General features: G+C 53.0%; 4 protein-coding genes, 1 long non-coding RNA gene and 1 pseudogene across 7 annotated transcripts in view; 3 read left to right on the plus strand and 3 right to left on the minus strand.

Moving 5' to 3' along the window:
• Nucleotides 1-2119: 2119 nt before the first annotated feature.
• Nucleotides 2120-14121, minus strand: GET3 (guided entry of tail-anchored proteins factor 3, ATPase). The gene is made up of 7 exons (XM_086871391.1): nt 13927-14121; nt 12800-12947; nt 11077-11225; nt 8299-8449; nt 7576-7683; nt 4528-4725; nt 2120-2527 (listed from the first exon to the last, which is right to left on the minus strand). Exons 1-7 carry the CDS (start codon nt 14091-14093, stop codon nt 2396-2398), a joined length of 1053 nt encoding a protein of 350 aa, XP_086727517.1. The 5' UTR covers nt 14094-14121; the 3' UTR covers nt 2120-2395.
• Nucleotides 14122-14318: 197 nt separating this feature from the next.
• On the plus strand, nt 14319-19304 carry TRIR (telomerase RNA component interacting RNase). The gene is made up of 3 exons (XM_086871400.1): nt 14319-14629; nt 14952-15029; nt 18050-19304. The coding sequence occupies exons 1-3, from the start codon at nt 14360-14362 to the stop codon at nt 18155-18157; spliced, it is 456 nt and encodes a 151-aa protein (XP_086727526.1). The 5' UTR covers nt 14319-14359; the 3' UTR covers nt 18158-19304.
• A 14637-nt stretch (nt 19305-33941) lies between these two features.
• Nucleotides 33942-36613, plus strand: LOC147647643 (uncharacterized). Its single transcript, XR_015281460.1, has 2 exons — nt 33942-34040; nt 34811-36613. It is a non-coding gene; the product is annotated as an uncharacterized LOC147647643 (long non-coding RNA).
• An 8947-nt stretch (nt 36614-45560) lies between these two features.
• On the minus strand, nt 45561-49113 carry LOC111944219 (uncharacterized; annotated as a pseudogene).
• Nucleotides 49114-55116: 6003 nt separating this feature from the next.
• On the plus strand, nt 55117-58972 carry LOC111924832 (uncharacterized). Its single transcript, XM_086871390.1, has 3 exons — nt 55117-55142; nt 56791-56853; nt 57026-58972. The coding sequence occupies exons 2-3, from the start codon at nt 56802-56804 to the stop codon at nt 58114-58116; spliced, it is 1143 nt and encodes a 380-aa protein (XP_086727516.1). The 5' UTR covers nt 55117-55142; nt 56791-56801; the 3' UTR covers nt 58117-58972.
• A 2708-nt stretch (nt 58973-61680) lies between these two features.
• LOC111924831 (uncharacterized) overlaps nt 61681-68560 on the minus strand; it is a 9294-nt gene continuing 2414 nt past the window's right edge. For 2 of the 3 annotated variants that reach the window (XR_015281444.1, XR_015281443.1), the window contains exons 3-4: nt 66763-68560; nt 61681-65907 (exon numbers count right to left, since the gene is read on the minus strand). The exon at nt 66763-68560 is cut by the window's right edge and continues 192 nt beyond it. Coding sequence is in view for 1 of the 3 variants with exons in the window: in XM_086871383.1 (XP_086727509.1) it covers nt 67578-68560 (983 nt within the window). In the remaining 2 variants the exon portion in view is untranslated. Of the gene's footprint in view, nt 65908-66720 lie in introns of those variants that run through there. The other variant, XM_086871383.1, reaches the window with a different exon arrangement.

Consider the following 68560-nt stretch of genomic DNA (forward strand, 5'->3'; position numbering starts at 1 on the left):
TCCCGGTCCGGGCTGTGCGGTCACTCCCGGTCCGGGATCTGCGGTCACTCCCGGTCCGGGATCTGCGGTCACTCCCGGTCCGGGCTCTGCGGTCACTCCCGGTCCGGGATCTGCGGTCACTCCCGGTCCGGCCCTTAAATCGCTGCGGGGGGACACGGGGGGAGGGGGACACGGGGGGAGGGGCCGGGGGGGGCACGGGGGGAGGGGGCACGGGGGGAGAGGCCGGGGTGACACGGGGGGAGGGGGACACGGGGGGAGGGGGACACGGGGGGAGGGGCCGGGGGGGGCACGGGGGGAGGGGCCGGGGGGTCCCGCCGCAGCTCCCGGGAGCGGCTCCGCCGGTCCGGCCGGTCCGAGCCCCCCCCGGGGCACCGGGGGCTGGGGCCGGGGGGTTTTGGGGTTGGGGGTTTTGGGGTTGGGGGTTTTGGGTCTGGGGGTTTTGGGGCTGGGGGTTTTGGGTCTGGGGGTTTTGGGGTTGGGGGTTTTGGGGCCGGGGGGTTTTGGGGCTGGGGGGGTTTTGGGTCTGGGGGTTTTGGGGTTGGGGGGGTTTTGGGGTTGGGGGGGTTTTGGGTCTGGGGGTTTTGGGCCCGGGGAGGTTTTGGAGTCGGGGTTGTTTTGGGGTCGGGGGGGTATTTTGGGGTCGGGGGGGCTGTTTTGGGGTCGGGGGGTTGTTTTGGGGTCGGGGGGGGGTTGTTTTGGGGTCGGGGGGGTTGTTTTGGGGTCGGGGGGGCTGTTTTGGGGTCGGGGGGTTGTTTTGGGGTCCAGGGGGGTATTTTGGGGTCGGGGGGACTGTTTTGGGGTCGGGGGGTTATTTTGGGGTCGGGGGGGTTGTTTTGGGGTCCAGGGGGCTGTTTTGGGGTCGGGGGGGCTGTTTTGGGGTCGGGGGGTTGTTTTGGGGTCGGGGGGGCTGTTTTGGGGTCGGAGGGGTTGTTTTGGGGTCGGGGGGTTGTTTTGGGGTCGGGGGGGCTGTTTTGGGGTCGGGGGGGCTGTTTTGGGGTCGGGGACCCCTCCCGCGCCCCCCCCGGTGGCCTCGGGCCAGCTCCGGGTGACGGGGACAGATCCCAGCGGGACGCGGGGACACGGGGGGGGACAGGGGGACACGGGGGGGGTGAGGGCCACGGGGACCCCCCCAAAAAGCCGCCGCACCCCCTCTGCCCCTCCCGAGACCCCCAAATCCCCCCCCAGGACCCCCCCCGCGCGCCCCCCACCCTTAATCCGCTGCTAATGAGGGTTCCGGGCTCGGGGCCAGCGGTGCTGACGTCACCGCCCCAAAATCCATCCGGACCCCCCCAAAATCCATCCGGACCCCCCCAAAATCCATCCCCACCCCCCAAATCCATCCGGACCCCCCCAAATCCATCCGGACCCCCCCAAAATCCATCCCCACCCCCCAAAATCCATCCGGACCCCCCCAAAATCCATCCGGACCCCCCCAAAATCCATCCGGACCCCCCCAAAATCCACCTGGACCCCCCCAAAATCCATCCGGACCCCCCCAAAATCCATCCCCACCCCCCAAAATCCATCCGGACCCCCCCAAAATCCATCCCCACCCCCCAAAATCCTCCCGGACCCCCCCAAAATCCACCCGGACCCCCCCGAATCCATCCGGACCCCCCCAAAATCCATCCCCACACCCCAAAATCCACCCGGACCCCCCCAAAATCCTCCCGGACCCCCCCAAAATCCACCCGGAACCCCCCCCAAATCCACCCGGACCCCCCCCAAAATCCACCCGGACCCCCCCAAAATCCATCCCCACCCCCCAAAATCCACCCGGACCCCCCCAAAATCCATGCCCAGCCCCCAAAATCCTTCCTGACCCCCCCAAAATCCATCCGGACCCCCCCAAAATCCATCCGGACCCCCCCAAAATCCATCCCCACCCCCAAAATCCATCGGGACCCCCCTCAAAATCATCCGGTCCCCCCCAAAATTAAACCGGACCCCCCCCAAAATCCATCCCCCACCCTAAAATCCTTCCAGACCCCCCCCAAATCCATCTGGACCCCCCCCAAAATCCATCCGGACCCCCCCAAAATCCATCCCCACACCCCAAAATCCACCCGGACTCCCCCAAAATCCATCGGGACCCCCCCAAAACACCCCCAAAATCCTCTTTGCTTCTCAAATTTATTATTTACACTTCCCCCCCCCCCCAAGCGGGGAGGGGGGGGGGGTTCCCACCTCCCCCTCCCCAAAATTGGGGTGACCCGGGGGGGGGAGGGGGGGGTCGCGTTTTTTTGGGGGGAGGCAGAACCGCCCCCCCCCCCCCTCGCTCCTTGTTGGGGTGGGGGGGGATAAATAAAGGTTGAGCCCCCCCCTCCCCCAACCCCTCCTGGGGGAATGAGGGGGTGGGGGAGGGTGGGGCGGGGGGCGGGGGGGGTCGGGGGGGTTATTTGGGGCTGGGGGGTTGGTAGGGGTCCAGCAGGAGGGAGCTGAAGGTGTTGACTTTGTCCCCCCCCCGCACCTCGTGGGGCAGCAGCGGGAGCTTCACGATGTGGAAATCCTCGTAGAGATCTTCCATCTGTGGGGAGGGGGCGTCAGAGGACCCCCCCCCGGGACCCCCTCAGGGCATCCCCAAGAGCTCCAAAATCAGCCCCCAGACCCAAATCCCGGCTCCTCTCCTGCAGTTTGGGTGGGGTCAAAGGCTGGAGCCCCCCCGGGTTCTCCCCGAATTGCGGCGGGAGGAGCTGCGGGGCCGCACTTCAGCCCTGGAGGGCTCCGGGACCCCCCAAAATCCCCCCAAGGCCGAGCTTCTGAGGGGGGTCCCAGACACAAACTACAGCCCCTGGAAACTGAAACCCCCCAAATCCCACCCCAAATCCCACCCCAAACCCCAGGTGAGCCCCCAAATCCCACCCCAAACCCCAACTGAGCCTTACCTGGGCACCCAAACCCCTCCTGAGCCCCCCAAATCCCACCCCAAACCCCAACTGAGCCCCCAAATCCCAACTGAGCCCCCCAAATCCCAACTGAGCCCCCAAATCCCAACTGAGGCCCCAAACCCCACCCCAAACCCCAACTGAGCCTAAACTGGGGACCCAAACCCCCCAAATCCCACCCCAAACCCCAACTGAGCCTTACCTGGGCACCCAAACCCCTCCTGAGCCCCCCAAATCCCACCCCAAACCTCAACTGAGCCCCCAAACCCCACCCCAAACCCCAACTGAGCCCCCCAAATCCCACCCCAAACCCCTCCCGAGCCCCCCAAATCCCATCCAGTGCCCCTCCCGAGCCCCCCAGGCCCCCTCCCCAGGGCTCAGGGGGTCTCACCTGGTCCAGGTACTTGGCCTGGATCTTGTGGCGAGCCTCGCACATGCGGCAGGGCCGCAGCGGGTCGGGCCCCCCAAATCCCACCCCAAACCCCAACTGAGCCCCCAAATCCCACCCCAAACCCCAACTGAGCCTAAACTGGGGACCCAAACCCCCCAAATCCCACCCCACAACCCAGCTGAGCCCCCAAATCCCATCCCAAACCTCAACTGAGCCTAAACTGGGGACCCACACCCCCCAAATCCCACCCCAAACCCCTCCTGAGCCTTACCTGGCGGCCCAAACCCTCCCAATCCCACCCCAAACCCCAGGTGAGCCTTACCTGGGCACCCAAACCCCTCCTGAGCCCCCCAAATCCCACTCCAAACCCCTCCCGAGCCCCCCAAATCCCACTCCAAACCCCTCCCGAGCCCCCCAAATCCCACCCCAAACCCCAACTGAGCCCCCCAAATCCCACCCCAAACCTCAACTGAGCCCCCAAATCCCACCCCAAACCTCAACTGAGCCCCCAAATCCCACTCCAAACCCCAACTGAGCCTTACCTGGCGACCCAAACCCTCCCAATCCCACCCCAAACCCCAACTGAGCCCCCCAAATCCCACCCCAAACCCCAACTGAGCCTAAACTGGGGACCCAAACCCCTACTGACCCCCCAAATCCCACCCCAAACCCCAACTGAGCCTTACCTGGGCACCCAAACCCCTCCTGAGCCCCCCAAATCCCACCCCAAACCCCAACTGAGCCTTTCCTGGGCACTCAAACCCCTCCCGAGCCCCCCAAATCCCATCCAGTGCCCCTCCCGAGCCCCCCAGGCCCCCTCCCCAGGGCTCAGGGGGTCTCACCTGGTCCAGGTACTTGGCCTGGATCTTGTGGCGAGCCTCGCACATGCGGCAGGGCCGCAGCGGGTCGGGCCCCCCAAATCCCACCCCAAACCCCAACTGAGCCCCCAAACCCCACCCCAAACCCCAACTGAGCCCCCAAACCCCACCCCAAACCCCAACTGAGCCCCCAAACCCCACCCCAAACCCCAACTGAGCCCCCAAATCCCACTCCAAACCCCAACTGAGCCCCCCAAATCCCACTCCAAACCCCAACTGAGCCCCCCAAATCCCACTCCAAACCCCAACTGAGCCTTACCTGGCGACCCAAACCCTCCCAATCCCACCCCAAACCCCAACTGAGCCCCCAAATCCCATCCAGTGCCCCTCCCGAGCCCCCCAGGCCCCCTCCCCAGGGCTCAGGGGGTCTCACCTGGTCCAGGTACTTGGCCTGGATCTTGTGGCGAGCCTCGCACATGCGGCAGGGCCGCAGCGGGTCGGGGAACACCAGCTGGTTCACCACGATGTTGTGGGTGTCGATGCGGCACTTGGCCAGCTCCTGGATCAGCCGCTCCGTCTCGTACAGCGACAGGAACTCGGCGATGCACACGCAGATAAAGGTGGTCTGCTCCTGGGGGGGCACAGGGGACACTGGGGACACTGGGGGGATTGGGGACATTGGGGACATTGGGGACATTGGGGACACTGGGGACATTGAGGACATTGGGGACTTTGGGGACCTTGGGGACACAGGGACAGGAACTCGGCGATGCACACGCAGATAAAGGTGGTCTGCTCCTGGGGGGGCACAGGGGACATTGGGGACACTGGGGACACTGGGGACATTGGGGACATTGGGGACACTGGGGACACAGGGGACACAGGGGACATTGGGGACATTGGGGACATTGGGGACACTGGGGACACTGGGGACACTGGGGACATTGGGGACACAGGGACAGGAACTCGGCGATGCACACGCAGATAAAGGTGGTCTGCTCCTGGGGGGACGCAGGGGACATTGGGGACATCAGGGGGGATTGGGGACATTGGGGACACTGGGGGGATTGGGGACATTGGGGACAGTGGGGACACAGGGACAGGAACTCGGCGATGCACACGCAGATAAAGGTGGTCTGCTCCTGGGGGGACATTGGGGACATCAGGGGACATCAGGGACATTGGGGACATTGGGGATACTGGGGACATTGGGGACATTGGGGACACTGGGGATACAGGGGACATTGGGGACACTGGGGACACTGGGGGGACTGGGGACATTGGGGACACAGGGACAGGAACTCGGCAATGCACACACAGATGAAGGTGGTCTGCTCCTGGGGGGACATTGGGGACATTGGGGACACTGGGGACACTGGGGGCATTGGGGACATTGGGGGGCTTTGGGACATTGGGGACATTGGGGACACAGGGACAGGAACTCGGCGATGCACACACAGATAAAGGTGGTCTGCTCCTGGGGGGGCACAGGAGACATTGGGGACACAGGGGACAGTGGGGACACAGGGGACATTGGGGACACTGGGGATACAGGGGACATTGGGGACACTGGGGACACTGGGGACATTGGGGACATTGGGGACATTGGGGACACTGGGGATACAGGGGACATTGGGGACACTGGGGACACTGGGGATACAGGGGACATTGGGGACACTGGGGACACTGGGGACATTTGGGACATTGGGGACACTGGGGACATTGGGGACACAGGGGACATTGGGGACACAGGGACAGGAACTCGGCGATGCACACGCAGATAAAGGTGGTCTGCTCCTGGGGGGACATTGGGGACATCAGGGGACATTGGGGACATTGGGGACACTGGGGGGACTGGGGACATTGGGGACACAGGGGACATTGGGGACATTGGGGACACTGGGGACATTGGGGGGCTTTGGGACATTGGGGACATTGGGGACATCAGGGGACACTGGGGACATTGGGGACATTGGGGACATTGGGGACACAGGGGACATTGGGGACATTGGGGACATTGGGGACACAGGGGACATTGGGGACATTGGGGACACAGGGGACATTGGGGGGCTTTGGGACATTGGGGACATTGGGGACATCAGGGGACACTGGGGACATTGAGGACATTGGGGACACAGGGGACCATTGGGGACATTGGGGACACAGGGACAGGAACTCGGCGATGCACACGCAGATGAAGGTGGTCTGCTCCTGGGGGGGACATTGGGGACAGTGGGGACACTGGGGACATTGAGGACGTTGGGGGGATTGGGGACGTTGGGGACACAGGGACAGGAACTCGGCGATGCACACGCAGATAAAGGTGGTCTGCTCCTGGGGGGACATTGGGGACATCAGGGGACATTGGGGACCTTGGGGACACAGGGACAGGAATTCTGTGATGCACACACAGATAAAGGTGGTCTGCTCCTGGGGGGGCCATTGGGGACATTGAGGGGATTGCGGACAGTGGGGACACAGGGACACAGCTGCCATCCCCTAGGGCTCCCTGTCCCCTGTCCCCACTCCTCTGTCCCTGTCCCCTGTCCCTGTTCCCACTTCCCTGTCCCCAGCCCTGTCCCCTGTCCCTGTCCCCATCCCTGTCCCGGTCCCCAGCCCTGCCCCGAGGGCCCTGTCCCTGTCCCCATCCCTGTCCCCTGTCCCCATTCCTGTCCCTGTCCCTGTCCCTGTCCCCATCCCTGCCCCGAGGGCCCTGTCCCTGTCCCCTGTCCCTGTCCCCTGTCCCTGTCCCCATTCACGTCCCTGTCCCTGTCCCTGTCCCTGTCCCCAGCCCTGCCCCGAGGGCCCTGTCCCTGTCCCCATCCCTGTCCCCTGTCCCCTGTCCCCGTCCCTGTCCCCATCCCTGTCCCCTGTCCCTGTCCCTGTCCCCTGTCCCTGTCCCCATTCCTGTCCCTGTCCCTGTCCCTGTCCCTGTCCCTGTCCCTGTCCCTGTCCCTGTCCCCATCCCTGCCCCGAGGGCCCTGTCCCTGTCCCCAGCCCTGTCCCTGTCCCCAGCCCTGCCCCGAGGGCCCCGGCCCCATCCCCCGTGGGTTTCATTCCCCTCAGGAATGTGCACGGACTGGCTCAGCCCTGGCCCCATCCCAGTCCCTCCCAGTGCCCCCCAGCCCCATCCCAGTGCCCCCAGTGCCCCCCAGCCCCATCCCAGTCCCTCCCAGTGCCCCCCAGTCCCATCCCAGTCCCTCCCAGTGCCCCCCAGCCCCATCCCAGTGCCCCCAGTACCCCCCAGTCCCATCCCAGTGCCCCCCAGTGCCCCCCAGTCCATCCCAGTCCCTCCCATTCCTCCCACTTCCCCACGGTTCCCCCTGTTTCTCACGGGGTCCTTGAACTGCTCGCTGACAGAGCCCCCATTTCCCCCAGTGCCCCCCACTCCCCCCAGTGCCCCCCATTTCCCCCCAAGTGCCCCCAGTGCCCCCCACTCCCCCCATTCCCCCCACTCCCCCCCGTGCCCCCCGTTTCTCACGGGGTCCTTGAACTGCTCGCTGACGGATCGGATGACGGGCAGCGTCTCCTCCAGTTTGGATGCCAGCTGGTCAGCGTTCATATCCCCCAGCCCCAGCATGTTACACATCTGGGGGGGGTGGGCACGGCTGAGACCCCTCCCCAAACTCCCCACAGCCCCCAGAGCCCCCCAGAGCCCCCCAGAGCCCCCCCAGCATTCATATCCCCCAGCGTTCATATCCCCCAGCCCCAGCATGTTACACATCTGTGGGGGGTGGGCACGGCTGAGACCCCTCCCCAAACTCCCCAGAGCCTCCCCAGAGCCCCAAACCCCCCAGAGCCCCCCCACAGCCCCCCCAGAGCCCCCCAGAGCCCCTCCAGAGCCCCCCCAGAGTCCCCCACAGCCCCCCCAGAATCCCCCAGAGCCCCTCAGAGCCCCCCAGAGTCCCCCCCAGAATCCCCCAGAGCCCCCCCAGAGCCCCCCACAGCCCCCCAGAGTCCCTCACAACCCCCCCAGAGCCCCCCCAGAATCCCCCAGAGCCCCCCCAGAGCCCCCCACAGCCCCCCCAGAGTCCCCCCCAGAATCCCCCAGAGCCCCCCACAGCCCTCCACAGCCCCCCAGAGCCCCCACAGCCCCCCCAGAGTGCCCCCAGAATCCCCCAGAGCCCCCCCAGAGCCCCCCCCAGCCCTCCACAGCCCCCCAGAGCCCTCGCAGCCCCTCCACAGCCCCCCCGAGCCCCCCAACCTGCGAGATGAAGGGGCTGATCTGGTTCTTGATCTGCATCAGGCGGCCCAGCCCGCGCTCCACGATGGTGGGGAAGTTGAGGAGCCGCAGCGTGTGCCCGGTGGGCGCCGTGTCGAACACCACCACCGAGAAATTCATCCCCTTCACCAACCTGGGGTGAGAAATTCATCCCTTTCACCAGCCTGGGGTGAGAGGGGTGAGAAATTCATCCCCTTCACCAACCTGGGGTGAGAAATTCATCCCCTTCACCAGCCTGGGGTGAGAAATTCATCCCTTTCACCAGCCTGGGGTGAGAGGGGTGAGAAATTCATCCCCTTCACCAGCCTGGGGTGAGAAATTCATCCCTTTCACCAACCTGGGGTGAGAGGGGTGAGAAATTCATCCCCTTCACCAACCTGGGGTGAGAAATTCATCCCTTTCACCAGCCTGGGGTGAGAAATTCATCCCCTTCACCAGCCTGGGGTGAGAAATTCATCCCTTTCACCAGCCTGGGGTGAGAAGGGTGAGAAATTCATCCCCTTCCCCAGCCTGGGGTGAGAAATTCATCCCCTTCCCCAGCCTGGGGTGAGAAATTCATCCCCTTCACCAGCCTGGGGTGAGAAATTCATCCCCTTCACCAACCTGGGGTGGTGAGAGGTGAGAAATTCATCCCTTTCACCAGCCTGGGGTGAGAAATTCATCCCCTTCCCCAGCCTGGGGTGAGAAATTCATCCCCTTCACCAGCCTGGGGTGAGAAATTCATCCCCTTCCCCAGCCTGGGGTGAGAAATTCATCCCTTTCACCAGCCTGGGGTGAGAAATTCATCCCTTTCACCAACCTGGGGTGAGAGGGGTGAGAAATTCATCCCTTTCACCAGCCTGGGGTGAGAAATTCATCCCTTTCACCAACCTGGGGTGAGAGGGGTGAGAAATTCATCCCCTTCACCAGCCTGGGGTGAGAGGGGTTAAAAATACAGAGATTGCTGGCTTTTTGCAAATATTAAAATATATTGCATTGCATTATATTATATTATATTATATTATATTATATTATATTATATTATAGTATAGTATAGTATATTATAGTATATTATAGTATATTATATTATAGTATATTATATTATATTATATATTGTATTATACCATATTATATTATACTATATTAAATTATATTATCTTATATTATAATTATATTATACCATATTATGTATTATGTCATATTGTATTGTGTTATATTACATTACATTATCTTATAATTACATTATACTATGTCATATTATTTATTATATTATACAATACTATATTTTAAATATTATACTACACCATATTATATTATATTACACTATATTATGCTATATATATTATACTATATGTATTATACTATATTATGGTATAGTATGTTATATTATACTATAATAATATAACACTATAGTATGCAATACTATATTACATTATATTATATTAATTATATTACATTGCATTATATTATAATATAATGCATTACATAGCATTACATCACATTTAATATTATATTATATTATATAATATTATATTATATAATATTATATAATATAATATAATATAATATAATATTATATTATATTATATTATATTACATTGTATTATATTATATTATATTATATTATATTATATTATATTATGTTATATTATATTATTTTATATTATATTATATATTGTATTATACCATATTATATTATGTTATAATTATGTTATATCATATTATGTATTGTGTCATACTGTATTATATTACATTGTATTATATTATATTATAGTTATATTATATTACATTTTATTACATATTTTATTATATAGTACTATATTTTATACATTATATTACATCATATTATATTATGCTATATTATAATATATGTAGTATATATTACATATTATATAGTATATAATAAATTATATTATAGTATAGTGTATCACATAATACTATAAAAATATAGCATTATAGTACACAATACTATATCACATTATATTACATTATATTAATTATATTACATTGCATTACATTACATTATATTATATTATAATATATTGCATTACATCACATTATATTATATTATACTATATTATATTACATTACATTAACGTTTTATTATATTATGATATAATATATTTTATTTTAATATATTATATTATATTATATTATATTATATTATATTATATTATATTATATTATATTATATTATATTATATTATATTATATTATATTACATTATATACACCTGGCCCTTCCTGTAGACTTTATCTCCTAACTAAATATCTTTTAAAACTATTAAGAAATTTTAAATACCTTTCATCTATTAAAGTATCTCCTAATTAGACTTTCAAATTCTATAAATTAACTCTGAGATTCTATAAAAAACCTTTTAAATCCCATAAGTTAACTTTTAAAATTCTATAAAAAACCCTTTAAAATTCTATGAAAAAACCCTTTAAAATTCTATAAAAAAACCTTTAAAATTCTATTAAAAAACCCTTTAAAATTCTGTAAAAAAACCCTTTAAAATTCTATAAAAAAAACTTTAAAATTCTATAAAAAACACTCTAAAATCCTATAAAAAAACCTTTAAAATTCTATAAAAAAACTATAAAATTCTATAAAAAAACCCTTTAAAATTCTATAAAAAAACTTTAAAATTCTATAAAAAAAACCTTTAAAATTCTATAAAAATTCCGTGAACCTCCTTTTTCACTGGGGGACCCTCCAGGGGGTCACCAGAACCCCCTGGACCCCTCCCCAAAATCCCGGGACCCCCAAAAGCGCTCCCACCTCATGACCTCGGCGTAGCTCATGGCCTCGTCGATGCCGGGGAAGGCGCTCATGGCCTCCTGCATCATCTTCTTGCCCATGCTCAGCACGTTGTCCTCCTCGAAAAACTCATCGGGGAGCTCCGCCACGCCCAGGCTGGGGTCGATCTCCTGCGGGGAATGGTGGGGAGGGGGCTCAGCTCGGCCCTGGGACCCCCATTCCCTGCTGGGGAGGGGGCTCAGCTCGGCCCTGGCACCCCTGGGACCCCCATTCCCCGCTGGGGAGGGGGCTCAGCTCGGCCCTGGGAGCTCCCCGGAATCCCCGCTTTCCCGCTGGGGAGGGGGCTCAGCTCGGCCCTGGGACCCCCCTGGGACCCCCGTTCCCTGCTGGGGAGGGGGCTCAGCTCGGCCCTGGGATCCCCCGGGACCCCCGGGACCCCCATTCCCCGCTGGGGAGGGGGCTCAGCTCGGCCCTGGGACCCCTGGGACCCCCATTCCCTGCTGGGGAGGGGGCTCAGCTCGGCCCTGGGACCCCCGGGACCCCCGTTCCCCGCTGGGGAGGGGGCTCAGTGTGGCCCTGGGACGCCCCCGGGACCCCCGTTCCCCACTGGGGTCGATCTCCTGCTGGGAACGGTGGGGAGGGGGCTCAGTGTGGCCCTGGGACCCCCGGGACCTCCGCTTTCCCGTTGGGGAGGGGGCTCAGCTCGGCCCTGGGACCCCTGGGACCCCCGTTCCCCACTGGGGAGGGGGCTCAGCTTGGCCCTGGGACCCCCAGGACCCCCATTCCCTGCTGGGGAGGGGGCTCAGCTCGGCCCAGGGACCCCCCTGGGACCCCCGTTCCCCGCTGGGGAGGGGGCTCAGCTCGGCCCTGGGACCTCCAGGACCCCCGGGAGCCCTGTTCCCTGCTGGGGAGGGAGCTCAGCTCGGCCCTGGGACCCCCAGGAGCTCCCCGGCATCCCCGTTCCCCGCTGGGGAGGGGGCTCAGCTCGGCCCTGGGACCCCCGGGACCCACTGGGGAGGGGTCTCAGCTCAGTTCCCCGGGACCCCCCCGGGACCCCCGGGACCCACGTTCCCTGCTGGGGAGGGGGATCAGCTCGGCCTTGGGACCCCCAGGACCCCCGGGAGCCCCTCGGGACCCCTGTTCCCCACTGGGGAGGGGGCTCAGCTCGGCCCCCCGGGACCCCCATGACCCCCATTCCCCACTGGGGAGGGGGCTCAGCTCGGCCCCCCGGGACCCCTGTTCCCCACTGGGGAGGGGGCTCAGCTCGGCCCTGGGACCCCCCTGGGACCCCCGTTCCCTGCTGGGGAGGGGGCTCAGCTCGGCCCTGGGATCCCCCGGGACCCCCGGGACCCCCATTCCCCGCTGGGGAGGGGGCTCAGCTCGGCCCTGGGACCCCCCTGGGACCCCCGTTCCCTGCTGGGGAGGGGGCTCAGCTCGGCCCTGGGACCCCCCGGGACCCCCATTCCCCATTGGGGAGGGGGCTCAGCTCGGCCCTGGGACCCCCGGGACCCCCGCTTTCCCATTGGGGAGGGGGCTCAGCTCAGCCCAGGGACCCCCGGGACCCCCGTTCCCCGCTGGGGAGGGGGCTCAGTGTGGCCCTGCGACCCCCGGGACCCCCGTTCCCTGCTGGGGAGGGGGCTCAGCTCGGCCCTGGGACCCCCGGGACCCCCGTTCCCCGCTGGGGAGGGGGCTCAGTGTGGCCCTGGGACCCCCGGGACCCCCGGGACCCCCGTTCCGTACCCACCATGGCGAAGAGGTTCTCGTAGCCGGTGACCTTGGTGGGCACCTTGGAGAATTTCTGGTCGAAGGCGTCCGAGATGTTGTGAGCGGGGTCGGTGGAGATGATCAGGACGCTCTCACGGACCCGGGACAGCTGCACGGCCAGGCTGCAGCTGGGGGCGGCACCGGGGCTCAGCGGGGCCGCTACCGAGCACGGTGAGCTCCTCCCGGAGCCGGTGAGCCCCCCGGTGATCCCTTCCCGGAGCCGGTGATCCCCTCCCGGAGCCGGTGATCCCTTCCCGGGCACGGTGAGCCCCTCCCGGGCACGGTGAGCCCCTCCCGGAGCCGGTGATCCCCTCCCGGAGCCGGTGATCCCCCCGGTGATCCCTTCCCGGAGCCGGTGATCCCCTCCCGGGCACGGTGAGCCCCTCCCGGAGCCGGTGAGCCCCTTGGTGATCCCTTCCCAGAGCCGGTGATCCCCCCGGTGAGCCCTTCCCGGGCCCGGTGAGTCCTTCCCGGAACCGGTAATACCCCCGGTGATCCAGTCCCGGAGCCGGTGATCCCCCCGGTGATCCCTTCCCGGGCCCGGTGATCCCCTCCCGGAGCCGGTGAGCCCCCCGGTGATCCCCCCGGTGATCCCCTCCCGAGCACAGTGATCCCTTCCCAGAGCCGGTAATACCCCCGGTGAGCCCTTCCCGGGCCCGGTGATCCCCTCCCAGAGCCAGTAATACCCCCGGTGATCCCCCCGGTGATCCCTTCCCAGAGCCGGTAATACCCCCGGTGATCCCGTCCCGGAGCCGGTACCAGCCCGGCCACCCCGGGAGGGTGTGAGGAGCCGGGCTGAATCCCTCCGTGTGTCTCCGGTGGGCTCCGGTTCCCCGCCGTGAGGGCTCTGCTGTGGCCGCCACAGCGGATCCTCCATCCCGGCCCGGTATCACCGAGCACGGTATCACCGAGCCCGGTACCTCCCGGTTCATCCCCGGTTCCTCCTCCACGGAGCCCCCGCTCTGTTCTCCGCCTCATCCCCATCGCTCCCCGTTATCCCGACCGCTCTCCATTATCCCCACAGCTCCCCGTTATCCCGACCGCTCCCCTCACGCCGCTCCCCCCTCACCCCGGTACCCCCGCGCCCCGTCCCGGTCCCCGCCGTACCTGCACGTGGTCTTGCCCACGCCGCCCTTGCCGCCCACGAAGATCCACTTGAGGCTGCGCTGCTCGATGATGTTCGCCAGCGTCGGTTCCAGCGGCTCCACGTCCGGCGCGTCCTCGAACTCCTCGGGGGCCTCGGCCGCCCACCCGCCCGCCGCCGCTGCCGCCATCTTCCCCGCGCCGCCGCCCGCCGCGCGCTGATTGGCCCGCGCGCCGCCGCGCCCTCCCTTCTTTCGCTTTCTATTGGTCGGTTTACCCGTCAATCCTCGCCGGGGGCGGGGCGAAGCGGTGGGAGCCCCGTGCGTTGCCAAGCAACGCCGCCCCGCCAGCGGGGGGCGGGAACATCTCGTGACGTAACAAAACCGCGCCGCCGCCGCCGCCGCGCCGGTCGCTCTGACGTCATCGGGCGGCGCCGGCGGCGGTGGCGGCGGACAAGATGGCGGCGCGCGGTGAGGACCGGGAGGCCCCGGAGGCGCCTTCGCCGCCCCCCCCGGGCCCGGGCGGCGGCGTCAACGTGTTCGCCAACGACGGCAGCTTCCTGGAGCTCTTCAAGCGCAAGATGGAGGCGGAGGAGCAGCAGCGGGAGCGCGAGGCGGCGGCGGCCGCGGAGGCATCCGGCGGCGGCGGCGGCGGTGGCGGCGGTACCGGGCTCGGCTCGCAGCGCGGTGCTGAGGGCGCGAAGAGGAGCGGCGGCGCTCTCAGCTTCGTAAGGACGCGGCGGCCCGCGGGCTCCTCCCGGCTCCGCTCCCGCCGGCCCGGCCCGAACGCGTGAGGGGGGAACGGCCGGGGCCGCTCCCGGGGCCGCTCCCGGCGGCTCCCGGGGGCCTTTCCCGGAGCTCCTCGGTGGCGGCGGCGCCTCCCAGTGCGGTGCCGCTGCCGGACTCGCCGGTCCCGGGGCCTCCGCGCTTCCTCTCCCCGGTTTTTTTTCCCTCCCGAGGCGCTGCCGGTACCGGGGAGCCCCCGGGGCGGATCCCGGAGCCCCCCCCGGGGCCGCTCCCGGTAACGGGGCAGGTGTGTCCCTTCCCCAGGTGGGGCGGCGGCGGGGGGGCAACAAACTGGCCCTGAAAACGGGAGTGGTGGCCAAGAAGCAAAAGACGGACGAGGAGGTGAATTGGGGGTACCGGGAGGGGGAATTGGGGGTACCGGGAGGGGGTTTGGGGGTCCCGGGAGGGGGAATTGGGGTACGGGGGGGGGGGGGTTTGGGGGTCCTGGAGGGGATTTGGGGGTTCCGGGAGGGGTTTGGGGGTTCTGGGAGGGGTTTGGGGGTACCGGGAGGGGGTTTGAGGGTCCCGGGAAGGGGATTTGGGGGTCCCGGGAGGGGATTTGGGGGTCCTGGGGGGGGATTTGGGGGTCCCAGAGGGGATTTGGGGGTCCCAGAGGGGATTTGGGGGTCCCGGGAGGGGTTTGGGGGTTCCGGGAGGGGATTTTGGGGTCCTGGGAGGGGGATTTTGGGGTCCCGGGAGGGGATTTGGGGGTTCCGGGAGGGGATTTGGGGGTCCCGGGAGAGGGTTTGGGGGTCCTGGAGGGGGAAATTGGGGTCCCGGGAGGGGGAAATTGGGGTCCCAGGAGGGGATTTTGGGGTCCCGGGGGGGGATTTTGGGGATTGGGAGGGGATTTGGGGGTACCGGGAGGGGATTTGGGGGTCCTGGAGGGGGTTTGGGGGTCCTGGAGGGGGATTTGGGGGTCCTGGAGGGGATCTGGGGGTACTGGGAGGGGATTTGGGGGTACCGGGAGGAGATTAGGGGTTGGGAAGGGAAATTTGGGGGTCCCGGGAGGGGATTTGGGGGTCCCGGGAGGGGAATTTGGGGTCGGGAAGGGAAATTTGGGGGTACCGGGAGGGGAATTGGGGGGTCCCTGGGGGAGAAATTTGGGGTCGGAAGGGAAATTTGGGGGTCATGGAGCAGATTTGGGGGTCCTGGGGGGGAATTTGGGGGTCCTGGGGGGGAATTTGGGGGTTCTGGAGGGGGATTTGGGGGTCCCAGGAGGGGATTTGGGGGTCCCAGGAGGGGAATTGGTGGTCCCGGGGGGAGATTTGGGGGTACCGGGAGGGGAAATTCGGGGGTCCTGGAGGGGGAATTTGGGGTCCCAGGAGGGGAATTGGGGGTTCTGGAGGGGATTTGGGGTCGGGAGGGAGAATTTGGGGTCCTGGAGGAGAAATTTGGGATCCCAGGAGAAAGAATTTGGGACCAAGAGGAGGAATCTGGGATCAGGAGGAGAAATTTGGGGCTCCCAGAAGGGGAAATTTGGGGCTCCCAGAAGGGAAAATTTGGGGTCAGGATGGGAAATTTGGGGGTCCTGGAGAGGAAATTTGGGATCAAGAGGAGAAATTTGGGGTCAGGAGGAGAAATTTGGGGGTCCTGGATGGGAAATTTGGGGTCCTGGAGGAGAAATTTGGGGGTCAGGAGGAGAAATTTTGGGCTCCCAAAAGGGGAAATTTGGGATCCCAGAAGGGAAAATTTGGGGTCAGGAGGAGAAATTTGGGGTCAGGAGGAGAAATTTGGGGGTCCTGGATGGGAAATTTGGGGTCAGGAGGAGAAATTTGGGGTCAGGAGGGAGAATTTGGGGTCAAGAGCAGAAATTTGGGACCAAGAGGAGAAATTTGGGATCAGGAGGAGAAATTTGGGGCTCCCAGAAGGGAAAATTTGGGGTCAGGAAGAGAAATTTGGGTTCGGGAGGGAGAATTTGGGGTCCTGGAGAGGAAATTTGGGATCAAGAGGAGAAATTTGGGATCAGGAGGAGAAATTTGGGACTCCCAGAAGGGAAAATTTGGGGTCCTGGATGGGAAATTTGGGATCCCAGGAAGAAGAATTTGGGGTCAGGATGGGAAATTTGGGATCAAGAGGAGAAATTTGGGGTCTGGAGGAGAAATTTGGGGTCAGGATGGGAAATTTGGGGGTCCTGGATGGGAAATTTGGGTTCGGGAGGGAGAATTTGGGTTCTGGAGGGGAATTTGGGGTCAAGAGGAAAAATTTGGGGGTCCCAGAAGGGAAAATTTGGGGTCAGGAGGAGAAATTTGGGGTCAGGATGGGAAATTTGGGATCAAGGGGAGAAATTTGGGATCAGGAGGAGAAATTTGGGGCTCCCAGAAGGGGAAATTTGGGGTCCTGGATGGGAAATTTGGGTTTGGGAGGAAGAATTTGGGGTCCTGGAGAGGAAATTTGGGATCAGGAGGAGAAATTTGGGATCAGGAGGAGAAATTTGGGGTCCTGGATGGGAAATTTGGGGTCCTGGAGGGGAAATTTGGGATCCCAGGAGAAAGAATTTAGGATCCGGGGAGGAATTTGGGGGTCCTGGATGGGAAATTTGGGGTTGGGAGGGAGAATTTGGGGCTCCCAGAAAGGGAAATTTGGGGTCCTGGAGGGGAATTTGGGACCAAGAGGAGAAATTCGGGATCAGGAGGAGAAATTTGGGGGTCCTGGATGGGAAATTTGGGATCAAGAGGAGAAATTTGGGGTCAGGATGGGAAATTTGGGGGTCCTGGAGAGGAAATTTGGGATCAAGAGGAGAAGTTTGAGATCCCAGGATGAAGAATTTGGGATCAGGAGGAGAAATTTGGGGGTCCTGGATGGGAAATTTGGGGTCAGGAGGAGAAATTTGGGGTCAGGATGGGAAATTTGGGGTCAAGAGGAGAAATTTGGGGCTCCCAAAAGGGGAAATTTGGGATCCCAGAAGGGAAAATTTGGGGTCAGGAGGAGAAATTTGGGGCTCCCAGAAGGGGAAATTTGGGATCCCAGGATGGGAAATTTGGGGCTCCCAGAAGGGAAATTTGGGATCAAGGGGAGAAATTTGGGGTCAGGAGGAGAAATTTGGGGCCCTGGATGGGAAATTTGGGATCCCAGAAGGGGAAATTTGGGATCAAGGGGAGAAATTTGGGGTCAGGAGTAGAAATTTGGGGTCCTGGATGGGAAATTTGGGATCCCAGAAGGGAAAATTTGGGATCAGGAGAAATTTGGCCTCAAAAGAAACAATTTAAAATCAAAACAAACATCAAAAAATAAAGAAAAAAAAATTTGGGGTGTCCCGGGGGGGGGTCCCTTTCCCAGCTCCGGCTGTGGGGGAGGGGAGGGGGTTTCTCTGTGCCCCCTCCCCGATTTTTTTGGGGGTTTTTGGGGTGTTTTTGGGGCAGGTGCTGACGAGTAAAGGCGACGCCTGGGCCAAGTACCTGGCGGAGGTGCAGAAGTACAAAGCTCATCAGTGCAGTGACGACGACAAGACGAGACCCCTGGTCAAATAACGCCGGCCCCCCCCCCAAAATAAACCCCCTGAGGGGAGACCCCTCCCCCAAAAAAAAAAAATCTGGGTAAAAATCCCCCCATTTCTTCCCCCCCAAAAAAATATTTGTGGGGAAAAACTCTCTAAAAAATCCTTGCTGAAATAGCCCTGACCCCCCAAAAAAATATTTGGGGAGGGGTCTTGACCTCGCCCACCCACCCAGAAAAAGGCTGAGGGGAGACCCCTCCCCAAAAAAAAAAATCTGGGTAAAAATCCCCCCATTTCTTCCCCCCCAAAAAAATTATTTGTGGGGTGGGGTCTGGGAAAAATTCTCCTAAAAAATCTGTGATGAAAGAGGGCTGACCCCTCCCCCAAAAAAATATTTGGGGAGGGGTCTTGACCTCGCCCACCCACCCAAAAAAAATCTGAGGGGAGACCTCTCCCCCAAAAAAAAAAAAAATTGTGTAAAAATCCCTCATAAAAAAACCCAAAATCCTGCATTGCCATCCCAAAAAAGTATTTGGGGAGGGGTCTTGACCTCGCCCACCCACCCAGAAAAAGGCTGAGGGGAGACCCCTCCCCAAAAAAAAAATCTGGGTAAAAATTCCCCCTCTCCAAAAAAATATTGGGGTGGGGTCTCAGAAAATTCCTAAAAAAATCTGTGATGAAAGAGGGCTGACCCCTCCCCCAAAAAAATATTTGGGGAGGGGTCTTGGCCTCCTCCAACCACCCAAAAAAAATCTGAGGGGAGACCCCTCCCCAAAAAAAAAATCTGAGGGGAGATCCCACCCCCCAAAAAAAAATTGTGTAAAAATCCCCCATAAAAAACCCCAAAATCCTGCATTGCCATCCCAAAAAAATATTTGGGGAGGGGTCTTGACCTCGCCCACCCACCCAGAAAAAGGCTGAGGGGAGACCCCTCCCCACAAAAAAAAATAAATCTGAAGGGAGACCCCACAAAAAAAAATTGGGTAAAAATCCCCCCATTTCTTCCCCCCAAAAATATTGGGGTGGGGGTCTTAAGCCCCCAAAAATATTTGGGGAGGGGTCTTCACCTCGCCCACCCCCCCAAAAAAAACCTTGGATGAACTCAGACCCCTCCCCAAAATTCCCCGCGTAAATTGAGGGGGGGGTCTCCCCTCCCCCACCCCAAATGTGGCCACGCCCCCTCCCCAAAAACTCCTTTGAAGGTGGAGACCCCTCCCCCCAAATCCCCCCCCTATTGGGGAGGGGTCTCGACCCCTCCCCCCCCCCCAAAAAATGGGGAGGGGTCCCGCCCGTGCCCCCCCCTGTAAATAAATCCCAATTTAAGGGTGGGGGGCGCCGGCCCCGCCCCTTTTCTATCAACGCGCGCCCCCTCCCCCAATTTGAGGTCACAGCGCTGCCCCTCCCCCACCCCCCCCGCGCGCCCCCTCCCCAAATTCGCGGTTTTGGGGGGGGGGGGGATTTGGGGGGGGGGCGGCGCATTAAAGAGCTCAGAGGTTTCGGAGGTGCCGAGCGGTTTTTGGGGGGCCTGGGGGGGTTTTGGGGGGTCTGGGGGGGTCTCGGGAAGGGGGGAGAGCCCCAGGTGCGACCCCAGACCCAAAAAGGTTGGGTTGGCCCCTCCCCCACCCCGTGGGAATGGGTTGGGGGGAGGGGCGCCCTCAACTCCCAGTTTCCTCTGAGCCACTCCCAGTTCATCCCAGTTCATCCCAGTTCCTCCAGAACCCATCCCAGTTCATCCCAGTTCATCCCAGTTCCCCCAGAACCCATCCCAGTTCATCCCAGTTCCCCCAGAACCCATCCCAGTTCATCCCAGTTCATCCCAGTTCCCCCAGAACCCCATCCCAGTTCATCCCAGTTCCCCCAGAACCCATCCCAGTTCATCCCAGTTCATCCCAGTTCCCCCAGAACCCATCCCAGTTCATCCCAGTTCCCACTGAACCCTCCCAGTTCTGTCAGAATCCCTCCCAGTTCATCCCAGTTCCCTCAGAATCCCTCCCAGTTCATCCCAGTTCCTCCAGAACCCATCCCAGTTCATCCCAGTTCCTCCAGAACCCATCCCAGTTCATCCCAGTTCATCCCAGTTCCCCCAGAACCCATCCCAGTTCCCCCAGAACCCATCCCAGTTCATCCCAGTTCATCCCAGTTCATCCCAGTTCATCCCAGTTCCCACAAAATCCCCCCCAGTTCCCACTGAACCCTCCCAGTTTATCCCAGTTCATCCCAGGTCCCACTGAGCCCCCCCAGTTCTGTCAGAACCCATCCCAGTTCATCCCAGTTCCCTCAGAATCCCTCCCAGTTCATCCCAGTTCCCCCAGAACCCATCCCAGTTCATCCCAGTTCCCACAAAATCACCCCCAGTTCATCCCAGTTCCCACTGAACCCCTCCCAGTTCATCCCAGTTCCCCCAGAACCCCATCGCAGTTCATCCCAGTTCATCCCAGTTCCCACTGAACCCTCCCAGTTCCCCCAGAACCCCATCCCAGTTCATCCCAGTTCCCCCAGAACCCCATCCCAGTTCATCCCAGTTCATCCCAGTTCATCCCAGTTCCCACTGAACCCCCCCCAGTTTCCACAAAACCCCTCCCAGTTCATCCCAGTTCATCCCAGTTCATCCCAGTTCCCACTGACCCCCCCCAGTTCTATCAGAACCCATCCCAGTTCATCCCAGTTTACACAAAACCCCTCCCAGTTCATCCCAGTTTACACAAAATGCCCACCAGTTCACCCCAGTTCCCACTGAACCTGTCCCATCTCATCCCAGAACCCCCTCCCAGTTCATCCCAGTTCCCACAGAACCCTGTCCCAGTTCATCCCAGTTCCCACAGAACCCCCTCCCAGTTCATCCCAGTTCCCACAGAACCCCGTCCCAGTTCATCCCAGTTCTGACAGGACCCCCCCAGTTCATCCCAGTTCTGACAGGACCCCCCCAGTTCATCCCAGTTCTGACAGGACCCCCCCAGTTCATCCCAGTTCCCACAGAACCCCTCCCAGTTCATCCCAGTTCATCCCAGTTCCCACAGAACCCTGTCCCAGTTCATCCCAGTTCTGACAGGACCCCCCCAGTTCATCCCAGTTCCCAGAACCTCTGCCCCAGGGGTGCCAAGGTAGTCCCAGGTGTGCCCAGCAGTGCCCAGGTGTGCCCAGATTGGCCCATGTGAGCCCAGGTGTGCCCAGATGTGCCCAGGGGTACCAAGGTGGTCTGAGGAGTGCCCATGTCTGCCCAGGTGTGCTTAGGTGTGCCCAGGGTGGCCCAGGTGTGCCCAGGAGAGCCTAGGCGTGCCCAGGTGTGCTTGGGAGTACCCAGATGGGCCCATGTGAGCCAAAATGTGCCCAGACAGGCCGAGGGGCGCCAAGGTGGTTCCAGGTGTGCCCAGGAGAGCTCAGGTGTGCCCAGGTGTGCTTGGGTGTACCCAGGTGGGCCCATGTGAGCCAAAATATCTCCAGACAGTCGGAGGCGTGCGAAGGTGGTCCCAGGTGTGATCATGAGAGCTTAGGTGTGCCCAAGTGTATCCAGGTGAGCCCATGTAAGCCAAGATGTGCCCAGATAGGCCCATGGGTGCCAAGGTGGTCCCAGGTGTGCCCAGCAGTGCCTCGATGTGCCCAGAAGTGCTAAGGTGGTCTGAGGAGTGCCCATGTCTGCCCAGGTGTGCTTAAGTGTGCCCAGGGTGGCCCAGGTGTGCACAGTAGTACCCAGGTGTGCTTGGGTGCACCTAGATGTGCCCATGTGTGCCAAAATGTGCCCAGACAGGTTGTGGGTTGCCAAGGGAGTCCCAAGAGTGCTCAGGAGTTCCCAGGTGTGCCCAGATATGCCAATGTGCGCCCAGATATGCCCAGGAGTAACCAGATATGCCCAGGTGTAGAAGGTATTCTCAGGTGTGTCGAGATTTGCCCGTGTGTGCTCTTGTGAGCCCAGATATGCCCAGGTGTGCCCATGAGACCTCATGTGTGCCCAGGTGTGCCCAAGTGAATCCAGATATGCCCATGCGAGCCAAGATGATCCCAGATATGCCCAGTGATGCCATGGAGGTCTGAGGAGTGCCCATGTCTGCCCAGGTGTGCTTAGGTGTGCCCAGGGTGGCCCAGGTGTGCCCAGGAGAGCCCAGGTGTGCCCAGGTGTACCTGGGTGTACCCAGATATCCCCATGTGAGTCCAGATGTGCCCTGATATTCCCAGCTGAGTCAATGTGGTATGAGGTGTGCCCAGGTGTGCCCAGATATGCCCTGGTATGGCCATGTTTACTTGGGTGTGCCCAGGTGTAGCCAGATGTTCCCAGATGGGCCCATGTGAGCCAAGATGTGCCCAGATATGCCCAGGTGTGTCAATGTGGTATGAGGTGTGCCCATGTGTGCCCAGGTATGCTCAGGCATAGCTAGGAGTGCCCAGTGGAGCCCAGGTGTGCCCAGCTGGGCCCAAGCGTGCCCAGATGAGCCCATGTGAGCCCAGGTGTGCCCAGCTGGGCCCAAGCGTGCCCAGATGAGCCCATGTGAGCCCAGGTGTGCCCAGATATGGCCAGGGGTGCCAAGGTGGTCTGAGGTGCAGCCATGTGTGCCCAGGTATGCCCATGTGTGTTTGGGTGTGCTCAGGTGAGCCCATGTGGGCCCAGATGTGCTGAGCTGTGGCCAGGGTTGCCAAGGTGGTCCCAGGTGTGCCCATGAGAGCCCAGGTGTGCCCAAGTGTACCCAGATGAGCTGACGAGAGCCAAGATATGCCCAGATAGGCGCAGGGGTGCCAAGACAGTCCCAGTTGAGCCCAGCAGTGCCCAGGTGTGCCCAGATTGGCCCAGCTGTGCCCAGGTGTGCCCAAGTGTATCCAGATGGGCCCATGTGAGCCAAGATGTGCCAAGATGGGCGCATGGGTGCCAAGGTGGTCCCAGGTGTGCCCAGCAGTGCCCAGGTGTGCCCAGATTGGCCCATGTGAGCCCAGGTGTGCCCAGCAGTGCCCAGGGGTACCAAGGTGGTCTGAGGAGTGCCCATGTCTGCCCAGGTGTGCTTAGGTGTGCCCAGAGTGGCCCAGGTGTGCCCAGGAGAGCCTAGGCGTGCCCAGGTGTGCTTGGGAGTACCCAGATGGGCCCATGTGAGCCAAAAAGTGCCCAGACAGGCCGAGGGGTGCCAAGGGAGTCCCAGGTGTGCGCAGGAGTTCCCAGGAGAGCCCAGGTGTGCCGAGGAGAGCCCAGGTTTGCCCAGGTGTGCCCAGATATGGCCATGTGAGCCAAGATGTGCCCAGACAGGCCAAGGGGTGCCCAGGGTGGCCCAGGTGTGCCCAGGATGGCCCAGGTGTGCCCAGGTTGGCCCAGGTGTGCCCAGGTGTGCTTGGGTGTACCCAGATGGGCCCATGTGAGCCAAAATGTGCCCAGACAGGCCGAGGGGTGCCAAGGTGGTCCCAGGTGTGCCCAGGACTTCCCAGGCATGCCCAGGTGTAGCCAGATGTTCCCAGATGGGCCCATGTGAGCCAAGATGTGCCCAGATATGCCCAGGTGTGTCAATGTGGTATGAGGTGTGCCCATGTGGGCCCAGGTATGCCCAGGCATAGCTAGGAGTGCCCAGTGGAGCCCAGGTGTGCCCAGCTGGGCCCAAGCGTGCCCAGATGAGCCCATGTGAGCCCAGGTGTGCCCAGCTGGGCCCAAGCGTGCCCAGATGAGCCCATGTGAGCCCAGGTGTGCCCAGCTGGGCCCAAGCGTGCCCAGATGAGCCCATGTGAGCCCAGGTGTGCCCAGCTGGGCCCAAGCGTGCCCAGATGAGCCCATGTGAGCCCAGGTGTGCCCAGCTGGGCCCAAGCGTGCCCAGATGAGCCCATGTGAGCCCAGGTGTGCCCAGCTGGGCCCAAGCGTGCCCAGATGAGCCCATGTGAGCCCAGGTGTGCCCAGATATGGCCAGGGGTGCCAAGGTGGCCTGAGGTGCAGCCATGTGTGCCCAGGTATGCCCATGTGTGTTTGGGTGTGCTCAGGGGAGCCCATGTGGGCCCAGATGTGCTGAGCTGTGGCCAGGGCTGCCAAGGTGGTCCCAGGTGTGCCCATGAGAGCCCAGGTGTGCCCAAGTGTACCCAGATGAGCTGACGAGAGCCAAGATATGCCCAGATAGGCGCAGGGGTGCCAAGACGGTCCCAGTTGAGCCCAGCAGTGCCCAGGTGTGCCCAGATTGGCCCAGCTGTGCCCAGGTGTGCCCAAGTGTATCCAGATGAGCCCATGTGAGCCAAGATGTGCCAAGATGGGCGCATGGGTGCCAAGGGTGTCCCAGGTGTGCCCAGGTGTGCCCAGATTGGCCCATGTGAGCCCAGGTGTGCCCAGCAGTGCCCTGGGGTACCAAGGTGGTCTGAGGAGTGCCCATGTCTGCCTAGGTGTGCTTAAGTGTGCCCAGGGTGGCCCAGGTGTGCCCAGCTGTCGTGGTTTTGAACCACTAAGAAAATTACTTACTTCTTGCTGTGAGATACGGATTAGAACAAGAGCAAAACAGGCATACAACTTAAAAGGGAAGAAAAAAAAAAAGTTTATTGACAAACCACAATAATAAGAACACCAGAATAAACTTCCAGAAAAAACCTTTCTATCCCCTATCTACCCACTATTCCCTTGTTCACATGACAACAGAGACAAAAACTCTGATGGTTAAAACAGTCTCAATTCTTGCTAGTATTTTCACCACTCTTTATAGAGAAACAGAAGTTTCTTCCTGTTAATTTATGGAGTTTCTCACAAGAAAACTATTTTTATTATAGTTTTCTATTGTCCTAATGTTAGCTGCTCAGAGCTGCTGTTATTAGAGTTCACTCCTCCCATTTTCACATCACTCTGAAGTATATATGGGCCATGAGTCTAGAGATAGCATTTTTAAGGATAAGTTATTCAAAGGCAAAAAAAGTCTTCTTCATCTGTTTCTGTGAGCTTCACCAGAAAACAGTTTTCTCATGGCCTCTCAGGGCTTCAAATCTCTCAACAGTTTTCTCATGGCCTCTCAAGGCTTTTAATCTCTCAGCACTTCACTATACTATAGTTACTCTTTACTCAAATTTACACTTTGAACACTATTCCTCTCTAGATCCTATATCATGAATTAAAGGAGTTCTTTTCAGGACTTCATTGTCCATCTCCATAGTTTTAACAGGGAGATATTTCAGCTTAATTAAAGCATCTTCTTAATTCTCTACCTTTCCTGAAGCTTCTTTTCTTTCCTGTCACTGGTAGTTTATAAAGTCTCTTTTCATGTTGATCTCTCTCTCTCTCTCTCTCTGGATAAAAAGATTAATCCGCAAGTCTTATCTGGGTAATGAAAGAGTTAACATCTTGCCCAGGCTTTTGTAGATGGTTCAGTGATCTCTGCCGAACAGGAGCTGGAGCCGCCTGCAATGGAAAGTTCTTCATGGCTGCTCTGGAGCGTGGAGTCGCTGCTCCAACCCGCTGCAAGTCCAGGGCCTCTCTCTTTCTTCACTGGGCAGTTTCTAGTGAATTAGTTACAGCAAAACCTGCAGCCGAGCCAGAGATCGGCTCGGCCCGGCCCGGGCCCGAGAAAAAACTTCCCCAGGCCCCGCCATCTCCCGGCCGGGAGACGGGGCAGGCCCGGCCCCATCCCCGCCCGGCCGCATGGCCTGGGCAGGGACGGGAGGCCTGGAGCTCTGCCACCCTCCACAGCCAGAAAACAAAGAGAACCCAGAGAGCTCTGCTTTTACATTTTAAGGTAGGGTTCACAAGTTGATCCCACTTTTCAATGGCCTAAACTGCTGTCTGTTCTCAGCAATGACCGATAATTGGTCAGGAGAAAAAGACTCCAAGCACTTCCCAGCAACTCCAACTCCCTTAAAGGTAAAGTAACTCCATGACACATGCCCATGAATTTCATATTATATGAAATTCAGTGTTTCCTTGAATCCTAGAACTAAGTATTAGAAACAAGGGCACGCACACTGTATCTCAGACTGTAACAGGGCTCCTTCTGGAGTGCTGTTTGTAGGGCCCCAAGAGAGGGGCTTCAGGCAAAGCAATGTTTCATCCTGGCCGCACTTGGCATCAACAGCTTTCTTTGCAAGGCTGAGAACAGGGATGCTGTGCCACGGAGGGAGCAGAAACAGTTCCCAGGGCTGCTCCTGAAGCAAGCAGGAGCTGCTTGGGCAGCAGCAGTGCCTGGGAGCAGACAGTGTTTCTGATGAGCTGCAGAGGAGCTGAGCCCAGGGGCTGTAGGCCAAGGCTGTGATAAACAGGCCAGGAGACCAGCTCCTTTTTAAAAGGCCTTTATTAAGCAGCACAGCTCTGGGGTGGGGGCCCGAGGGGTCGCGCACACCGCCACTGCTCCCACTGGACACCGCAGAAGAGGAGGATCGGTGCAGCTCTGTCACTAGGGCAGAGCTGGGCCTTCTTTCCTCACGGGAGTCCCCGGGAAGACTCGTTCTCTTGGGCACATAGTCTAGGCTGTCATCCCAGTCGAGTCTCCTCGACGTTATGTCGGCCCCTGGAAAGAAGTCAGGGGACTCCTCTGGGTCTTCCTTGTTAGATGGTGCTGGTTCTATTCCTTCCCTTTTGCGTGGCTCGTTGTTTTGGGGTTCTTTCCAGTCTGGGTGCATCCCATAAGTGTTATAAATGCAACGGCAGATTAAGGATAAAAAAGAGAAATTTATTATAAATTAACAAACAGCAAAACCGCGAGGAAAAACCACAATAAATGAACAGCGCAGCGCTGGGTGGACAGGGTCTATACGCAAGGTATAGGTGCTCCCAAATCCACGTCCGAGGGTTTTTCGGCCTGGGGTTTTATAGAGATTTTGTGTCCCCAGGCTAGAATTCCAATCAGTTTCCATTCACCAAGTGTCTCTGATTGTCAGGTGAATGGATTTCCTGACTTGGAAAATAGAGTTAGTAAGTGTCCGGGCAGAGTCTCCTCAAATGCAAAGTGATTCTGTATGTATTTCAACATATTTCATCAGGGCAGAACCGAGGGATCCGGGCTGGTGCCGATGGATATCTTGGCGGGGTTGTTCCCCCTTTGTCTTTCTTGATTGCTTTTCTTCAGCATAGGTTTGGCGGGTGGGGTGTTCAGTTCTAGCGACGACTATCTTCCTGGGACTTGTCTCCTTTGTTTTACTTGATTGTCTCCGGCAGAAGTCGGCCGGGCGTTGCCCAGGTCCGGAGGTAGACTTTCAGGCTAGCTCTTTGTCCTTATGATGGCCTTTGTCCTGTCTTTTCCTCCAAGTTGATGTGTCTGCCGGGGTTCGTTATCTGGGTGGATTTTGCAATCTGTAGCTTTTGGAGAGAAATCCTGCCTCGACCCGGAGGAGGATTTCTCATTTCATATTTTTCATCATTTACAATTACATATACTTTATTTAAACCTTTTTTCGAATTTTTATTCATTCAATTCTTTATTACACCAGTATTTTGAGAGTTCTCTTAACTCCCAAAAAGGGTTTATTCCTTTTTCTGCGCACTCATGCAGTTTGTACCCCTCATGATAAATACACCCCCCTTTCCTTTCTCCCAGTGGCCCAATACCTGTTTGGTTCTTGGGAGATCCACCTGCTACCTGAGTCTTTCACAGTCACGTATCTTTTGCAGGCCATTTTTCCCACAGGGGTTTTGTATCTTTTTCCTGTCCTTTTAATGCATTCTTCCCCAATCACTCTTGTTTTCAGATCCCATTGTTCTCGTCCCCTGTTCCCTGTCTGGGGTTTCTGCTCAGTTAATTTCCACCTTAGAATGTCTAAAGGTGCCAGGCTGATCCCTTCCCAGGGCCAAATATCTGACATCTGGGTGTTCCCACATACACAACAATTGGTTAAGTTTAACTCTCTGCTGATTCTCTCCATCAGGTCAATGAATAGGTTCTTACCTCGTGTTTCATCCAGATCACCTTTCCTTATCTTCAATTGTTTTTCTTTTATTACATCATTCAGTCCCTCCTGTTCAAAGCAGAGCCAGGATTCTCCTACAGGGCATTCTCCAAGCAGACATTGCCTAAATGAGGCAGTATTTCTAGTAATCCAATATGTCTTTCCTTCCTCCTGACAGGTTTCCAATTTGGTGTGATCAAAACAGGTGGGATTGATGTTTGTGTGGACCCTCATCAGTGATCTTAGATCCTCTCCATCATATATGGGATACATGCTTCTCCACTGTCCCCCATCCCAAGGTTCACCAGCTGGACCAACATCAGTCCACCTAAGAGTCCGGTATGAGCTAGTTTTGTTTTAGGGAGCTTCATGGCTCACCTTCCCTGTTAGCCTCACCCGGTCTTGCCTCTTAGGTTTTTTGTTCTGTTTTTTTTTTTTGTTTTGTTTTTGGTTTTTTTTTTTTGGGGGGGGGATCAGGAGAGATGGGGAGCAGGAGAGATGGTATGGTCCTTCTTCTCCCACTTTCTTCTTTAGTTTCCTTTTTGGAGAATGTTCTGTGGGAGAAGTTAATGGGGGTGGTTTCATTCAACCAACTTTGCTAACATCAAAATATTTAACAGCAACAACCACAAGAACTTCAAGAACACTCCCACTTAAACCAACTCACTCAGCAGAGTTCTGCAGTCTTTGTTTATATTCTTTCTCTCTCAGTCTATTTCTGGCTGCCTCTTTATCCTGGTTTAGGGCAAATTTGGGAGAAAACCTCCAGGGGGGGCTCCCCCTGGGAAGCAAACCCACGTGGCTCTTTTCCCCCCACCCCCCAACCGGTTCGGGAAGAGACCCCCCCCGAGAGAAGTGAAAAAAAAACCCGTTCATTTCACAGGCACAGCACTACCCAGCACAAAAATGAATGATATCAAATTACAAAACCTCTCGCCCTTCAGAAGAGATGACAAACTTCAGAGGGTCTCTTTCCTGGGGGTGTTCTCTCTGTTATCAGTCCCTCTGGCGCTGGAAAATGCCGCTGCCCAGGCTGGGCTCCCAATAGTCCATGGGTGCAAGCTCTCGGTGCTCCCCTGAGTCCCCAGTCCAGAGCAGGTTTGATTCGTTTCAGAAAAAGGGAAAAAAAACAGTCCAGAAAGACCTCTCTGCTCCGGCTAGTTGGAAAGCCAAGGCGATTTGTGTCTTGTTGTCTGTGCTGTAGTCAAAACTCCCGATGCGGGGGGAGCAAGTACAGTCTGATAACAGACTTGGTGCTTCTTTTCCACTCAGTTTTACTCTCAGATGGAATTTTAAGAATACAGAACCTGTGTCTGAGTTAGGTGGACAAATGGGATACAATTTAACATCATAATCAACTCAGGACATTCCACCCCTTATCCCCATATCGTCGACTTACTGCTAAAACTAACATTCTAACTCTGCACACATTTACATACATAGAAACTTCCTCTCTGTTCCACCCAAAAAATACAAGCAGTATATCCATCATGCCCCTGTCAAGCCTCACAACAAGCTACTGAATCCAGACCCCCCCACGCTGGAGAGCTGCAGGATTCCCCACTCTCTCATTTTACTCACTCAATACACCATCTTTCACTTGCTCATACCTTCAACACTTACACATTTCCTTCTGTTTCATGTCTGCGTGGTTTAATGTACAGACAATGGCAGTAACCTTTTACCCAATGATCAGGTCTCCCTGAGGTACACATCGTGTTGTTCTATCTTTCTCTGCATTATCTACCATGTACAACCTGGTCCTTGAGCAAAGACAACCCCATGAATGGGTTTGTCTGTGCCCGAGGTAGAATTGACCCAAACTGTCTTCCCTAGCAGACCTCTGACATGTACTACTGGGACTTTGTCTCCGTCTACTACATGTAAAGACTCAGACTGGGCAGGACCTGCTCGGTTGGTGGAACCTCTGGTATTGACTAACCAGGTGGCCTTTGCTAGATGTTGCTCCCAAGTATAGGTTTTCTCTCAGAAAATGATCACACAACCCTTGGGTTCCCCAATGAGTCAGTTCATGTATCTCATTTAATATTTTCCAGGCTAAGGCCTTGTTCAGAAACTTTCGCCCACCTGAGGTTAACCATTCCCCTTGTTCTCCTTGAGACAGTTCTGATTTTTTATTACTTCCCACTCTTTCTTGGTAAATATTGGTTCCTTCTTTCCTTCCTCTTCAGTTACTACCTCATCCAGTTTAAAAACTTTTACTGATTCCTTTGGATCTAAGGCCACTTCTTTAGCTGCTCGGTCAGCAAGTCGGTTCCCTCTGCTTTCTAAGGAGTCTCCCTTCTGATGCCCCTTCGTGTGGACCACTGCAATCTCTGTGGGTTTGGTCAAGGACTCTAATACTGATTTAATCAGCCCTTCATGTGCCAGGTTCTTCCCTTTGGAGTTCAGGTAGCCTCTCTCCTCCCAGATCTTACCAAAGGTATGGACTATCCCAAAGGCATACTTTGAATCTGTATAGATGGTTCCTTTTTCTCTCTCTAGCAAGTCCAGACCCCTCTTTAGAGCATGAACCTCACAGCACTGAGCTGACCAACTGGGGGGTAGTCTCCCTTTTTCTAGGACCTCTAGTTTTCCTTCCCCTACCTCTATGACCACTGCATACCCTGAATATCTTTTCCCCTCCACCACCCTGGAGGAACCATCAGTAAATAGTACCTTCCCATAGGGCAGGGGTACATCTCCCAGATCCTCCCTCACTTGGGTTTGGAGATTTACCAATTCTAAGCAGTCATGTTCTAATTCAGGCAGAGGCTCCCCTGACAAAAATTGTGCCAGGTTCAGGCCCTTGGAGGTTACTAGCTTCAAATTGCTAGTAACTATTAGGATGACTTCATATTTTAATATCCTGGCATTTGTCAGCCACTGCTAGCCTTTCGGCTCAAGATTATTTTTAAATCATGTGGTGTGTGGACTCTGATCTTACCCTGTAGGGTTAGCTTTTGGGTCTCTTCTATTAGAATGGCAGCAGCAGCTATTGATTGCATGCAGGTGGGCCACCCACAAGCTACTGGGTCCAGCAGTTTGGATTGACAGGCTATGGGTTTACGACATCCTCCCCATTCCTGGGTCAGAATCTCATATGCAGTCCCTTCTTCAGAGTTGACAAACAAATCAAATTCTTTCTTTAAGTCAGGCAGGCTTAAAACTGGTGATGAGGACAGCTTAACCTTCAGCTGATTTAATTGTGCTTCATCTTCAGCTGTCTACCTTATGGGTTCACAATCAACTAGCTTTTCATAAAGAAACTTGATGCTCTGGGTATATTGTTCCATCCATAGTTTGCAATATCTAAAAAGGCTTAAGAGTTTTCTTATGTCCCTCTTTGTTTTTGGTGCAGGTATGGCTAGAATGCCTGATACTCTTTCTGGGCTCAGTTCTTCTGGTTTTCAGATGCTGGTACAGTTGGGAGCACATCCAAGGATCTTTAGTACCATTCCAAGGCCACTGTCCTCGCATCTCTAGTTTGGGCCAAACCTCTATACAGTAATGGATCATCTTGATCCGGTCTAGGCCCTTGGTGGCCTCTTGTGCATCCCAGCAATTTAACATTTGCCCTAGTGGGCTATCAGGGGGAATGGTTCTGGTAGCCTCTTCATTCCCCTTGGGACCTACTCTCTTACTTAAACATTGTCTCATTGCTCCTCATATCTCCGGGCCTTCACTTAAAAAAATCTTACGGTGCCTCTACTTGAACGAAACTGTAACTGACAGACTACACAACCTCTAACTTAAAACTGGCCCTTACTTAAATTGAACTTTATAAAGGTACTCCTACTCAAACTAAAAATTTCTAATGACAGACAACTGACCTTTCAAACCTCAACAAAAACTCATACTCTAGGAATTCACTCTCTCCTCCTTTCACACTAGGGAATACACTCAATCTTCTCACACAGGAATCCACACCCTTTCTTACACTCGGCCGGCCTTCCACTCACACTTTGAATTTTCTGGGGCTTGCAGTCTCCGCTTGCCCCGGGGGTTAGGTCCCAGCGGGGCTTGCAGGTTCCGCTTGCCCCTCCCTACACCCCAATCCCGTTCCCCTCCCGCCTCGCCTCCCTGACCCCCTTGCCAGCGAAGACTATGAGCACTCCTGGGTCGATGTCGAGGGGACCCTAGCACTAGACGCTCCTGGGACCTTCCCCCGTCCCTGTCTCAGTGCCGTCCACAAGATTTGGTCAGCAGGGCTCACCCCGGAGCCCCCTGCCCCTCCGCTCCCTGACTATCCCCCTTCCCCAGTGAGAATAGCTTTTGCACGAGGGCTGACTGTAAGTGAGTGGTGGGAGAATTCCCCCTTGCCTCCTAGCCGCTCCGCCCACCAGGGAATGGCTTCGGCTAAGGGATGCGTGAGTGTATTACTCTAGCTGCCTCGCCCACCCGCGCAGACTACCTGCCCCTGTGCTCTCCGGCAGCAGGTTGACGACCTCCCTTCTCAGGAACCCCCTGAGCCGAGACTGAGCCGCGACAACTAGAGCCTTTCAGCACGTCCTGTGTCACAGACCCTGGGAAGTGAGGGCCCTTCGCTGACAGCCTGGTGCCGGTAGGGCCTGGGGACCCCCAATTCCAATTCCCCGGTCAGGTCGTCTGAGTACCCAAGCAGGGGGGGTGTGTTCACTCACACCTAACCTAGGCACCCCCACACACCACCCCGGGAGTTACCTAGATTGCCTGCGTGTGACTCTCACTCACCTAGGCCTTCCACATGCCCGGAGCAGCCTAGGCCATTTAGCCCTTTTCAGTAGAGGGGCCTACCCCTATGTGCGCCACTCACTCTCTTAGGTACCCTCTGCGCACTCAGAGGGGGGGCTTTTATCCCCAGGAGACGCCTCACTCGTTTCTCTGGGCTCAAGTGAGCCTCTTTCGCTTCCTGCCATTCCCGGCCGGCCCCCTCGCGGGAGTCCGGAACCGCGGTACTGGGCAGTCCACACTCACCCTGGGGGTCTGGGCTGCCAGCCCCTGTCTCACTCACACATCCACTCACTTGCCTCCTACTCCCGCCACCGGTGGCTTACCCAATCCGGCGCTCTTCTCCGATGTCGATCCCAGGCTGTTCTTCTGGGTCCAGTATAGCCAGCTGTCCTCTGGAGGCCCAATAGGGTGGGCAGCTGTCCCGTCCCGGGTCCTCTTCAGGGCATGGCTATCCCGGACGAGCCCCCAAGCTGAGATAAACGGGCCAGGAGACCAGCTCCTTTTAAAAAGGCCTTTATTAAACAGGACAGCTCTGGGGTGGGGGCCCGAGGGGTCACGCACACCACCACTGCTCCCACTGGACACCGCAGAAGAGGAGGATCCGTGCAGCTCTGTCACTAGGGCAGAGCTGGGCCTTCCTTCCTCACGGGAGTCCCTGGTAAGACTTGTTCTTTAGGGCTCGCAGTCTAGGCTGTCATCCCAGTTGAGTCTCCTCGAGATTATGTCGGCCTCTGGAAAGAAGTCAGGGGACTCCTCTGGGTCTTCCTTGTTAGATGGTGCTGGTTCTATTCCTTCCCTTTTGCGTGGCTCGTTGTTTCGGGGTTCTTTCCAGTCTGGGTGCATCCCGTAAGTCTCTGGTCTCTCTCGTTTGCATAAAAGTCAGTATGTCATCTTCCTCCTCAGAGCGGTGCAGCAACTCGGGGCAGGGGTACAGTGTTGGCATGTGGGAGTCTAGGAGCAGTGGGGGCAGTGCCTGGCTGAACACAGAACAAGAAACGCAGGGTACAGCAACTTGGGAGAGGGGGCAGGGCCTGGCTGAACAAGGAACAAAAACATGGGGTACAGCAATTTGCGACAGGTGTACAAGGTAAGTAAACCTGGGACAGGGGTACAAGGTAAGTAAGGAGTTTACAAACAGCAACTGTAACATATTATTCTTAACAAGGCTGAGGCCTAAGGAGCATTTCTCAGCTGGCAGGGCACCCTGAGAAGGGGAGGGGGGAATGCACAAGCCCCATGGAACCAAGGGACCATTGTGACACTACAGGGCCCCATGGAATCATGGAGACCACTGTGACATTGCTGGGACTCGTGGAACCATGGAGAGACCATTAATTCACTTCACAGTCTCAAGAAACCAAGGGGCCATTCTGACACTGTGAGGCCACATGGAACCAGTGAGTCCTGCATGCTCACACAGGCTGAGATGGACACTGCTGGTTTCTCTGGCAGGCTCTCTGAGCCCAGCCCAGCTCCCTCCAAGCTGTCCCAGCTGCCCTGAGCTCTCGGCAGCAGCCAGGGCCTCTCCCCAGCACAGCCCAGCCGGCTCTGGCCCCACAGCTCTGCTCAGGGCAGGCTGCTCTGGGCACTGCCCCACGGCCTCAGCCCCTCTGCAGGGCACAGCAGCAGCTGCAGCTCAGAGGGGCCTCAGCCCCAGCCATGGGGGAAAGTGCCTGGCCAAAGGAAAAGGAGGCTCCCTGGGTGCCCTGCTCCCCTCTCCCTGAGGTGCTGAGGGCTCTGCAGCCCCTCCTGCCATCCCATCTGCCCAGGCCAGCACCACAGCCCCAGCCTTGGGGCCCTCAAGAGCTGCTCCTGCTCCAGGCCCAGGGCCCATCCCAAAGCTGGGGCAGCCACAAAGCTGTGTCCATTTCTGTTCATTCCTGCTCTGATAAGGATGGATCCTCAGCCACTTGGAGGTGGCTGATAATTTTGCTAATCCAGAGGCCTCCTCTTTCTTGAGCTCTTTAGTTCAGGAATTCAGTGAGAACAGCTCATAAATATTTGTTGAAAACACCCTGTCAACAAAATTGCAAGTGAATAATTTAAGTTTTCGATTCTTCTGTGGTTAATTAGACAAGTTTCAAAAGTGTATTCAAAGTGAATAAACTATATTGAAAAAAATGCAGAGAACTGTTTTGTCATGTTAAGTTTTCTTTTCTGTTTATAGACGGGTATCAGCAATGTCCAATTGATATTGACTCCCAGCACCTTCTAATGCAGTCTGAATAGGTAAGAAAATCAAGACCCTTCATGGCTGACAATCAATAACACTATGTCCCCAACCCCTCTCCACCATTTCCATCATCCAAACCCTGGGACTCCTATGGATCAGGAACAGTGTGGCCAGAAGGACCAGGCCAGGGATTCCTCCCCTGTGCTCAGCACTGGTTGGGCAGTACCTCGAGTGCTATGTCCAGTTCTGGGCTCCCAATTTAGGAAGGACATGGAGGGGCTGCAGCTCTGCCTGCACAGGAGGGGCTTCACACCTGGGAGCCCAGCCCTGAAGGCAGAAGCTGGGCTGGGGGGACAGGAGGGAGGGGGCTTATTCAGAGGGAGGCGCTGCACTGCAGGGGTGCCTATGGACATCTTTAAACTTTCTCTGCCACAGGATTTCTGGGCTTTTGTTTACTCTCATTCCCTGATCTTCTCTCTGCTTCCTGGGGATTTTCCTCCTGCAGGTGTTTCCCTGGGCCTGATCTCTCCCTGCCAGCACCCACACACCCCAAACCTCTGTGCACTCTCCTTGGCCTGACAGAACCCTGCCTGTTTGCAGGGCTCTGGCTGGGGGCAGATTCTGTTTGAAGCTTGGATAAAGGACAGCTCAGACTAAGACTGGGTCTGGCAAAGGTGATGCTGGTGCTGTCCATGGGCAGAGTGGCTGAACGCACATTAGGAATCTCCCGTGAGCCTATTGATCACTAAAAGTAGTGGATGTCTCAGGCACTTGTCAAAATTCATAATACCTTTAATATTTGTCCCGCTCCTCCCTGCCTTTCTCCGATGGTAGGAAACTGAATACAAAGTCTTAGGAAATGTCCTCATTTCTATCAAAATCTTTGTCTTGGAAATATTCTATAACTGATCAGAAGCTCTCAGCATGTCAGAGCTTCATGAGCATTCACTTCCCCTACACCACAAATGTACTCTGTGTTGTACTCACAGAGTTTGTAGGCACTGGGATTGAGAGTAAAAGGTCTTAAAATCATAGAAAATTTGGAGACTTAGAAAGAAAGTTAAACTTGGAAAGTCCTGGGAAAGGTAGGCCCTGGGAACTCTTAGGCCTTGTGTTGAGAGCCTGACAGAAGAATGGCTAAGAGAGAAAGGACATGATACTGTAAGATTAGTTAAAGTATGAGGCCTCAGGGTCAGTATGTCCCTGGAAGAGAGAGTTACATAGATTGCAAGATGTCAAAACTGCCAAAATATGCAGAACTGCAAGCTGAAGATAAGGAACTGGTAACTGCAAGGCCAACCACAAAGAACAATATGCGTCAATGGTAGCAGACCAATAATGAGCTGAGTTTTTGCAATATGTATAAGCTAATTAAAAGCATTATAAGTTGTGCATAAGATTTCAGTAAACTGAGACTTGCTGACCATGATAGCATGAGGCTTGTCTTCCGCGGCTCCGGTAATCCCCGACCTCTGGCGACAGCCTTGTGCTTGCTAAAGATCAGGTGAAACTGCACCTGTAGAATCAGTATATGATAAATGATACAATTGTTAGATGTGATTAGATGTAATTATTGTTTAAATAACAAATGTTAGGGAGTTGAGGGGGATCACGAGAAATCCATGCTTGGGTAAAAACAATGCTTACAATAGAACAATGTAAGTTTAATAATTAATACGTAAGTTATATAATGATAGAGTATAAAAACATGTTCAACTCAAAACCAAGATGGATCAGATTTGGGTATGCGTACCCCTGACACCCAGAGCTCTTCAATAAAGCACCTTTATACAATCATTTGTGACTATGTGTGTTCCTGAACGCTAACAGCACGATGAATCATGTGTGCCAGAAGACGCCAGTTTGCGCCTCTGGGAGCTCGTAAGCACGAGAGTTGCCAAAAGATGAACCAAGGCACTTACCAGCCAGCTTGTGCATCAGTCTGTCGGACTGCAAGAGGAACGTAGCTGCGGCTAACGCGCATGCCCAATTGACGTTAGCCGTCATCTGGAAGTAGTTCAGCCATGGCTTCTTTCTGCAGCTATTCCTGGGCGACAGCACGGGCACATGAAGTTAATGCTATTTCCTGGCCCATTTGTGCTGTGCCATGCTCTTCTGCTTCTCTTCAGTGCTTGCCAAACTTGAATGAGTGTGCTGGTGCTTAGAGCTGACAAGGAGCACAGACACCTGACAGCAGATTTCAAGTTATGCAAGAAAGAGCTTGGCCGTTTGAATGTGCTGCAAATCTGTGTTTGCACAAATTGCAAGGGTAAGCTGCACCAATATGTGTTGCCCCAGCACACGTTCTCCTCGCCAGACACAGTGGAAAAGCTTTCCACTTGCATGAAGACCAAGGAAGGCAGAAGCTGGGACTCTGGAGCTCAGACAAGGTAACTGCAAGAGGCTCACTGCAAATTTGTCTTTGTACAAGTTGCAGGGGTAAGCTCTACAAATATGTGTTTTCTGAGCACACTCTGGTGCATTGAGTCTGATGCAAAGAGCCCCAAAGCTCTGAGAGGATCATGAACATCCTGGTGCTCTATCTGTGCTGCTGAGCTGGGCCGGGCTCCTGGCCCAGAGGCAGCTCCTGGCAAGGGCAGCGCTGCAGAGAGACAGCTCTGGCCAGGAGCAGCTCCTGAGCACAGCCCAGCAGGGCTGGGGCCCTGCCAGGGCATCTCAGGGACACGAGCAGGCCCAGACAGAGCTGCCAGGGGCTCAGCACTGGCAGGGGCTGTGCGATGTCCCAGAGGGGGCTGTCACAGCCGCACCTCTGTGGCTGTGTCCTGGAGCCCCAGAGCAGCTGGGATGTCAGAAAGGGGCTGTGTGACAGCTCTCAGAGTTTGTTGTGTGAGGACACTGTGCAGCCATGGCCTCACAGAGGGGACATTGTGACATCACAGGGTGGTTATATGACATCATAGAATGAGTTGTGATATCACAGGGTGGGATGTGATGTCACAATGTGAGCTGTGTGGTATCACAGAGCAGGCTGTGACATTACAGAATGGACTATGACATCATTTGTTAGCTAGATGACATCTAACATCAGAGAGGGTTGTGACATCACAGAGCAGGCTGTCATCATGGATTGATTGTGTGACATCATAGAGCAGGCTGTGAAGCCACATGGTGATGATATGAAATCCTAGAGTGGGAAGTGACATCATAGAATAGCCATGTGACATCTCAGGTCAGGTTGTATGACATCACAGTGCCAACTATGACATCTTAGAGTGAGCTGGGACATCCAGTGTGGCTATGTGACATGACAGGAGGCTGTGTGACATCACAAGGTGGTTCTGTGACATCTGAGAGGGACTGTGACATCACAGAACAGGATGTGACATCACAGAAATATGGTGTGACATCCTGGGGCAGGCTGTGTGACATCACTGAGTGGGCTGTGAAATGCCAGGTGGCTGTGTGACATCACAGTAAGCTGTGTGACATCACAGGGGGCTGTGTGACATCGTAGGGGGCTGTGTGATATCACAGGGGCAGTGTGAGGTCACTGGGGAGGTCACTCTGTCCTGGCCTCCCCTCACAGTTCTCCCCAGAGAAGTCTAACACTGCTTGTGCACAGTGGGGTCCCCTGTTCCCCTGGGTCTCCCCGGCCCCAGTTCCGCAGCCTCCCCTAGATCCCCATGAGATCAGTGCCTCAGGGCTCACTAACATTCAGAACAGCTTAACAAGTCCAGCCTCTGGCAATAATTTGTATTAATCTCCCAAATCTTTTGTGGTTAATTGGCAGATTTCAGAAGTCTATTCAATGTGAATATATTAAATTTAAAAAGACAATGAAAATATATTTTAGGTCTTGTTTAGATTTTTTTTCCTGTTAATAAATTGATATGTGCAATCTCCAATTAACACTGAATCCAAGTACTTCCTCGTGTTGTTTGAATCAATATGAAAATCAAGACCCTTTGTGACTGACAATCAGACTCTGTCCTTGCCCCCACCCCACCATTTCTGCCATCAAAGCCCTGGCACTCAGAGCAGCCTTGTGCAAATCTAAGCTCCTTCCACCCCAGGCTGCACCTGCAGGTTTCAACTCCTTGGCTCCTACTCCCACCTGCTTTCCTTGGAGAAGAAGCTGCCTGAGACATTAAAGGGATGCTCATTTATTGTCAGTAAACAAACCCAAGGGATGGCACAGCTCCATAAAATGCAAAAGTCATTCCTGTGCTAGATAGTAAATCCACTTTCCACAGCAGAGAGTCTCAGACCAATGGAAAACACCTTCTGTGCCCAGAACACATCCCAAGGGGCCCCCAAACCCTCCCTGCCCCAATTCTGCCCGGATTTGCTCTTTGCACACACAAGGCACAGGCTGAAGTCATGAGCCCCCTCCATGCCCAGAGGGAGGAAAAGAGAGAAAGTGGATGAAGACCTCTCCTGTGCAGAGCCAAGGTCCAAGTGCCTGGAGTGGGAACCACAACTCCTCAGGTTTGTGTCCTTTGGGGCTCAGGGACTGCTGAGACTCAGAGGCAAGGGAAGGTTTCTTATCAACAAACAGAAGTTGAACAAGATACACTTTAATAACCATCACTGCTCTCTGTGTCCAAGTGTGCACCCATGAGTCCTGATGTGCCCCGGTGTACCCCGGATTGCCTCAGTGTGTTTGGGTGTGTCCAGGCATGGCCCGGTGTTCCCCTATGTGCCCAAGTGTGCCCAGGTGTGCCTGGGTGTGTCTGGAAGTCCCCAGATATGTTCAGGTGTGCCCTTGTGTTACCAGGTTTGCCCTGGTGTGCCTCAGGTGTGCCCAGGGGTGCCCCACTGTGCCTCGGTGTGCCCCTGTGTTTGCGGGCATGTCCGGGTCAACTTGAGTCTGCCTTGGTTTTCCCGGGTGTACCCAGGTCTGCCCACGTGTGCTCCAGTATGCCCAGGTCTGCCCAGGTGTTCCTGGGTGTTCCCAGTGCACACAGGTGTTCCCCAGTGTGCCCTCGTGTGCCCAGGTGTGCCCCCATGTTCCCGGGTTTGCCCACATATGCACCCGTGTGCCCAGATGCGCCCAACTGTACCCCGATGTGCCTGGGGGCTTCCCAGGTTTGCCCACATGTTCCTGGGAGTGCTCAGGTGTTCCCCCATGTTCCCGCGTTTGCCCCGGTGTGCCCCATGTGTGCCCAGGTGTGCCCCTGTGTGCCTTGGTGTGCCCCTGTGTTCCTGGGTGTGCCTGGGTGAGCTTGGGTATGCCTTGGTGTTCCCGGGTGTACCCATGTCTGCCCAAGTGTGCCCGGGTGTGCCCAGGTGCACCCAAATGTGCCAGGGTATGTTTGAGTTTGCCCCAGTGTGCCCTTGTGTGCCCCGTTGTGCCCTGGTGTGCCCCAGTGTGTTTGGGTGTGCCTGGGCATGCCAAGGAGTTCCCCAGTGTGCCCAGGTGTGCCCGGGTTTGCCCATATGTGCCTGGGTATGCCCAGGTGTGCTCGGGTGTGCCCCTGTGTTCCCGGGTGTGCCTGAGTGAGCTTGGGTGTGCCTTGGTGTTCCCAAGTGTACCCAGGTCTGCCCAAATGTGCCCCGGTGTGCCTGGGTGTGCCCAGGTGTGTTTGGGTGTGCCCGGGCATGTACGGGTGTGCCTCGGTGTGTACAGGTGTGCCCAGGCATGCCCCAGTGTGCACAGGTATGCCCTGGTGTGCCTGAGTGTGTCTGGGTGTACCCCGGTGTGCCTGGCTGTGTCTCAGTGTATTTGGGTGTGCCACAGTGTGCCAGAGTATTCCTGGGTGTGCTTGGGTCCTCTAATGTGGCCTCATGTGCCCAGGTGCGCCCAGGTGTTCCCCAGAGTTCCCTCGTGTGCCTCGGTGTGTTTGGGTAAGTCCTGGAGTGCCCAGGTGTGTCCCAGTGTTCCCAGGTGTTTCTGGGTGTGCCCCCATGTGTCCTAGTGTGCCTCAGTGTTCCCGGGTGTGATCCAGTGTGCCCAGGTGGGCCCAGATGTTCCCCAGATGTGCCCAGGTAAGTCCACATGTGCTCAGGTGTGCCCAGGTGTGCCAAGGTGACCCCAGGTGTCCCCAGGAGTGCTCAGGTGTGCCCAGATGTGGCCAAGGTGTGCCCAAGTGTTTCCAGATGTGCTTAGATGTGCCCAGGTGTGTCAAGCTGGGGCCAGATGTACCCAAGAGTGCCCAGGTGGGCTCAGGAGTGCACAGGTGTGCCCAAATGTGATGCTGCTCTTGGCCACACTGGAGCTCAGGGCTAGATCTATGGTGCCACTCCGGCACAGGCAGTTGCCAGAAGTGGGGAACTGCAGGGGAAAGGCGATCCCACTGCAGAACCTTTAGAGCACCGAATCCAGCCGTGCTCTGCCAAATCAGGCGTTGTGGGTGATGGCAAAAGGAAGGAGAAGACTCACTTGGCTGTACTTCCCAGGAACAGGTTTACTGGGGAGAGGGGATGAACATCAGGGTCTCGCCTGGGACAAATCAGGACCGAAGAGAGCCCAGAGCACCTCTGTGCATGGGGTTTTATCTCAGGGGTGGGCACAGTTCAGGATCCAATGGAAGCTCGTGGAGGGAGGGGTAAGGGGAGGAGGTTACAATATCAGGGACCAATGGGGATACAAAGAAGGCGGGAATACAATGTAACAACCAAAAACACGTCAAGGAAGGGATGATGTACATGGAAGGAGCTGGAAGGAGAGGTGGGGTGTTGGGGAAGGTGAAACAGCGAAACCTTATGCATGTGATTGTTTGGCACTAGATTGTGAAAATATGAAGGTTAGAATCAAAGTAGAAATGAAAGCCTGCTTTGAGTTATAGGATACTGAGTACTGGTTAACCAAAGAACAATAGCCTAGCCAGCTAGAGGAGAATCCCTGTTGATAAAACAATGTCCTTCTGCTGATAAGAAGAGTCCAAAAGTAAAGAAGCAAGGAAAGAACTTGTAAAGCTCTGTAGAGTATAAAATGCAACACTGTATGTTAATATAGGGAAGCCCATAGGTTGTATGTAAATTCTTTAGTGGGTGTGTCTCATGGTGATTGGTTACTGGTAATTAGAATATTCACGACAGAAAAAGATATATTGGATTGCAACAAGAACTTCGCGCTCTTTACTCTTACCTCTTTACTCTTAACTCTTCCCTCTTCCTTCCCTCCTTTCTTTACCCCTCTCCCAGCTCCCCTCTCCCCCGCTCTTACCTCTGAACCCCTCTTAACTTTCAGCCCCCTCTCCCTGCTCCTGCTCCTACCCCTCTCGCCTTCCCTGCTCTTTCCCTCTGTTGCTCTCTTACTCCCTCCCTCCCCCTTCCAACCTCACCTCCCCTGCTCTACCTGTGCTCTCTCCCCGCCCCCGGAGCACGTGGACCCCGAGGCTGGTGGCGGACACGGGTCTCCCCTCCTTGTGCCCTTATAATAAATTGCTTATACTTGAACAGCTTGACCCTGGAGAAGTCTGTCACCGTGAGCGAGCGTTTTTACATCACCAATAGTGGGGTTTATGATGATGGATGGGGAGATGAGGCAGGGTAAAGGTGATTGACGAGGAACATTCAGGAAAACTGGGAGGGGTTTATATAACAGACAAATGGAACCAACCAAAGCAGTAAATGGGGGAGAACCAGGAACATACCTAACAGACAAAACACCAACAATTTTAACAGAACTGAATAAACATACTACAACATCTCCCCCTTTCTTTTTTAGAAAGAGGATGAAGATATGGTAGGGTCAGGATCAAAAGGGGAACTTGGGGCTGCTTCCTCCTCCAGGATGAGGTTCTGCAATTACTTCCTGGGACACGACACTAACCTGCTTCTCTTCATCTGGTGGCCTGCTGGGGTGCTTTGGGCTAAAAGGCTTCACTCATCTTTGTGGGATCCACCTCAGTCCTTGAGGCGTGGAAATGCAGGCATAACCCCGTCCCCAAAAGGTCCCAAGATCTTTTGGGACTCTGGATCTCTTACCAGCACTGGCGGGTGTTCTTGTATCCTGTAACTTGTGGACTGAAAGTGGCGTACCACTGGAGGGTTTGGATTGTCAGAAGAGCAGTTTAGAAAGCTGATGGTGAACAAGGCCTTGCACAGCCAATCTTGAGGCATGCAGCCTTTCATGCTCTCCTTTTGATGGGCCAGGACCTTTTTGAGCGATTGATGGGCTCGCTCAATGACGGCTTGGCCTGTGGGAGAATGGGGGATGCCTCTTTTATGTTCAACTCCCCACTCCTGCAGGAAATCCTCCAGCTTCCTGGAGACGTATGCTGGACCATTATCTGTTTTGATTTCCCTGGGAACCCCCAGCACAGAGAAAGCCTGCATGAGATGTTTACAAACATGCTCAGCTTTCTCTCCCATGTGGGCAGAAGCATAGACTGCACCTGAAAAGGTATCGATGGAGAGGTCCACATATTTGAACCTACCAAAGTCTGGGATGTGCGTGACATCCATTTGCCACACTTCACAGCTCCCCAGACCTCGGGGGGTAACCCCCAAGCCCGGGGATGGCATTGCTGCTGATTGACATTGTGGGCATGTGGCCACAATGGCTCTGGCCTGATCTCACCTTAGATGGAACTGACAGACCAAACCAGGCACATTCTGATGGAACATTTGGTGACTCAGTTTAGCCTGTTGGAACACATCAGGAAGTTGGGCCATTTCAACAGGGGCAGCGAGGGAATCCGCTCTTTCATTCCCCTTGGCTACCGGGCCAGGGAGCATCGTGTGTGATCGTACATGCATAACAAAGAAAGGCTGCTTTCGGTGAGAAACGGCATATATTAGTTTTGAAAGCAGCTCAAAAAGCTGAGGATTTGAGACTTCCTTTAATGCTGCATTTTCTGCTCTTGCTACTACCCCTGCTACATAGGCTGAATCAGTCACCAAATTAAATGGTTCGGGGAACCTCTCAAAGGCCCTGACAACAGCAGCCAACTCAGCAACTTGTGGAGATCCCTCCACATACTTAACATCCGTTTCCCACTGCTGAGTCTGAGGATCCACCCAAGTCATTACTGACTTGTGGGATGCTTCGGATGCGTCACTGAAAACTGTCACTGCCTTGAGAGGTTTTCTGCTCCTGATCTCTTTAGGAATCACATTGAACTTTGAGTTAAACAATTTGTGAGCAGGGGTGTGGACTGAAACCTGTCCACTGTAGCTATCCAAAGCAATTTGGAGAGTCTCATTTTCCTGCAGCAATTGGTTGAACATTTCCTTGGTCAGCATCTGGGGATGCTCTGTCCTGAGACAGACTGACTGGTACCCGTATGCATGTAAAGTCACACCTGGACATCTCCTGAAGCCTTGCCCTAGCTTTCCTGATAAGCTGAGCCATCAACTCCTGCGGCCTCGTGATACTTTTGGACCTCTGATGACTTAGGAAAACCCCCTCTATGATCAAGAGTGGGTCCCTTGAGTCCTGGTCCCATTGATAGATAAGCCCAAACAGGTCTGGCAGATTTCCCAGTACAATAAATTCGAAAGATAGGTCTGGTTCATACCTGTGTGCTTGCCTCTCCACTAAGGCATTCTGTACCCTTTCCAGAGCCTTCCACGCCTCTGGGGTCAGGGACCTGGGAGAACTCAGCTCCTTCTCCCCCTTCAATAATATGAAGAGGGGGGCTAGTTCCTCAGTAGTGAGGCCCAGCCAAGGCCTTTGAACTTTGACCCAGTTCAAAGTCCCACACAGGGAGTGGAGATCCGCCAGGTTTTTTGGATCGCTGTTAATAGCCAATTTTTGAGAAACAATGGTCCTCTCAGCGATCTGTAGGCCCAGATACTTCCAGGGTGGCATCCTTTGAACTTTCTCTTCCTGGAGTTGAAATCCTGCAGAGGTTAGAACTTCAACCACCAGGTCAAGCGCACGTCTCAGTAGATTGCCATGGGGGGCACACACTAGGACATCATCCATGTAATGGTGGATGATGGCCTCCCCCACTTTGGCAAGGACGGGAGACAGCAATGAGGAAACATACCACTGGAAATGGTGGGTGAGTTTTTCATGCCTTGTGGCATCACTCACCAGTGGAACCTCCTCACTGGGGCTTCTCGGTTAAGGGTGGGCACCGAGAAGGCAAACTGTGGGGCATTGTCCAGCTGCCAGGTGGAGCACATCAGCCTGGAGCACCCCCTGAGCCGGCACTGGGGCACGGCACAGCCCCCACAGCACCAGGAGCAGCAGGGGAGTCACCGGCGGGGCTGGGAAGGGGATTGGGCTGTGCTGGGAGGGAGTTTGAGATAGACTGGTTTAAACTGGGAGAGGAGTTTGGGGGTATAGAATGGATGAGAAGGGTTTTGAAAGATGTTAGGGAGGGTGGGATGGGATTCCGGGGATCCTGGTGGACACTGGGAGGAATTTTGGGGGTGCTGGGTGTAACTGGGAGGGATCTGAGTGAGCCTGGAGGGGCTGGAGTAAGACTGGGGATCGGAAGGCGGAGGATGGAATGAGGTTGGTTGTGCTGGAAGAGACTGGGAGGGGTCTTGATGAGTCCTGGTGCGGCTGGGAAGGGACTGGGAGAGAATTTGGGGGTCCTAGGGCAGTGGGGGGCAACTGGGAGGGGGCTGTGGGATCCTGAGAGGGACAGGAGGGTTTTGGGGGGTCCTGGGGAGGCTGGGAAGAGACTGGAAGGTTTCAGAAGGTCCTGGTTGGGCTTCGTCTTCCTGGTGTTGGGGCTTGTTGCAATCCTTCTCCCCGATGGGACCCCTCTGTCCCACCCCCCATGGTGCGAGCCTGCTCTTCTCTGGGCACAGGCGGCGGAGGGGGTCCTGGAGTGGATACAACACGGACTCAAAGTATCTAGACACAGGAGGCTCAAACTTGCTGGAATAATCCCGGGTTTATTGTCTGTCGTCCATCCGGGGCAAGAGAGAGTGCAAAATGCTCTGGGTCTTATCTCTTATACCAGGGGGCAGGGGTGATTAGGGGATGCAGGGAGGTCACAGCCAATGGGAAGGGGGGGGGAGGGAAAGAAGGTTTTCAGGTAGGAACTAACATTACACAAACCAGAGGTGAGTTTTACCCTTGGGAGGTACCAAGATTTTTAGATGCATTACAACAGGGGCTCGGCTTCTACCTGCAAAGGAAGGTTGGGGTGGGGGGGAGTCCCAGGGGCCATGTCCCCCCTCCCCCTGAGTGTGTGTGCTCCCCCCAGGGCCCCCAGCCCCGCATCATCCCCTTTTCTCTGCCCACAGAGCTCCTGAGCTGCCAACAGCTACAGCTGCTCCCCATGGCCTCGGGCCCAGCTGGGACCCCCCCCATTCTGTCCCTTCGCTGATTTTGGGGGGGTCGTGTGTACCCCCAGCCCCGCTGTTACTCTGCCCCCACCGAACTGATCCCAGTGTTCCCCAATAAAGCTTCCCAGTTCTCCCCAGACCTGCTTATGGGGGGCAGTGGGGAGGGACTTGGGGGACCCCACGGGTGCAGCCATGACTTGGGGTTGGGGCAGACCCGGTCCCGGGACAGACCAGAAATGGGGACCGCCGTGTGTCTTCCCCCCATGTCACGCCACTCTGGGGGTCCTTGGGAGGCACCTGAACCCCAAAAGGCACTGCAACTCCCTGAAGCTGCCAGGGGAATGTGGGGAGGGTGTACATGGGGGGTGCCCAGGCTGGGCCAAGAGCCCAGTGCTGCCCCTGCCTGACCTGCTCCAGCTCCATCCCGGCTCCTCCCGCAGGATGAAATACTGTTGGGAAAACTGGGGGCCCAAGGGTGGGTGCTGGGACCAGGTGGGGAACAGAAGAAGGGATGGAGGAGGGCAGAGGAAGGAAAGGGAGAACAGTTGGAGAGAAGGAGGTGGGATTAGAAAGGAGCAGGAGTGAGACCCTTCCCAATGTAATTTTGGGGCCCCAGCCCCCTCTTTTCCCCTGGTCTTTCACCCCTCCCCACTGCCCCCAGTCCCCTCCCTCCTCAGTCTGGGGATCCCATCCCCCCCTTTCACTCAATTCTGGCACCTCCTGGCAGCTCTTTCCTGGGAGGAATCCCCCAGTTTGGGAATTTTTGGGGTGCAGTTCTGCAGGGAGACAGCTCTGTCTGGCTTTCCCCTCCCTGGTGTGACCTCTCAGCTGCCCTCCACACCCTGGGGGTGCTGGGATTTCCCCACTGGGCACAAGGACTTCCCTTCCAGGAGCCCAATGCCCGGCTGGGGCTCCAGGGCAGGGGGTCCTTGAGCAGCTGCCCCAGAACCTCCGCCAGGGTCTCCCAGCACAGCTGCAGCCGCTCAGCCTGGGCTCCCCAAAGCCCTCAGCAAGCTCCAAGTCCCTGCCAGGAACCCTCAACTCCCTCAAACCCAGCATCCCCCACAGCCCCTGCAAGTTCCCCCCTGGCACCGGCCATGGCCATGTCCCACCAGGTCCTCACCCAGGGCTGTGTCCCCACCATGTTTCCATCCCTGTCAGTGTCCCCCAAGTCTCCATCTGTGCCTGTGTCCCCACATGTTCCCATGAATGGCCATGTCCATGTGTCCCCATGTCACTCTCTTTGTCTGTGTCCCTCAATGTCCCCACCCATGTCTTATCTCAATGTCTTTATTTTTACCCCAGTTTCAGGTGTTTTCAAAGGATGAAGAGAAATGAGAAGCAAGTCAAGGCCAAAAGAAAAGGATTTCCGTGTCTGTGCCGGCTGAGGATCCCCATGCTTGGGTGGGAGGGAAGAACCCTTTTTGGAGGGGTTTCCACCCCACTGTCTCCAAAATTTGGACTTTGCCTTAGTTCATCACCATTTAGCTGTGGAAGACACCCTTGAGCAACAGGAAATCAAAACTGTGCAATCACTGAGGTTGGAAAAGACCTCCAAGACCATCCACTATTCCTTGATACCACCAGAAGATAGGATTGAATGAAAAAGATTTTTTGGGGTTTAAGGTCAACAAATCTGCTCTCCCCAAGGAATTCCCATTCTCGGTCTGCATCTCAATGGGTGTTCCTGCCCCTGTGTTCATCCAGGTGCCAACAGGGAGCCAGGAAGATGTGGAGCCTCTAGCCAGGTGTTGTCCCAACATGGATCACCAGGACCACGGATCACCAGGGCTCTGCTCAATGGGGGTCACTGGAGATCATCGAACATGGATCATCCCATGGGGGATGGAGCTGGAGCAGCGCACAAAGTTCTTCCCACACCTCCTGTAGGGCTTCTCTTAGTGGTGCCTCTGTTGCTGTCAGGTCAAATGAAAGCTCTGTGAGAAGCTCTTCCCATACCGGGGACACTCATAGAGCCTCTCCCCAGTGTGGATGCACCGGTGCCTGACAAGAGTGGAGTTGCAGCTGAAGCCCTCCCCACAGTCAGGGCAGCAGAAGGGTCTCTCATCCAATGCACTCACGTCTGAGGAGAGTGGAGCTGGTCTGAAACCACTTCCCACTCTCAGGACACTCATAGGGCCTCTCCCCATTGTGGATGAGCTGGTGATACCTAAGGGTGGAGCTCTGCCCAAAGCTTTTCCCACATTCCAAGCAGGTTTAGGGCCGTTCCCCAGTGTGCATCACCTGGTGATTGATCAGGTTTGAGCTCTGTCTGAAGCTCTTCCCACATTCCTCACACTTACAGGGCTTTTACCCAGTTTGGATCCTCTGGTGATGGATCAGGTTGGAGTTGTTGCTGAAGCTCTTCCCAACTTCCCCAGACTCATAGGGCTTTTCCCCAGTATGGATCATCTGGTGCCAGATCAGGTTGGAGCTGGTGCTGAAGCTCTTCCCACATTCCCCACACTCGTAGGGCTTTTCCCCAGTGTGGATCATCTGGTGCTGGATTAAGCTGCAGCTCTGGCTGAAGCTCTCCCCACATTCCCCTCATTTGCAGGGCTTTTCCCCAGTGTGGATCAACTGGTGCCAGATTAGGTGGGAGATCCAGCTGAAGCTCTTTCCACATTCCTCACACTCATAGGACTTCCCCAGTGTAGATCACCTGGTGTTCAATCAGACCAGAGATGTTCCTAAAGCTCTTCCCACATTTCCCACTCATAGTCAACTTATAGGGTCACCCCCCATTGTGGACTCTCTGATGCCGGATCAGGTTGGAGCTCTGGCTGCATCTCTTCCCACATTCCCGACAGCCATAGGGCGTTTTCCCAGTGTAGATCACCTGGTGCTGGATCAGGCTTGAGCTGTAGCTGAAAGCCTTCCCACATTTCAAGCACTTGGAGGGCTTCTCCCGCAGCTCTGAGCTCTGGCTGGATCTCCAGCCGCTGTCCTCTCACAGGGCGGGAACTTTCCTCCCCACAGCTCCCTGGGCTGGGTTTGCAGCCCCTCCTTATGTGGGATCTCTGGGGCTTTTCCTCATCCTCCATCTGGCCACTCCCTGGGAATGAAAAATCTTGGTTTGGGAGAAAAAATAAGAGGAGAGCACCTTGGTCTGGGGATTCCTCATTGTCCAAGTTCATCTCAGGAAGTCATTGGGCATCTCTAAAACACCAACATAGAGCCCAAACATCCTCCAAACATCAAGAGAGATCAGAAACTCACCAAATATCAAGATTCAGCCAAAACCTCCTTAGGCGTAGAAAGATTCAGCCCCTGCAAAAAATCAAAGCACCAACATTTAGCCCAATAAAGCTCAGAAACACCAAGATTCAGCTCCATGAAAATCATGGATCCCCCTCCCCGGTCACCTGCTGCATGTTGTGGGGGGAAACACACCAGGGGCTGGGAGGCTGCAGATACAGGGAGGGCTAGAACCTTGTAGTGTTGCCTGTTTCTGCTCCTCCTTCTCATGTGTCCCTACTCCTCCTCACACTCCTCTTCCTCCTTCTATTCCTCCTTCTCCTGCACAATCTCACCTTCTACTCCCATGGGAATGGTTTGACCATTTTTTTCTTCAACCCTGCTTCCCCTTCCCTTCCCCTCCTGCCCCCAGGCCCAGCACCCACAGCCGGCTCCCTCTTCCCACTCCAGTCCCACAGCATCCCTCTGCAGGGGCAGGGATGGAGCTGGGCCAGCTCGGCCTGGGGCAGTGCTGGGCTCTTGGCCGCTTCCATCCACACTTGCTCCCCACTGCAGCTGCTCCTGCCAGGACAGCACGGGTGGGGCCTGGCCTTGGCACTCCCCCCTCCCCAAATTCTCCTCGTGGGGGGCGCTGGGGCCTGGGTGGGGCACAGGTGGGCTCCAGGTGGGGAATGCTGGCAGCTGCGGGTCTGCCTGGACACTGGTGTTGCTGTGTGGATGAAATGATTTCTGTTGCAGATCCTGGCCAGAATAAAGTAATGCCTTAATTTTATGTTGTTGGAGACCTTTTGCTCTTCCTGCAGTTCAGGTGGCAAGATTACACCATTAGAATGTTTTTTCTTCATAATCCTACTTTTATATTGTCAGTTCGGTTTGGGCCAGGAGTGTAAGAATCAATTTTCACTCTTAGGAGATGAAGTAGAAAAAATGTTCATTGCTTTGGACTCTCTGTCCACATGTTTGTGTGACTGTTAGAAATTGAAAAATTTTGGTATGAGTTTTGCAGTGTCCCCCTTTAAGCTGCAATTGCAAAACGGGAAGAGCTTTAAAGATGACCCTTTAACTGGTAAACAGCTGATAGAATACTGTTCAAAACAATCCCCAAAACCCTAGCTTTTGGCGGGGGCAACATGTGAGTCACAAGATGGTGCCCTGGAAGAGAAGCTTCCTTCAAGGCAGCCAGGAGATGAGCTTTAGAAATGCAAATTAACACTGCTGGGGCAAAGTGTGGACCATGCACCAGGGGCTTCTTGGATGGGGGAGGAACTGATACAGGAAACACATATGTATATGAAAATTCAGAATCTTGGAAGCAGGTAATGGGCTTCAGCGGGTTGAGAGGAAACAAAAATATATAGTTTATTTAACAATTTTGTAAAAGGTAGAAACAACTTGTAACAGAACACAGAGGAATTTAGTTGCTAGGTGAAGACCATAAAGCTAAGATGTATATTGTGAAAACTCAGTGAAGCAAGACTTAGGTATTGTGAAAACCCAAAAAGGCAGAACCTGTGGCTTAAGAAGTCAGCAAGAACCAGACTCCTGGTTTTGACCAGGACAAACTGACCCAGGAGTTAGCTGAGCCTCCACTGCACCTGCCCAGAGACGGGACTCAATCAGCAAACACTGAGGAAGATGTCTTGACTTCATCACAGACCTCTCTGCCCATGAGACCACCTGGAGGTGCAGCACCACACAAGACTCATTATAATATGATAAGCAATGAGGCAGAGAATGGCCAGGGAATGGGCGGGCAGGGAGGTGTGGGCTGGTGGGATCAGTGTGTATTTAAAGCTGAAGCTTGTCTCCACCAGGCACGCATGTATGGTGGAGAATCCCCTATGCCTCCCAGCAGGAAATAAAACATTCTAGCTTTGCAATTTTAATTGCAAAGTCATTACTCCGCAACACAGAATTGGGCTGATTCCCTCTGCCCCTCAACCCAAGCTCTGGCTTCTGGCACAAGGGGAATTTGCACAGCTAAAGGCAGAGCCCATAGTGAGAATACCTCACTCTGCAGCAGAAATTGGTTAAGCTGGAAACAGCAAATGGAGAATGTTGTGAAAACTTCAGTAAAACAAGTGGAAGGAATCATCCCTCTCCACACTCCAACCTGTGCTGTCACTGTCTCTATTAAATAGAGTGTATCAGACCACTGCAGGTTTTCTGCTGTCACAAGTTCAGGGAAAATTAGTTCAGAATCCAAGTATTTGATGCTTTAATTAGAGAAATGGGTCAACTGATGCAGCCCTGCCTGAAGGGAGGACCCAAAAACAGGGAAAAGATGAACAGCCACCAGAACAAATCCTACAACACCATGGACGAGCCCCAGGGAACCCTAACAAATTCGTATCAGGAGCCAGAGAACTAATTTATCATTTCCATAGCATAATTAGATTACAGGATGTCCTTAAAACAATACCCAGACAGACAGTTCCAGCTCCTGACCTTCCTGTCAACCAATCCACCCAGAAGAAGAACACAACATTTCACCGTGAGATGGGATCAGATTATCTTTTAGCAGAAAAAGGAGGGGTTTGAGGAAAGTTAAATGACTCAAACTGCTGTTGGCAAATAGATCACAAAGGAAAAGTGATAAAACAGATAACAAAGGATATAAGAAAAAAGCTCACGTGTCAGTCCAAACGTGGAAAGGATGGGAATGGAACACATCTCCATGTCTTCCTGGCAGACCATGGGTTAAACAAATGCTGTTTCTCCTCTTATATTCTACTCTCATCTTTTCACCATGCACAACACCTTGCTGAGTACAGCTCCTTCAGCAGGCGAGCAAGGGGATGCAGGGGGCAGCCAGGCCTCCTGAGCCAGAAACGGCTACAAAAGGACAACAAATGAGGTCACTGAGAGCAATCCCAAAAACAAAGAAGACCCAGGAAGAAAAAAAAGATTGAATGAGTGAATCTGCTTGAAGTTAGGGCCAGAGACTTGCACATAAGGAAGCAACGGAAAAAAGCATCAGTTTCAGAAAATGTTACTAATTGACAAGGACTGCTGCTCAGATAAAGTTCCACTAAAATCCTGAACTTCCAGAAGAACAAAGACTTTGAACAGAGCAATCAGTATCGGACGTTGTACAAAAGTGAGTGGTACATATTAAGCGGGACATGCAATAAGCGGATCGGGAAGGCTGAACCTTCCAAGCACCTCCGCCAGTGGGGAAAGGGAGAGGGATGTGCGGCCCAGAAAATTAGAACAAAAACGGGGCTGCATTCCCCAGAAACTGGAGAGACCGCACGGCAAATGCTTGGGCAGCAATGAAGTCACTTTCACACCACTCCTCTGGCTCCTTTGGGGACACAAACCTCTGGCGCCGGGAATTTTCCATCCCAGCCCCGGGCACAGCGCAGCCACCTCCGGGCTACCGACACGAAGCGGGACGAGCCAGCGCTGCTCCGGCACCGGCTCCTGCCGAGGCCCCAGCGGCAAGGAGACCGCGGGCAGCCGCTCCCGCAGCGCCCTCACGCCAGGGCCAACACGGGCCGGCCACGGCACAACCCGCCACAGCCCCTTGCCGCCCCCTCCGCTCGCAGCGAGCCCCGAGCCCCCGCAGAACCGAGCGCGGCTCCCACCTGCGATGGCTGGGGCCGCCTCCGAGCTCCGCCGCCGCCTCACCGGGCTCCGGCCGCTGCCGCCGCTGCCGGGCCCGCACAGACGCTCCGGCAATGGCGGCTCTCCTGCCCCACGGCCGCCCTGGGGGCGCCAGCGGGGCCGGGCTTGTCTCCGCTCTGCCCAATCAGCGCGCGCCAGCACCACGAGTGACGGTAGCAGCGGCCAATCGTAGCCAGCGGCGGGCTCTGCACACGGCACAGCCCCGCCCCGCGCGCTCCGCGTCCCCCAGGCTGTGTGAGGGGAAATCCGGAGATGAGGAATAGGCCTGGAACGGGCCCGGCCCGAGCCGCCATGGAACTCAGAACACAAACAAAGCTCTCCGCAGCTCCCGGCCCGCCTTTCTCAGTCCTGGGTGTTCCGTGGCTCCAGCTCAGCGGGAAGCCCTGGAGCCTCACTTCTCCCACCTCTAATTAGGAGCATCAGTGCATTGCTCGAATTTCCCCAAAAAGGGAAAACTGCCCCAAACCCCTGTGGATGAGTTGGGGAGGAGAGAGATTTCTTGCAGAAAACTCAAAAAACTCAGAGCAGGATAATGAGAAGTAAAGGTAAACCCTTAAATCCAGCTTCTCCCCACCCCTCCCTCCTCCCAGCTGTGCCTCCTGCCCCGGCAGTGCAGGGACACAGGGAATGGGGCCATGGTCACTCCATCCCCCGGGGCTTTTCCCGCTGCTCAGGGACAGGAGTCGTTCCCCTGCTGCACCCTGGGCTCTCTCCCACCGGAGACTTCTCCAGGAACTTCTCCACCTGAGTCCATGCCATGGGGAATAGCTCTCTCACAATGCTGCAGTGTGGGTCACTCTGCCACGGCGTCAGGCCTTCTGAAAGGAATAGGCAAGGAGAGCAGCTCCTTTTTAATGCCTTTATTGAGGGCAGCTCTAGGTGGGGGAGCTCAACCACTGCTGCTCCCAATGGACAACCCAGAGCAGGAGATGTTCAGCTCTGCCACATGTCAGAGCTGGGGCTTCCGTCCTCACGAGGGTCCCTAAGAAGATACTCCCTTGTTGTAAATCGAGGGTAGTTACAGATATCAAGTATTGTGTAGTTATGGCAACAAGGTCCGGGACATAAGTTCCTGAATGTTCTCCCTTGCTCCGCAACATAGTTTGGAATCTGGTTTTGTTCCATGGCTCGCTGATTCTATAGGGGTCTTTAGATGTTAATCCCACTTCTCCTGGGTGCTACCCCCCATGGGAGTTCGGCTCATCTACACACTGGGTGCTGTCATCGATTGCCATTGGGGGGTGCCGGGAGCAGCACAGGCAATAGACAAGGCCAGGTGGCATTAACAAGGCTGTTACAACAACACTGATATTTAACAAACACACAACATGAGGTATATTTACAAAGTAGGCACCTTATGGTGACAACATTCTACTGTACAAATTATAAACATCTTTGTGTAATGATCAGGAGGTCACGATTTACGCTTTACAATCCTGAAGCTGAATGTCTCCTGAGGAGGTCTGATCAGAGGAGAATGGGCCGCTTGCAGGCTGACCCTGTTTGGAAAACCTGTTCCTCACCCCGAGCCTCACCATATCTGACATTGCCCACCTGTGACTGACATCCCAAAACATTGAAAACATTTATCAATTTCTCTTTCTAATTAAAATCTAATGAATTAATAAAAATAAAATTGTTTTTTATAATAATATTCTACTCTATTTTATAACCTAATTTTTATATTTATGTAAAAGAATTGATACATTTTTAGAAACTAAAAACGTTATTGTTGGTGGTTCTAAGTACCACAATTACCTTAATTAATTAATTGACCACTATTTCTCTCTCTTGATTGTAATTACTCCTATTTTTAGTCCGTTAATAATTTTTTTTTTTTTTAATTATTGTCAGACAGGGTAAAAGGGACCACTTTGGGGTCCATGAAGACTTTCCTGGGGAACATTTGGGGCAGTTTTGGGTCTGGGAAGGGAATTTAGAGGGAACTTGGGGGTCTGGAGGACACTTGGGGGAGCCAGGTGCGCACTTGGAGGGGCACTTAGGGATTTTGTGGGACAATTCGGGGTCCGGGGTAGCACCTGGGGGTCCAGGGGGCCACTTGGAGGTCAGGGAGGGGAATCTGGGGGCCCTTCGGGTTCTGGGCGAGCACTTGCGGGGCTGTAACGGGGTTTTCTGGGCGCGAAGGATGATGGGAGTTGTAGGCGCCGGTATAATACAGTTTAACGGGGCCGCGAAGCATCATGGGAGTTGTAGACACAGCTCCAATGGGTTCCGGTGAGGCGCGGGGCATGACGGGAGATGAAGTCCCGGCTGGAATAGCGTTCTATGGGTGCCGCGGAGCATGATGGGAGCTGTAGTCCCGGAAGTGGCTCGGACGGTGCGTTTCGCGTCGCGGAGAGGCACTTGGGGGAACACTTTTGCGTCCGAGCTGTGGCTGCAGGTCCTCGGGGCGAATGTATATGGCTTGGGAGTACTTGGGGGGAACCTGGGGAGCTCTGACCGGGCTCTTTAGGGCGCGGGGAACGGCAGGAGGTTTGGGCGGGGAACTGTGTTCTGAGGTGCTCTGATAGCGCGGGGGATGATGGGAGCTGAATTCTCATCAGTGGTTGTAAGGGGCCTCAGTGGGGTCGGGAGCATTCAGGGATCCACGGACGCTTTGGGGGGTCCTGAACGGGTGCTGAGGAGGATCCTGGAGCATCTGGGGGACACTTATGGGACATATGGGGGGCGATACTGGAGTTCTGGGGAGCGCAGGGCATATTGCCAGTCCCTCCCAGTTCCTTCCAGCATGATCCCATTTGCTCTCAACCGCACCCAGTCAGCTTCAGTGTAGTTGGACTCACTGCCAGTATGATCCCAAACACCACCAGAATGATCCCAGTTCATCCCAGTGTAAGTCCAGTTTCTTCCAATCACCCCCAGCATGCAGCCAGTCACTCTCAGTTCCTGCCAGTTGCTCCTAGCATGATCCCAGTATTATGTCAGTACTATCGCAGTCACTGCCAGTATGATCCCATTACAAACCAGTCCCTCCCACTGCTGCCACTCCTGGGATCCCCCAGCCCTCTCTATATTCCCCCTCCCAGAGGAGCCCATGGACTGGGAGTCCCCAGCCAGGGTCCCCAGTCAGCCCCAGTTTGGATTTGCAGCCCCCAATTTTCCCAGTTTCCCTCTCCTTTTCCCCGGGCCGGGTTCCCCCCATCCCCAGCAGGTGGGAACAGCCAAGAGTCCCGCACTGCCGATCCCAACCTGTCCTGGTTCCATCCCTGCTCCTGCCGTGGACTGTGAGGGGTTCAGGAATGGGGCACCGAGGGTGTCACTGCTCCTGGGGAAGGAGGAGGAGGAGGAATGAAAGAGGAGGGGTGAAGAAGGAGAGTGAGAAGAGATGGAAGTAAGAGATGGAGGTGGGGTTAGGGAGGAGGAGGAGGGATGGAAGGGGAGGAGAGGGAGGAAGAGGAGGGACAAAGAAGGATAAGGTGAAGGAGAAGTTACCACGCAGTTGAGCACTCCCTGAATTCACAGCCCCCATCTGTGGGGTTATCGCCCCCCATCCCATAGGTGACTGGGGAGGGGAAGTTCAGCCCTGATATCCTGAGGGGTCCCTGTGTTGGGTTTTTTGAGGGGGGAACATTTGAGAATTAAGGACTGCAAAGCTGAGTGGAAAATGCCCCTTGGGAGGACATTAGGGGGTCCCAGCATCCCTAAGTGGGGAGATGGAAACAGGGGAAACTTTTTGGATTCCTGGCACTCCCAGCAGCCTGCGAAGAGCAGGGATTGAGTAGATGGGGACCCACAATATAAGTGTGACCCCAACAGCTGGGACAGGGGGGAACCAATAAGCAGTAAAGGGGAAAGACCAGAGATGGGGAATTCCTGGGAGGTATTTTCAGGGCTGAATCTTGATGTTTTGGAGGTTTTTATGGAAGGCTGGTGACTTCTAGAGATGGACTTTGAGAGAAGGAAACCCATAATCCAATGTGATCATGAATTGTATTTTTGACCAAACCAGGATTTCTCATTCCCAGACCTTGGCCGGATGGAGGAGGAGGCTGTGAGGAAGAGGAAGATTCCCCGGGACACCCAGGCAGGTGAGGAGGAAGTCACTGCCCCTTTCCCCCTCTCTCCTGCTCCATCTCCCAGCCCAGCATGGCCCCCGCCTGCAGGACAACCCCACTGCCAGGGATGCACTGGGGGGATCACCTTCCCCTTCCCTCTGACATGGAGGCAAATCCCATCCACTCCTTGTCCTTCCTCCCCCAGACAAGGAGCTGAGGATGGAGACCAGGGAGGACAAATCCCCACGGCAGAACCTCATGGAAGAGGCCATTTTTAGGGGTTCCACAGTGCAGGAATCCAACGGGAAGGAAAATCCCCAGAAATCCTGCAGGAGGAGAGTCTCCAAACCCAGCCCAGGGTGCTCTGAGGAGGAAAGACCCACCCTGTGCCAGGAAGGTGGCCAGAGATCCAGGCAGGGCTCTGAGCTGGTGGTCCATGAGCAACTTCAAGATAGGGAGAAGCCCTACAAGTGCTTGGAGTGTGGGAAGAGCTTCAGCCAGAGCAACCGTCTGATCCGCCACCAGATGATCCACACTGGGGAATGGGCCTACGAGTGTGGGAAATGTGGGAAGGGCTTCAGCAGCAACTCCAACCTTGTTACCCACCAGCGCATCCACACTGGGGAGAGGCCCTATGAGTGTCTCCAGTGTGGGAATAGGTTTCAGACCAGCTCCAGTCTCCTCATTCACCAGAGGATTCACACAGATGAGAGGCCCTTCCGCTGCCCTGACTGCAGGAAGGGCTTCAAGCACAACTCCAACCTCATCAGCCACCGGCGCATCCACACTGGGGAGAGGCCCTACGAGTGTGGGGAATGTGGGATGACCTTCAGCCGGAGGTCCCAACTGACCATCCACCAGATGATCCACACTGGGGAGAGACCCTACGAGTGTCCCGAGTGTGGGAAGAGGTTTCGGGTCAGCTCTGATCTCCTTGTGCACCAGCGGATTCACACAGAGGAGAGGCCCTTCCGCTGCCCTGACTGCAGGAAGGGCTTCAAGCGAAACACCCACCTCGTCAGGCACCAGCGCATCCACACTGGGGAGAGGCCCTACATGTGTCCCGAGTGTGGGAAGAGGTTTCAGACCAGCTCCCATCTCCTCGTGCACCAGCGGATTCACAGGGAGGAGAGGCCCTTCTGCTGCCCCGAGTGCAAGAAGGGCTTCAAGCGAAACTCCACCCTTGTCACGCACCGGCGTATCCACACTGGGGAGAGGCCCTACGAGTGTCCCCAGTGTGGGAAGAGCTTCTCTGTGAGATCTCACTTGACCCAACACCAACGGACGCACCGGTAATGGAAACTCTTTGAGTGCCCAAGTGCCCAAATAGCTTTGTGCACTGCACCAGCTCCCTCCCGCATCAGAGGACCCACGTTGGGCAGAGCCCTGATGAGTCACATTCCCAGTGATCTGCATTGGGAAGACACTGGGATGGTGATAATTTTGATTTGGCTCTAATTATCTTTTGATTCATCTTCATCCGTTTAAAACAGACAAAAATTGGGGTAATAATCAACAAATTCATCAAAGGCATCTAAAGCCTCACTTTTAATAGTGCTTCAAGGGAATCTGGGATTCAGGGAGGTACATGGGAGCGTTTTGGGGGATATTTGGTATAGTTGTCTCCATTTCTTGGCACTCAAAGAGATGAGAGATTTTGATCTGTCACCTCAAAATCACTCAATGCCATTGAAAACTACTCAGTCCCACCCCAAAATTACCAGATTCCACAGCCTTTCAGGGTGTGATGCCTTAAGTTTTAGCTTTCATATTTTTCATATTCTGCATTGCCTAGGTTTGTAGTTTTGAACTTCATATCAAGTGTTAGTGAGCTCTCTTCACAGAGTAGGTAGACAATTCCTTTTCTAGCTTGATACCAAGGACAGTCATTACAAGTTTCAGGCCCAAAAGCATGAACAACAGTGGACTGAAGAGAGAAAACAGGAAGGATGGGACTTCATCATCTGAAGTTGTAATTGGACAATTAAACCTAATATGATGGACCTAAACTTCTAAAAATGTGAGACCTTGTGCTCAGTTGTCCATTTTTGTGACCATTTTCAGTCCATCTTGGGTGTAGCCCTGGCCAGGCTCTTCTACTGCCCCAGGTGTATCCTTTAAGGCCTTTTAATAAATGTTATTCTTAACTCTGTCCAGCCTCTGTTCTAGATCAGCCTTCTCAAGGCATCAGGTGGAATGGGGTTGGAAGGGGATTGGGTGAAGTGGGATGCAAATCAGGAGGGGTGGGATGGGCATTGGGTGGGGCAGGATGGGTGGGATGGGGATTGGGAAGTGTGAAATGGGAGAAATAGGGCTTGGGAAGGGGCTCTTGCTGTGGGATGGGAGGAGCAGGAGTGGGATTGGTTGTGGTTGGGATTTGGGATGTGGGATGGGGTCTGGAATGAGACAGCAAAAGTTTGGGGATAATGAATAAAGGGGGAGCCTATTACTGAGTTGTTTTTGGATATTCTATGTTCCTGAAGAGATTTTGGGCTATCTCATGTTTCTGAGGCAGTTTTGGGAGTTTCCCAAACTGTTGGGAGGTTCCTGAGAGCAGCTCCATGGAGCCCCATTGCCAGGGGTGGTTGCCATGGGCACGAGGTCAGAGCTGCATGCAGAGTCCGTTGCCTTGGGGCTGGAGAGCAGAGAAATGATGAATGGCCCCAGACATCTCCAGTGTGTGTTTGGTGTTGAGATGAAAAATGAGCGATGGGACTGCTATGCTTTGAGATGCTCAAGTAGCCCGATAAGATATCAGTCTCAAGGTGTGAGATTTATAGAGCAGCAACAAGTCAGCCATAGCTCATGGAAGTCAGAGTTTCTTCTCCGCACAGCAATATATAACTTTTTAGTCAAATAGACAGTTGACATGAAGTTTGTTTTCACTTAGTAACCTATCACCTTTGCTTAATTTTACTGCAGTGTGTCTGTGTCTTAGCCACTAAGGTGACAACTCACATACTCATGCATCTCTCTGTTACAGTTTCTGGATCTCTGACCTTCTATATAACTCACACTATTACAGTTTAAACTATTTTACCTAATAGAATTTCTTACTTACTGTCATGGTTTTAAACCAGTAACTAAAAAAATCACTTATTTCTTGCTGTGAGATACGGATTAGAACAAGAGCAAAACAGGCTTAAAACTTGAAAGGAATAAAGACAGTTTATTAACAAACTACAAGAATAAGAACACCAGAATAAACTTCCAGAAAACCCTTTTATCTCTCACTACTTGACCATTTCTTTGTACACATGACAACATAGAGACAAAAAACTTTTAGAACTTTGGTGGTTAAAAACAGTCCAAATTCTTGCTACAGTCTTTTCATCAGTCTTTGCAGAGAAACAGAAATCTCCTTCTGCCAATCTATGGAGTTTTTCACAAGAAAACTATTTTTGTTATAGTTTTCTATTTCTCTAATGCCAGCTGCCCGGAAATCTGTCATCAGAGTTCACTCCTCCCATTTCACATTACTCCGAGGTGTGTATGGGCCATGAGTCTAGGGATGGCATTTTAAGGATGAGTTATTCAAAGGCAGAAGTTTTCTTCATCTGTCTCTGTGAGCTTTCCTGGAAAACAGTTTTCTCTTTACCCCCCAAGGCTTCAAAATCTTTACTCTACTCATTTCCAGCAACTCACAGTATCACAATTACTCTTTTTCTCAAAAGTCCACACTTTGAACACTCTATTCCTCCCCAATACTCTAGTCATGAATTAAAGGAGTCTTTTTAAACTACTATTGTCCATCTTCATAGCTTTAACAGAAAGATATTTCAGCTGTAAAGCACCTTCTTATTCTCTTTCTCATTTAAACTTAACTCTTTTCCTCACTGTTTTTGGTAGTTTTATGATGTCTTCTTCATGTTGATTGTCCCTCTTGTTCTCTGTCTTTCTGAGAAAAAGGAGTAATCTGTACATTTTATCCAAGTAGTAAAAGAATTAAAAGCTTTAGAAAAGCTACAAGAGTTCATGGTGTCAGGTTTCAGTCCAGCAGCAGAAACTGGAAACCAAACCAGGCTGCCAGCTCTGCTTTTCTTTCCTCCCCCTTCCCTCCCGTCCTTTGCGGCCTTCTTCGGCCGAGAGAGGGGAGGGGAGAATGGAGGAGGCTACCACAGAACCTTGTTACTTTCTCAAAAGCTGGAAACAAAAGAGGGCAAGAGAACTCTGACTGTACCTCTTAATTTGGTGTTTACAAGTTGACTTAACTTTTTAATGGTCAAGACTGCTGTCAATTCTTAGAAATGACTGATAATTGGTCAGGAGGAAAAACTCCCATCACCCAGCTCCCAGCAGCTTCAACTTCCTCAGCTCTCAAAGCTATCTTAAAGGTAAAGTTACCCCATAACACTTACTTAACACATATTCTTACTTATAACTATAGAGACATAAATTTATAATTTCTCTACCCAATGTTTGTTTACCTTCATCACTACATCAATCCAGGCTTTTTCTAAGGCTAAACCGAAGACATTCGGTTTCCAACATCTCCCCTCTCCCTTTGCACTAAAAAACTCCATTAATGGATCTTCTGGAGTGATAGTGGATAAGCATATGATATTTAAACTTGAAAAATTAGCTGAAATCACACAAACATTGGTTCTAGGCTCACTAACTAACAAAGCTACACTACTAAAGGCAAAGTAAAAAACAAACAACATTTGATTCAACTCCATATTTCTTTAAGATTATCTTTTGGCAAAAGGTTCTTTTTTAAATTTTTTTTTTTTAAATTTTCAAGCAAAGTTTTCAGCATATTCTTTTTTTTTTTCTTTCCAAACTTGTTCATGGACTAACCAAGATACATAGCTATTCTGTGCACATTCAATTTTTTAAAATTTGGACATCTTCTGATTATTTTGAAAATTCCCTTATATTCTTCTTCAAGAATAAGAAGGCAAGGGCTAATACTACACTTTTGCCGAGAGCTTTACAATATTTCTGGTTTTTACACCCTTTACATTGATATAAAACCTTGGGTTTTCACAGATTTGCAAATGGAACAAAAATAATGTCTAATGTCCTCCAGGAAAATGAAAAAAATTACTATTATTTTAAGGTCCAAATAGTTGAGACTCCAGATGTGCTGTTTTAGCGGGTCCAAGTCTATCAGGTGAAAATGTCGATCCTTAGCATCACTGAATGTTCTTTCAAATCCTGAAACAGGGAATGACTGAAGAAAATTGGTAGAGACACAACATTATGATGATAACATAAAACTTCTGTTGGCAAACTGTGTAGTTTTCAGACATAACTGTGTCTTGGCAGTTCTGGTCTTGTTTTGACAACAAAGGCTGTGTAGTGACTTCTCTGTTTACTGGGTCTCATGTTTTTGGAGGCAGTCAGTGTCTAGTCAGATGAACAGGTGACTCTTTTGAACCTGTCAACAGAACATAGGCACTTCTCCCATTTATGTTAACGAATCATTTAGGCTTAACTGTAGTAAACTTATTTGTGAATTCAGATTTTATGATGTTTTCTAAATTTTTGGTGCAATTATTTCATTATTCAAAATGAATTATGGTCTAAATTTCTAATGCACATACTACATTAATTGAATGTTCTTAAGGCATCAATTCCTTTTGCTCTTAAAAGTGAGATGTACTTTTATCATGCATATGAATATCAACACAAAACTATACACATAATGAACAAAAACTTACAGTAGTTAGAAATTAATTAGATGATAAACATTATTGATAACATATGTGATATAGAATTACTGTTAACTACTAAAACACTGTACCAGCATCTCAGAGTTTGTAAACAGCTGACAAACCTCAAATCAGTGAAGGATTGGATAACCACCTCCAGAAATGATTCTCCAAGCTCCCTTCAAAATTGATCCAGCTGTCATATTAATAGGGTCAAATTGCTGAGTCAAAAGTGACTCAAATATTGATTTGGTACAGAAAACATCTATATCTGTTGGCAAACATTTCATCCAGGTAAAGTCAAGGCTTGACCAGGCCTGGCTTTAAACTGGAAAGATGTCTCTTAACTCATTTTCAAAACAAGGTTCTTAATTATAGTAGCTATGGGATGCTTAAAGCACAGCAAACTGTTGAAGTGCATTTGTGGAAAGCAAATGATCAGAAGTCTTAGGCAACAGACCAACAGAACTATCTAGCAGTTGGTTTAATCTGAAGTTTCTCTCATGGTGGCTGACTTTTAGCAATGATATATTTTTCTGGAATTCTGGAAGCACTGAAAAACAATAAAGCTACACTGAATTAGGCAAGAGCAAGCCCTCTTAAACAAAGGGAGGAGTTACAAAGAGTAAGAAAACCCCGTACAGGAACAGCTCTATAACTTGTTTGAAGAGATGCATCTGCAGTTAGAAAACAAAAAGAGCTCAAATGACACGTGTCTTAAAGGCAATTACACAAAAATTGTAAAGCATATGGAAAGCCAACTATAAATATAGTAATAATACCTTGTGAATAATACTCATCATAAAATCTGTAAATTCACATTATACAATAAATATATCAGCAGTAAATGTCTGAGGAAGTTAAGATAGCATTTTCAAAATATTCATGTCTCAATGGCAAGAAGTGAAACAAAGTAAAAACTTTTAAACTTCTTAGTATTAATAACAGTCACTATTCTTTCGTGTTACCTAAAGAAAACAAAACCAGTAGAGATTGTAACAAATAATTAAACCTTTGATGAAATGAAGGGTGCAACAGACTGTATCTTCTTCCATCCACAAACAGGTGTTTATCAGTGTTCTATCACAGTTTCAGTCATAGTCATCTCTCTAGGAAAATAACTATACTTCGTAGTTTAGACAAGTGTCTTAACAAAATGTGAGACAATTTAAATTAAACAATATTCAAACCTGGTAGAAATTAATTTTGACAGAAGGAAATAACAAAACTTAACCTCAAAGAATACTAAAGTTATAAAACCTAACTTAAGAACACTCAGACCTAAACCTAGTGAAACTTAACTTTGCTAAATTCTATCAACACTTTATCAAGTGAAAACATAACTCATTCTTAATCTATTATTACAAAAAGGCAACTGAAAGTTTGGTATATACCTTTTAAACACAATATAATAGCAACATGAATTTACAATAGAGATTATAAATATGTGACAAATACATTATGATTTTATCTAATTTGGCCTTGAGAATAACTCATAGTAGCTACAAAGGTTACTGAAAATACTTATTTGTAGCAGGGATTTGCTTGGAATATGCTCAAGTTTGTTAGGATTTTTAAAGTGCAGTTTTATTAGAGAAAAATCACAACAACACAGGATTTGGCAAGTTGCCATTCAGCTTTTGTAGCACTTTTCAGAAACATCAAGTCCGCTTTTTAATTAAATTCCGAAGTCCAAATCGGTATATATGCTGTTATACGTGTTTTTTTATAGCAAAAAGTCTCACATTGAAATTACCTTATTAAAATTGTGGAAAACACAAGCATATGGGTAATATATGGTTAACTTAACTTTGTCTTGTGCAGTGAAGTTCTCCTAGCTAATTATTTTTTAAACCGTGAATATCTTCTGTAGATAACATTAATTGGAAGGTCATTTTATTAGTAGCTGTAAATCATTCAATATTTTGACATTAAGTTTTAAAACTAATTATTGCAAGGTAACTTTTTCCATCTGTTAATATTTACTCTAAACATTTTTAAAGAGAGTTTTTTTGAATTTTCTAAAGAGTCACAATAATTTCTCCAGCAAAACTCTAAAACTGCAAGAACTCATAATTACTTAAAAACCACAAAATTAATTCTGAAAGGGTATATAAAGACATTCTAAAAAAACAACAAATCGTTACTGTTTAACCAACTGGGTAGTGTCCTAGTGCTTCTTCTGGGGGGGGCGGGGGGGTGTGTGTGTGTGTGAACCACATCCTCCATATACACTTGCAGAGGGGAAAACTGGAGACAAAAAAAACCTATAAAGTTAACTTTAACAAATGCAGTTCTTTCCCTCAATGTTTATCTCGTTCTTTGCAGACAGAGGGAAAAGGACACGATTTTACAAAAATGGGTGATGTTAAGCAAAGAGCTTCTCAGGGCCAGGTGATAGCAACGGTGACCATTGGAACTTACCAACTTTTAATTACAGTAATGAATTTTGAACTAGATACCATATAGTTAGCAATTTTTTGACTATTTTGTCTCCCTTTGAAGCTGTCTGAGCCACCTGTTTCCGCTCAACTCTTTCTGTAATTGCTGATATTTGTCCTGTGTGGCCTTGGAGCTTCTTCTGCAATGCCTCTGTCATGGGGGTGCCTTTGTTCTCTGCGCACCCTCCAATGCTCCTCCCATGCCCCCCCTGGATCGGGTGGAAACCAATCTAAATCTGGCTTCTCTTCAAAAGTAGAGTTAATATGTTGTCCCTGTAGGTCCACAATCAATTTAAAAACATTGAACACCTCCTTATATACTTCTCTCTGACTCTCTCCCCCTCTCTCCAAGGGCGTCATTGCCAAGAATGTTCGCCTAGCAGTGGGAGGTAGAGATGGCTGCTGCTGTGACGCAGGCTCTCAACCTGGGTAAATTCTGCTTTCATGTCTTTTAAGGTATTAATTACAATCTGCCAAGTCAGACTGTAAGACAGAGTGTCCTTGCTTTTCCTTGTAATTGTTTTCTCCCACAACTGGACTCATATTTCTCTCCATTCTTCCACTGCAAAAAGCAGTGGAGGCACTTTCAAGTTTCCGTTTTCTCTAGCCCATAAAACGAGCTTTTCAAGGTCCTTATCCTTGACTGCTTCCCCTCATTTAACTATAACGCTTTGAAGCAGTTTTTGTGCTGCCGCAAACTATATCCATACTAGCAGCCCTGGATGGGGAGAGGTTCATGACGCCTCCTACCTGAGTGCCGATGCGTACTTGCCTTTGGTCTTCTGTCTCAGGCTCCTCCGTCCCCAGTTTTCCCCAGCTTAGGTTCACAATTCCACATCCAACCGCTGCACGAACCTGCCACCCAGCTCCGATCCATGCTTTCCGAATCCAACTACTGCACGAATCTGCTCCCTCAGCCCTGATCCGCATTCCACGTCCAAACACGGCGCGAATCTGTCGAGCTGGTACCCTTTGCCTGCAAAGGGTCCCTGTTCAGAGTGCCAGGTCATGGAAAACTGCTCAGACAATTCACTGAGTCCTCATAGAGGTATAGCAAATGTCATTTATTTATATTCTTAGCACAATTTTATAGGGTCCTACAGGGTTCGCAGGGCTTAACAAGCTACTATTTGTTAATGCATATTGCTTTACATTCTTTTCCACGTACACAATGCCATTGTTTTTATTTATTCTTGCTGTTCCAGGAGAGCTTCAAGGACACTGCCCTTAGAATTGTTGCCTGGATTGAAAGCTGGGTTGTGCAGACAGGCTTTTACTAAAATATCATGCTTTTGTTCTGTTAAAACGTTTTTCTGCACAGTGCCAAGGCAACAGACTCTGCCGACAGCTCTGACCTCGTGCCCATGGCAACCACCCGTGGCAGTGGGGCTCTATGGAGCTACTCTCAGGAACCTCCCAACAGTTTGGGAAACTCCCAAAACTGCCTCAGAAACGTGAGTAACCCCAAAATCTTAAGAACGTGGAATATCCAAAAACTAACTCAGTAAAAAACTCCTCCTCCCTTCATCATCCTTGAACCTTGGCTGTCTCATTCCAGACCCCATCCCACCTTCCCAATCCCAACCACAACCAATCCCACTCCTGCTCCTCCCATCCCACAACAAGAGCCCCTTCCCAAGCCCTATTTCTCCCATTTCACACTTCCCAATCCCCATCCCACCCATCCTGCCTCACCCAATGCCCATCTCACCCCTCCTGATTTGCATCCCACTTCACCCAGTCCCCTTCCAACCCCATTCCACCTGATGCCTTGAGAAGGCTGATCTAGAACAGAGGCTGGACAGAGTTAAGAATAACATTTATTAAAAGGCCTTAAAGGATACACCTGGGGCAGTACAAGAGCCTGGCCAGGGCTACACCCAAGATGGACTGAAAATGGTCACAAAAATGGACAACTGAGCACAAGGTCTCACATTTTTAGAAGTTTAGGTCCATCTGCATATTGGGGTTCATGGTCCAATTACTGCTTCAAAAGATGAAGTCCCATCTTTCTTGTTTTCTCTCTTCAGTCCACCCCTGTTTACGCTTTTGGGCCTGAAACTCTTCACAGCTGTCCTTTGTATCAAGCTAGAAAAGGAATTGTTTTGTCTACCTACTCTGTGAAGAGAGCTCACTAACACTTGATATGAAGTTCAAAACTACAAACCCGGGCAGTGCAGAATATGAAAAATATGAAAGCTAAAACTTAAGGCATCACACCCTGAAAGGCTGTGGAATCTGGCAATTTTGGGGTGGGACTGAGTAGTTTTCAGTGGCATTGAGTGGTTTTGAGGTGACAGATTGAAGCATCTCATCTTGTTGAGTGCCAAGAAATGGAGACAACTATACCAAATATCCCCCAAAACCCTCCCAAGTTTCTCCCAGATTCCCTTGAAGCACTATTAAAAGTGAGGCTTTAGATGCCTTTGATGAATTTGTTGATTTTTACCCAAATTTTGTCTGTTTTAAAGGGATGAAGATGAATCAAAAGAAAATTAGAGCCAAAACAAAAGGACCACCATCCCAGTGTCCTCCCAATGCAGATCACTGGGAACATGGGTCTTTAGGGCTCTGCAAAACTTGAGTCCTCCAAGGGGGGAAAGAAGCTGGAGCAGCAAACCAAGCTCTTCCTGCACTTTGGGCATTCGTAGGGCTTCCCTTATCGGTGCCTCTGTTGGTGTTGGGCCAAGGCTGTGCTCTGGGTAAAGCTCTTCCCACACTGGGGACACTCGTAGGGCCTCTCCCCAGTGTGGATGCGCCGGTGGGTGATGAGGTTGGAGTTGTATTTGAACCCCGTCCCACAGTCAGGGCAGCGGAAGGGCCTCTCCTCTGTGTGAATTCTCTGGTGCTGGAGGAGATAGGAGCTGGTCTGAAACCTCTTCCCACACTCGGGACACTTGTAGGGCCTCTCCCCAGTGTGGATGCGCTGGTGGATGATCAGTTTGAACCTCTCTCTGAATGTCTGCCCACATTCCCCACACTTGTAGGGCCATTCCCCAGTGTGGATCCTCTGGTGGCGGATCAAACTGGAGCTGTCGCTGAAGCTCTTCCCACATTCTCCACACTCGTAGGGCTTCTCCCCCGTGTGGATGCGCCGGTGGGTGATGAGGGTGGAGTTTTGCTTGAAGCCCTCCCCACAATCAGGGCAGCGGAAGGGCCTCTCATCTGTGTGAATCCGCTGGTGCATGAGGAGATTGGAGGTGGTCTGAAACCTCTTCCCACACTCCGTACACTCATATGGTCTCTCACCAGTGTGGATCATCTGGTGGATGGTCAGTTGGGACCTCCAGCTAAAGGTCATCCCACATTCCCCACACTTGTAGGGCCGTTCCTCAGTGTGGATCCTCTGGTGGATGGTCAGGTTGGAGCTCTGGGAGAAGCTCTTCCCACAATGAGGACACTTGTAGGGCCTCTCCCCAGTGTGGATGTGCTGGTGGACGATGAGGTTGGAGCTGTAGCTGAAGCCCTTCCTACATTCCTCACACTCACAGGCCCATTCCCCGGTGTGGATCATCTGGTGGCAGATCAGTTTGGTGCTCTGGCTGAAGCTCTTCCCACACTCCAAGCACTTGTAGGGCTTCTCCCCATCCTGAAGCTGCTCATGGACCACCAGCTCAGAGCCCCGGCTGGATCTCTGGCAGC

The sequence above is a fragment of the Cyanistes caeruleus genome, chromosome 35, assembly GCF_971803275.1.
Source record: "Cyanistes caeruleus chromosome 35, bCyaCae1.hap1.1, whole genome shotgun sequence".
Taxonomy (NCBI): Eukaryota; Metazoa; Chordata; class Aves; order Passeriformes; family Paridae; genus Cyanistes; species Cyanistes caeruleus.

What these genes read in the sequence shown, in the direction of transcription:
- GET3 (XM_086871391.1), bottom strand. Translation starts at nt 14,093, where the DNA reads ATGGCGGCAGCGGCGGCGGGCGGGTGGGCGGCCGAGGCCCCCGAGGAG. An exon ending in ACGAGAACCTCTTCGCCATG is followed by an intron (nt 11,226 to 12,799) that starts GTGGGTACGGAA and finishes CATTCCCCGCAG; the next exon opens with GAGATCGACCCCAGCCTGGG. An exon ending in AGCTACGCCGAGGTCATGAG is followed by an intron (nt 8,450 to 11,076) that starts GTGGGAGCGCTT and finishes TTCTCACCCCAG; the next exon opens with GTTGGTGAAGGGGATGAATT.
- TRIR (XM_086871400.1), top strand. Translation starts at nt 14,360, where the DNA reads ATGGCGGCGCGCGGTGAGGACCGGGAGGCCCCGGAGGCGCCTTCGCCG. An exon ending in GCGGCGGCGCTCTCAGCTTC is followed by an intron (nt 14,630 to 14,951) that starts GTAAGGACGCGG and finishes TCCCTTCCCCAG; the next exon opens with GTGGGGCGGCGGCGGGGGGG. An exon ending in AGCAAAAGACGGACGAGGAG is followed by an intron (nt 15,030 to 18,049) that starts GTGAATTGGGGG and finishes TTTTTGGGGCAG; the next exon opens with GTGCTGACGAGTAAAGGCGA.
- LOC111924832 (XM_086871390.1), top strand. Translation starts at nt 56,802, where the DNA reads ATGGAGGAGGAGGCTGTGAGGAAGAGGAAGATTCCCCGGGACACCCAG. An exon ending in TCCCCGGGACACCCAGGCAG is followed by an intron (nt 56,854 to 57,025) that starts GTGAGGAGGAAG and finishes TTCCTCCCCCAG; the next exon opens with ACAAGGAGCTGAGGATGGAG.